The following is a 72,089-nucleotide window of genomic DNA, read 5'->3' on the forward strand; positions in this document are numbered from 1 at the left end:
GTGATTGTACTTGAAGTTTTGAAGTTTCAAGTTGCCTACGTACCCTTGGTTGAGGAGGGATCAAGTCATGACGTAGTTCAAATGAGTGATGATTTTTTTTTTTTTTTTTTTTTTGATGATTTTGCCGTACACAGTTTATGCTCTTGCGGGCCAGGAGCGTTTGGTGTCGTTTGCAGTTTCAGCTCGTGCAGGCAATGAGCGTTTTGGTGCCGTTTGCAGTTTCAGCTCGTGCAGGCAAGGAGCGTTTGGTGCCGTTTGCAGTTTCAGCTCGTGCAGGCAAGGAGCGTTTGGTGCCGTTTGCAGTTTCAGCTCGTGCGAACAAGGAGCTTTGGTTGTTGCCTTTTATGCTCATGCGGACCAGGAGCGTTGGTTGTCGCCTTTTAGGCTCGTGCGAACGAGGAGCGTTGGTTGTCGCCTTTTAGGCTCGTGCGAACGAGGAGCTTTGGTTGTCGCCTTTTAGGCTCGTGCGAACAAGGAGCGTTGGTTGTCGCCTTTTAGGCTCGTGCGAACGAGGAGCGTTGGTTGTCGCCTTTTAGGCTCGTGCGAACGAGGAGCTTTGGTTGAATTTGTCAAACGATCTTAGAGAGGCATTCCTTGCAATCTTCATAGCAAGGAGTCTTGACCGAGTGATTGAAGAAGTCTTTGGGGAAGAAATCGCGCATTGTGATGGCAACGGACGATCTTTGTGTCATAACTTCCTCATCCTCAACACTTTCATGTAGCTTTGAAGGTTGACGGTAGCTGCTTTGCCCCCTTTCCGATTGGTGAACTTGTGGAGGAGACCTATGTTTCTTGTGCATTTTCTTTGGAGTGACATAAGTCCATCCTTCAACTTCACTTGACGTGACTGACATGGTTTTGGAGCATGCCCCCAGCGGTTGAGGTGAAGATTTTGAGTTCAAAGAGCCAGAAGTGACGGTGGTATAGTTTGACTTCACCACATCATTAAGATCTAGCTCGATGATCCCTTTCTGAGCTAACTTCATGATGAGATCTTTTAGCACAAAGCACTTTTCCGTCGGATGACTAATGAAGCGGTGGAATTTACAGTACCTTGGACTGTCAGTACGGTTCATCTCTTCCGGCCGTTTGCACTCAGGTAGGTCGATCACCTTTTTGTCAAGCAAGTCTTTCAACATGGCAACCACGTCAGAGTCGGGGAATGGATATGTCTTCTCCTCAAGCTCCGTCAAAGTGCGTCTACGTATCTCTTGATCACGAAAAGCTTCGGTTTGAATCGCCTTGCCTCGTGTATGGGTTTTGACTGGAGTTGTGTTGACCGTCATTGCTTCCTTGGTGGGTTTCCACGCAGCCTTATCCACCTTGGGCCCCAAAACTTTGTCATTCTTGTAGTCGGCGATCTGTTCTTTCTTCTCATGACGGGTGATGCTTAACTCCATATCATGGGCGCGGGTGGCTAACTCCTCAAATGTTCGTGGTTTAATGCCTTGAAGGATGTAGTGTAGTCCCCACTGCATGCCTTGAACGCACATCTCAATGGCAGAGATTTCAGAAAGCCGATCTTTACAATCCAGACTTAAGGAGCGCCATCTATTTATGTAGTTGATGACAGGTTCATCTCTCCACTGTTTCGTACTGGTCAGCTCTAGCATGCTTACAGTACGACGAGTGCTATAGAAACGGTTGAGGAATTCCCTTTCTAGCTGGTCCCAACTGTTGATAGACTCGGGTTCGAGGTCGGTGTACCAGTCAAAAGCGTTACTTTTCAGCGAACGTACGAACTGTTTGACAAGGTAGTCTCCCTCTGTCCCAGCATTGTTGCAAGTTTCAATGAAATGGGCGACATGTTGCTTCGGGTTGCCTTTTCCATCGAACTGCATGAATTTTGGGGGCTGATAACCCCTTGGCATCTTCAAAGCATCAATCTTCTTGGAGTAAGGCTTTGAGTACAGTACGGAGTCATGCGAGCTTCCTTCGTACTGTGTCTTGACAGTGCTTGCGATCATCTCCTGTAGCTGCTGGATAGAGAGAGATTCCATGAACGCCGTTGCTTGGTCTAGCTTCAGCTTCTCTTCGACTTTCTCCACTGGAGGCTCCTCTTCTTCGTCGACTTCTTTCTTTAATAGGCCAACATTTGGGTCGACTTTCACGTCGGGCAGCGCATCTAGTTGGTTGACAAGTGCGGCAATCTGCAAGTCCTTCTCTTCCACAGTCTGTGTAAGCTTTGCAATTGCTTCGCTCATTTGAGCCAGTTGTTCTTCAACAGAGGTGACGCCGATGGTCATGACTTGTGCAACCAATAGACATGACTTTCCTTCAGACATCCATAGTGCTGATGAAGAACCCCATTGGCCATTTTGGGGTGTCATCTTGTGTGCCTCAATAGCATGCTTTGGTGCCCCCATCAAGGTCAGGTGGATGACCGACTCGCGCCTTTGATGCTGCTCTTGCTTGCTTAGCAGTACCAACTTTGCAGCGGCATGTTGAGAAGTGGTTGTGGCACCAATGGATGCTCCATTTGCGGCGGAAGTGCTTATGCTTCTTCCCTTGGTGGTTGCAAGAACGGCTTGTCCCTTGCTTGATGCCATTGATTTTGGAGGTGTGCTTTGGTTGTTGTCAACTCCGTAACCATGCTCCTTCAACTTCTTTTGAGTTTTGGTGAGGTCACGATCTTTGTCGTTGACGGTGTTTGAAACCTTCTTTCCAAGATTTGAAGAGGAAGCAAAGTCATGCCTAGCCTTTGACATGAGTTCGTAGGCATTTGGGTTAAAGCCTTCTTCGGTCTTCTTAGTTGGAAGAGAGCTTGGTTTCACTTTGACGCCATGTTGCGCCTCCAGACGGTTGATGAGTCCGGCGGTTTGCAAGTTTTTCTCCTCTGCAGTCTTTAGCAGCCTTGCAATTGTTTCCTTCATCTGAACCAACTGTTTTTCAATGGAGGTAGTGCCGATAGTCATGACTTGTTCTTTGTTTGAAGCCATGGACTGTGCTTAAATATCTCAAACGGAGACAGAGATGAGAGGTAGAGATGGTCCCACCGGGCGTGCCAAATTTGTGAACACGAAAGATTCCTTGAAACAAGAAACCAGAATAACGTGTACAAAATAATATTTTTGTGTTTATGATTTTGGGGTTACGATCTCTCTCTAATTTGGTCCTCTGATTCTATCTTCGTAAGGTGTAGGTTTGTGGATGAGTTGTTGATCCAAAGGGCCGTCGGGGCTTGATCTAAGGATGAACAGTTGATGAACAGATCTTCAAGGGGCGTTGGGCTTGATCTTGAAGAATGAGTGTATGGATTTCTTCAAGGGGCTTTTGGGCTTGATCTTGAAGGTTGATGGATGAGCAGATCTTCAAGGGCTTTTGGGCTTAGTCTTGAAGAACGATTGGATGTGTGGATTTGTTTGTGTTGTTGATCCAAGGGGCCGTTGGGGCTTGATCTTAGGATGAACGATGAACACTTTCTTCAAGGGCCGTCGGGGCTTGATCTTGAAAGAGGATTTGACGAAGAACGAAGAGTGCTTTCTTGATCCTTCGGAATTCTTGGGAATTTGGATGCTCGAGAGCTTTGGAGTTTCAAAGCTTCAAGGATTTGGGGAATTCTCTTCCAATTTGGGAGTAGAGAAATGTATTTGTGAATTCCTTGATGCTTGATACCTTGATGGAGAAGCCTATTTATAGGCTTTGAGAATGAATCACCACCACAAAATATTTTTTTCCTTTCCAAGCACCATTGCCTAATTTTCCCACTTAATGCAATATTGAAATTGAAGTGGTGTAACTTATGGCCTAATTTCCCACTTAATACCATTTTAAACTTGAAGTGGTCTAACTTATGGCCTAATTTCCCACTTAATGCAATATTGAAATTGAAGTGGTGTAACTTATGGCCTAATTTCCCACTTAATACCATTTTAAACTTGAAATGTGTATGCTTTGTCATTGTCCAAATGAGAAAAACTTGCTTTGATCCGTAATGGATTGAAGTGTGCTTACCTTGTCATTGCCCAAATTGAGAAGAAAAACCTTGTTTAATCATCCAAGGGTATTTCTTCCTATTTTGTTGAGTCACATGCCATGTGTACAATTTGTACGACACGTGGCGTATGCCATGTATGCCTTGACACGTCAAAACTTTAATGCGTTGGGTGAACATTTGTTTTACTGAAATTTCGATGTCTACAATTGTGCACTTCAAATTTTATCATTTCCGATGTAGTTAACATTTTGCACGTACTTTTTATGTTTGTAGGATGCCCCCTTAATCTGCATCATTTGAGTTATCAAAAGGAAATTGCATCATTAATTTGAACATCCTTGTACGTTCATAGGATGACTCATATTTTGGGGAAATTCTTCACGTTGCAGCACATGATTGGTGCATACTGCATACACGAAATTGATGGATTGCCTGCCTAATTGTTGTTCTGATTAGTTTTGTGTCTGCTGAAACTTATATTATACCGACACATTAGACAGGTCAAATACAAAAGTATGATGAGACTGATAAGGGTAAATAAATTAACAAGAAATAATCCTGACAAAAAATAAAAAATAATAATAATAACAAGAAATAATTAAAGGAGGAGTACTGGCCTTGCGGAAGATTTCCAAAGAATGGCTGCCGTGGCACTTGGGGCACATTATAAATTTTAGAGAGATTCCGAGTTCCGATGCCATATATTAGGCACGTTTGATGACCTAACTAGTTCCTAATCACCCCAGTTCCTAGTTTGATATTGTTATGATTTGAAAAAAAACTATTTTTGTTGTACTATGAGAATAAGCAGATGTGAAATAAAACAATAGAGTATTTGGTAAACATTTTTGTAAAAGTGCTTTTGGAAAAGAAAAAAAATTAATATTATAATGTTTGATAAACTTTATGTAAAACAGTTATGACTGTGTAAAATGACCAAAAAATGTATAATACTATATGTGCTATTAATTTAATTTTCTTAACAAATAAAGGTGATTGACTAAATATACTTTATTTTTAAAAGAAAAATATTTATAAACTTTATTTTAAACATATAATCCAACATTTAACAAGAAATCATAATCCAACGTTTAACAAGAAATCATAATCCAACATTCAACATATAATCCAACATTTATGTTGCTTCACGTTTTCAGCTTTTTTTCAAAGCTCATTTTTGCTGCTTCACGTTTTCAGTTTTTTTTTCATCCAAAACTGTGAAAATAAGTTGTTTTAAGTGTTTACCAAATACTTTTTTGAATTCAACTTTTTTTTATACTCTTTTTTTATAAAAACACCTTAGTACTAAATCAGTATTTAATCCTGAAGAAACTGAAGAGGGAAAAAGGAGAACAAAAAACTAGTAAAGGGGCACCGTCCCATTTTCTCTTAAAGCATCTTCGATTCCTCCTCGTTTCTTGTTGGCTTTCATAAATCCAGGTCAACCTCCTCAACATACAAGTTGTAACACAGATTAAAATTCAGCCCAACGATAGGATATGATCTCGGAACCTTCTTTCCTTAAACGAATCAATACTTTCCATATAAACAAACTAATCACTAATTAATCCAATTTGAATTGTTAGTTCCAATGATGGAATAGTTCAATTTTATGTATTATTTAATTGAAGTATGCGCATATGTGGATTCCAAAAGTTCTACGTGCCACGTGCCGATGTCACTTTTGAAAAATTGAAATTTTGTTTAACTGGGTAAGGTTGTAGCCTTCAAGGCCAATTAGACAGCACACTTGTCTATGAACCTGCCGAGAAGAGTCGGATCAATCCGAGCGAAGAGCCGCCTCTTATGTAATGTCAACTTCAACAATTCAGAGTTTCAGACACCAAGGCGATAATTTTACGAGGAGCAATGGTTACGCTACAGTAATGAGCATAACATGACCGTAAAACAACCGCGAATTCACAAATAGCCAGTCCACTATGGGCCTAGTTCGGCAAATGAGTCGTATTTGTTGTGTGTTTTTATTTTTTATTTTTTTATGTCATATTAATTATCTTAATAGATCATATTATGTTAAATCTATAATCTTTAATGAATTTTTAACAGATGATCCAATAATGATTCGTCCAATCGTATTGTTTAGTGGCGAGTTAATGGATCAACAAAAAATTACTATACTCTAGATCTAATAATATACATCTTATCGAATTTTTAACAAATGATCCTATAAAGACCTAAAACGTTAACGCGTTTTTAAATAGTTACCCAAATACAACACAACCCATTTACAGGTTGATTCAAAATCTATTATTTTCTTGTCGTTTTATATCTGATTAACGCATCATGTACATTGCCAGGTCTACATGGGCCAAATCTGCCGTCTAATTTGACTGTTGTTATCCAAATTGTAGCGAAAAGCCCTGGGCTTTGACGGGTTTTGGTCGATTAAAGCCCCAAAATATCTTACAAGCGTTTATAAAATACAAGTCCAAGGAGAAAACAGAGAGAGAAAAAAACCCAACAAAATTGCCCAAATTCGCAGCCTACAAGTTATAAGATGAGTACACAACAAGAAGGAGAAGACGTGCAATCTTTCATCTACTTGCCTTTCTATATACATGTGGTCTCCAAAGAACAAGTGAAAGAGGACACACAACCCGCTGTGGAAGGACCGCAAAAGAAATCAAACACTCGAAAGAATTCTTATCATCTTTGTCCTTCCAGAATTTTCTTATCGTCTTTGTCCTTGCTAATAAAATGTAAAGAACCCCTCACCGTACATCCCCAAGTTTGGTACATGGAGAGATGAGCCGGCACCTGAATCTCTGCCAATCCAGGAATTAGATTCGAGACGCGTTCTTTTCGAGCATCCAGATTGTTCGAAAGCCGCCGGTTGTCCACAGAAGAAAGAGGAAGGAGGAGTCTCGAATCCTTTGACCATCTCCATGAACATTGCTTGCAGGTCCTCCATGGTATAACTCTTTGCCTCTCTTCTGGATTCCGCCATCAGAGACACCATTTCTTGCACAAAATCACTGAACCCCTGCATTCCGCATAAAAAATTACAGAGCAACGGACGAAATCAGACACAATCCAATACGCCATCCAAAATGTTTATAAATAAAATAAAAAATCAACAAACAAGTACCCACCTCGTCCTCTTCGTCGTCATCGGGATCGTACAGGCCAACATCGTACATACTTCGTTTTCTCTGGTCCGATAACACTGCATCAAAGCGAAAACAACGAACAACACACACGCTGTTAACACTGTCATCTTGTTTAATATTATGAAAAATAATTAATAATTAATTCAAATAAATTTCCAAAAAACAACCCGATATTTTTAATTTTATGTATATTATACCTGAATAGGCTTCTTGAATTTGCTGGAATTTCCGCTTGGCTTCACCCAACAAAGAAGGGGTTCTTGTCCACCTGTCCGGATGCCATTTCTGCACCCAAAACCGAGTTGACCAATACAAACCATCAAATCTATGCTCCTTTCATAAATTTTCACCAGAATTCGATAAGAAACAATCTTTCAAAAGAAAGTAAACCAACTCAATATTCTACTATCTCAACTAGGTTGAGAATTCGAGCTCGGATGCATACGAAAACAACATCCGCAAGCCAATGCTGTTACGCCAGCGGGATACAGGGTTTTAGACAAGACTAAAAAGAGATTATATTAGATAAAGTTTACTCACCATCGCTAGCTTGCGATATGCACGCCTTATCTCTTCCACGGAAGACCCCGAGCCGACACCAAGAACACTGTAATAAGAAGGAGACCCCTGAATTCGATCACCCTCCATCTTCAACAAAACCAAACTCTCGGAACTTCTTCAAACCAAATTCTCAGTCCACAAAATAATCACATCAGAAGCTTGCTGATCTCGAAAATTCTGGTGCCCAGACGACCCTTGCAATACAACGAATTACGAGGGAAAGGCGGTGGTTGCGTGATTTATGATGCGGTCGCAGGTCGGTTATACATGATATATAGGAGAAGACGGAACAAAATATCTGGTGGGCTTTTGATTTTTAACTCAGGTTCGCCATCCGGAATGTTCCTGAAACATCCTGTATGATTAACGTGGAAGTCTCTTTGGTGGTCGTACTGTAGATATTTTTCAGTTTCCTGATTTAGTAGGTGCTCAGTTTAGATACGGATTTGTATACCGGATGTTATCCAGTGTCCAGCTGACACCTGGAAGCTAATGCTTTCAATATACGCTTTGCAGACTTGGGCTTGCTGTTTGGATCCATAAGTTTTATCGAAAGGCCCATCAACCTTTCTATTTGAATCCAACGGCAGAGTCGATGTTTCCAACTTTCAATCACTCAAGTTCCAACAAAACCATGGCATCGAAACCATCGTTAATCTCCGCCGTTCTGATCATCTTGGTCGGCCCAATCCCAAACCTGACCCAGAGAGCCCCATCTCATCAAATTCACATTTTGCGATAATCGAATATAAAACTATTCAAATAAATATCACTAGACCGTAGTATTAAGTAGTTGTTTTTTGAAGGCTTTATTTTCCCTTGTTTTTCTTTTTGTTTGTTTCATTTTGTAGATTACTATTTTAAATTTTTAACACTTGTTTGCTCGTTTGATCAAATAGAATAAATTAGTTTTAGGATTAAGTACTTAAACCCTTAAATATTTTAGTTTTGTTTCAAATTGGTCTCAACTTTTTTAAACATTTCAAACAATTACCTAACCTATTGAAAATGTCACATATGCTAAGCCCCAATTAATTCTTGTTAAATAAACTAGTACTTTGTCTCTAGCATCAGTAGAAGGTCATGGAAGCATGAACTCTACCAAGTAATGGTCACCACTGCTAGTGGTGAAACCAGGAATTCTCGAGGGGAGAGGTGAACTTATATGCGTGCAAGGTTAAAGAAAAATGGCAACAAGCGAATCTTTTTATATAGTAATGTCTTCCATAATTAATCAATACAAATAAATTATAGTTGTTGCCGGCAAGGTTTCATGTCATGAAAACGTTGCATAATAAGCTCATTATCAGTAAAAGCAAATACATCTCTCTCAATGTAAACAATCATGTTATCATTCAACCATTGATCTCTCATTTTGTTGCGCAATGATGTTTTCACAATCTTCATAGCAGAAAAAGCTCTCTCCACAGAAGTGGTTGTAACCGTTAACACCGAAACTTATACACTAACATATAGCTTTCACACCTCTCGGTTCATTTTGTGAGATTTAGGTTAACAAGGTTCATTTTGGAGGTAGTATCTAAGAATTGCTTCGCGATAATTGGAGAATGATTTAAGCACTTTTTCTTATAGTATCGTTCCATGACGTAACTGTATAACGAAAGAAAAAAAAATCTTAGACTCTTAATCCTAGAGTAGACTATAGGGTAATATCTAATCAAATCACAAATTAATTAATCAATACTAACAATCATATGAATAATCAAGAATTCAATTTTTATTCTAAACCACAATTAAAAATTGAGTAAGTTAGCGGTTACTGCAATCAATTTTTATTACTAGACCATGTGTGATTCAAGTTCCTATAATACATATAATGTATGAATCCTCTTTTATGTACTTCAAAAAAAAAAAAAAATCAATAATCATAGTATTCATATGAATAATCTATAATTGATAACCATAAATTAAAAAAAAAATTAAAAATTTACCTCAATTGGAGTGGCTGGCTTGGTGTCTGGAGCTTGGTGGCCAACGGAACAAGGCTTTCTTGTGTTCAATTATGGGATTTAAGACAATTTTGAAAATTGAAATATGGAATAAAGGTCAGGGGATGTGATTTGTAATTTATGGGCAAGGGTGGGGGTAATAATTGAAATGGGTGGGAGGATTGGGATGGGGACCAGTGGTCCCTCTCTCTTTAATTATTATTTTTATTTGATTAACGCAAAACGACGTAGTTTACCAAACAAATTTTTTTTTTTTTACCAGGCCCAAAACGACGTCGTTTTGGCTTGGATTTAAAAGTTAAAAAAAAAAAGAACCTGCAAGCTCGCAATTCTCATATTCAAACCAGGAATCACCGTGGTTCCCAGATTCCTGCTGAACCAGAAGGGTTCAAGCCTTGCTCCTGCCTTTGTTTTCCTGCAAGCGAAGGAGCGGCCGCCCCTTTCGCTCATATGTAGCTTCACCATTGACAACCGCCTCTTTTAGGCTAGCACCTCCAAATCCAGCGCACAATCATAAACTCCACCTTACAACTTAAGCCGCCAACATAAAAAAGAAGGTCATGGAGGTTTCTGAAATGGTATGGACCGCCATGATGCGGCCACCACCATTTTCACTAACTACAAAGAAGAACTAACCTTTATTAGCCAAAAATCAGCGAATGAGGAAATCATATGAGCAGAAACAAGCTTATTGAAACCCTATATGAATTTTTAACTCTCTTCTTTGTTAGGAGATTTTCCGATCTTCATTTTTGTTTTCCATTTTATTCGTGAATTTGTTTATGTTTTTTTTTTCCCCATCTTCATGTCTTTTTTGAAGTTCTTTTTTTTTTTAATTTTTATTATTGTTGTAGTGTCCAAGTAAGCAAATAAGTGGAACTCATTGTTGCACATGTACATTTAATGAAAAAAAATTAACTGGGACTCATTGTTGTAGTGTCTAATTTAGAATGACACTAAAAGGTTGAAGGATTTTAGGTACTTAATCCTAAGTTTTATTTATCATACATTTGATCTTCCAAAATACAATGTCATTTCCAACGCAGTCCGGGACACCAAGTAAATACAAATAGTTGAAATATTTTTTTTCGAAGTGTCACAACACCAGTATCCCAACACGATGAAAAATCTTTCCTAAGGAAGGGAAGGTTTTCAACAAAAGACGCAACGAGTTGAAGAAGAAGACCGTAACCATCAGAACAATTCACCACTTGTATTTAAGCAAGTTACTTTTTTTTTTTTTTTTTTTTTGGAAAACTGAAAATATGCATAACCAAGGCCGGAGCCAAGAGTACAGGGAGGCCTCCAAGGAGGCAAAAACCAAGGAAAATACATACATAAAGCAGTGAAGAAGGGTACAAAGGCTAAAGAAATTGCACCATGTGCAAAGGCGTCGCCCCCTTCACTGCCAAAACAAAATTACGGAGGACACGAGAGCCCATCCTTGTTCAAAACATGCACCAATGAAGATGGGGATGGTTAACCCAAGTGGAACCTCACATCTACATATTACAACTCAACACCAAACGGTCCGCCGCCATGTTGGCCGATGTTGGAACCCAAGACCAGCGGCGCGTCTGAAATGAATCCCGAAGCCGCAATATTCTTGTCAACATAGGGAAAGCCTCCCAGCTGCCAGAGGATAAATCATTTACCAGACAAGATATGTTCTCCTTTGAGTCCGACTTAACTACAATCTTTTACAAACCCAGTGATCTAGCAAATTCACAACCATATAATAATGCAAGAGCCTCCGCCGTAGTGGCACTTAGAGCATTAATCTTCAGGTTCCTTGCCACCACAAACCTTCCTTCATCGTTTCTAGCAACGACCCCAACAATACCCTCGCCATTGGTAGCAGCCCAGCTTGCATCCACATTCAGTTTAGTAAATGGAGAACAGGGGGGAGACCAACGGACCAAGCACGAAGAGGTAGCCCTGCACAGGAATAAAGTTCCCCGTTGGTGTACGGGAAACCTCCAAAAAAAGCTCTAACCAAGGAAGAGAGAGACAAAATGACTTCTTGTGGTGTGATAACCGTTTGGTTATAGAGGTAGTTACACCTAGGCTTCCATATGTGCCAACAAGTGAAGGCTGCATAAGACAAGAGCCAATAGCTTCTTCCTTAGACCCCATATTAGAACTGATGAGAGAAGATAACCAGTTAGTCAAAGTCGAGATGTCAGCCCTATCCACTTTGTAATTTAGAAAACCACCAAACCAGATGGTTGCAACCCATAGGCATAAAAGAAGCAAGTGCTCAACAGATTCCTCACGAGCATTGCAGAAAGGGCATAGCGGAGTAAGTGAACATCGACGCCTATAAAGATCCTCCATTGTAGCCAACACTCGATTCAACACCCCCCACATAAAGCAGTGGATCTTCGCCCCCGGGGGGGGGGGGGGGGGGGGGTCTTCAACTTCCAAATGACCTTCCAAACGTGAGAAGTCGAGTAAGATGTGGAAGTAACCCTAGCCGCCATTGGCACCGCTCGGGAATGCACCTGGTGGTATCCTGACCTCACAGTGTAGACCCCGTTCTTATTCTCCGGCCACACCAACCTATCACTTCGCATTTGGTCACCAATGCTAGTGTCAATAATCGCCTTGCACTCCTCATCCGAAATAAAAGGCTTGAGAAAGTCAATATCCCAAGTCCTCGAAGGCCCACATATTAAAGAGCTCACACGCAAGTTCCTCGACACCAGCACATTACCTTGAGGAATAGGGTGCCCGAGAGGAAGAGACGGGATCCATCTGTCATGCCAAATTCGAACACTTTTCCCATTCATAACTTGCCAATGGACACCCCAAAGTAGGATATCACGCCCCACCAGCAGACTTGTCCATCCCTAAGAAGCCCTGGCCCCACGTTTAGCCTCCAGAAACAAGCAGTTAGGGAGTTTAACACACATTTTTAACCTCATTTGCTCCTCATGCCTTACAAAATTGTAAAGTATTAAGTTTGAAGTGCCTTTCCCTTGGGAAAAAAAACAAATTTAAATATTTAATTTGAAGCGGAAAGCGCTGAAAAATTGTCCAAATCGTTAACTAAAGAGGAAAAATAACCATGCACCCATAGGCCTTCGGTAGTGTTAACACTCGACTGTTTCGTTGACCCCAAAAGTTGGGCGATTATTTATCTGAAAACAACAATTACAATCTCAAGGGAGAATTACTTCGACAGGAGGTAGAGGTACAAGTAGGTTCCCTTGAGGATCCAGGGGCAGTGCTGGTGGCAATGTTTGAGGATTTTTCTCCTCCAATGATGGTGGTGGTGGTGGTGATGGGTATTCCTCTTTCCCGTCATTGGTTTTTGGCTTTGACAAACCAAAGTGTTCCCTTATCTTCTCTAACTTTTCAAAAATCTTCTTCCTGATCTCGGGATTGACAATGCGTGCTTCGGCAGGTTCTGTTGGAAGAAGAGTGAGTGATGCCAATGTCCCAACTGGCAAAGATAACATCACATCTCTTCGTGAAACTCCGAAGGTTTTTGGAGAGCCTGCTTTTTGTTTTCCCTCACTTCTCACCTGCAATATGAGGATCAAAGACGTTAAATAAAGAAGAGAAGTAATTGTTCCACAATCCATCGCGGTTTCAGTTTCAGTAAACGACGAAGCTAGAAGGTACTAACAATGGCAGTATTAGAGCAACCAACTTAGCCTACACCTCCAGGCCTTTTGACAATTAAGAATCAATCTGAAAGACCGAACAATTAAATCCGGCTTGTTACAATTAATCCCTATTAATTTGAGATCCATTTGTATCTGTGAACAGAAAAATTTATCAGTAGCTTAGACCCTTGGGAAGAAGACACTGAAGCTGGAGATGACAAAACAGATCATATGTTCGGTACTTTTACTCAGATCACCATGAATCCATCACGACAAGCTTGATCACAACAATTATTAAGCATAAATTAAGCATTTCTCCAATGGTTTACATTGTCGACAGAAAATAACTTGAGCAATGTGAACCACGCGTCAGCGATTACATAGTCAAAATCTTGGTAACCTTCTCCACCAAAAACATATGATTGGAGATTCAATGGATGATAAGTGTGATCATCTCTTCGTCTGAAACTCCGGATATGGAGATACAATGAAATCAAATGCCAAATTTGAAATACAAGGACTATTTCCCATGGTTTAACATCATGCTCTTAAATTGTTTCTTTATGGACAAAATTTATTAGATCAGCAGCTGCATAGTACTAATAACTGTAACTTATACAACCAACGATGTGAACACTGAAAACTTCCAAATATTTGGAAAAGATACGGTTAGTTTCAAACGGCACGGGACGATAGCTTCCCATAACAACTGCAATGCAGTTTGCACTCAATGATACAAATTGGTTATCCAACTTTGAACTAACCAACCGTTGCCCTGCAATTAAGTTGCGAATGCAGGTGCACGCTATATGCACCGGAGCTCTATAGCCTCACAGCTAACCCTCCCCATAACAAACATTAGGAGTTTAGGACAAGATATAAATCTGAACACACAACTTAAAGTTCACAGTTTAAGTACTAGTTCGATATTAAGGTGCTTTTATAAAAAATGGGTATAAAAAAAAAACTGAGCTAAACAAGAAGGTGTTTGGTAAACACTTAAAAACAGCTCATTTTCACAATTTTTTGTGAAAAAAAACTGAAAACGTGATGCAGCAAAAATGAGCTTATTCTCAAATCACAGCCGAAACAGTTTTTTTCTCAAAGCACGCAATTTCAAACCAGCCCTAAGTTTCTTCGCAAATTTTCGGAAATAAGGAACATAAACTAGAGTTACTACTGATTCATTACCCTGAAATTAGACATGCCATTGCCCTTGATCTGTTAAAAATTGAGTGAAATCTACATTTGAACTGATTCACATGTCAAATAATGTATGAACAAGAACTTCAAAAAAAAAAAACAAAAAAACAAATTAAATAAATAAAAAACAAAACTTGGTGAATTTTTGTTGCTGAAATGAGCTCGGACAAACAAGGTCAATCGATTCAGAGTTCAAATATTGATAATTAAACACAAAATAGATCAAAAGAAAAGGACTTAAAGCAGCAAATTGAGTGAGTTGAAACAGTACAAGTAGCAACCTGAAGAGGAAGAGCTCTGTGCTTTGTGGTGGTGGTGGTTGTCACCGACATCGAGCGCTTCGTGGGCAACTGGGTTTCTCCGACCGCCGCCAAAGTAAGCGGACCGCCCACCAGATTGCTGCAACTAGACAATGCCATCTGTCTCTCCCCGGCAAAGATCAACGGTCTCAAGACTCCCAACTACTATTATTGTAGAGTTTGAAGGGGAAGAAGTCCGGAATCCAACTTAATTTTGGTTCTCAAGTTATTGGGCGTTGTGTAAAAGATTTCATTGATCCGGCCTGGTTGTAACTATGGGCTTTTGGTTTAAAGTCTAAATTGACATTGTCTTTGTTCTGTGTCTTTACCAGGGTATATAAAATTGATTGAAGAAAATTTTCAGTGTGTCAAGAACATATCACGGTTCTTCAAGTGTCATTATAGAAATGGTTTGATGCTTAAAATTTTTTTTTCAATCATTTGTATTATAATACTTGAAATACTAAGCCGTATTCTGAAAAAAAAATTTCTCTATTGAGTGGTGATATGCTCCCTCACTTTTACTATTTCGACACTAATTATATAAATCAAATACAAACTGGGTGGAAAAATATGACAGAAGGTACGACTCATTTTTTGTATTTGAAGAAATAGATTCCAAAACTTTTTTACAAGTCGTGGTACTTGTATTGTTGTCTTCGATCCCCACCCAGTCTGCCAGACATAACATTAAAAGCAGGTTAGTACAGTAACCTAAGGAAATGGGTCATCTTCAGATCTTTTTCACCAAATGCACAAATTCAGACTTTTAAAATTTAATCAAACGGCTAAAGTTATTATAACTTATAAAAGAGGTCTCAGCTTTTAGCCGTTAGATCAAAATTTAAGAGCCTGAATTGATGGATTTGGTGGAAGAGATCCGGAGAGGATCCCTTTTCGTAACTTAATATGGCATGTGACACTATTCACTTCTTTTTTTTTTTTTTTTTTTTCAACAAATGATATTATCTACATTAAAAGAGTGGAAGAGTGATTAAGCCTCACAATAGAAATATAAAATAACTTAATCATCAGATGATTCTGTGGCACCGATTTTGTCACACAATTTTTTACATATGTTTTTGTGGGGCCCATTTTATAATATATTGCAACGATCCAAACCGTTTATCTTTTAAGTCTTTCCTAAAAGATCATGTCTAACAAAAATCATCTAAATTTGAAACCATATGACTTTGGATCAAGAATTTAGAGTTTCTTTGTAGAATCGTATTCATTTATTCTCTTTACTACAAATGAGTGTCTTAATAGTTTTTTTATTTGTCTAAGCAAGGATGATCTATGAATGAGGTTCTAAAAGATAGACAGATCGAATGGTAAAAATTTATTACGTTCGTTTATTTATTTGAGTGATTGTTTGGATGAATGGTACACAACCACAATGAAAATGGAAATGACAACTCCTTGTGATTTGCCAAGAACATATTTGTTTGTATTTGTTGCATCGACCACCCAATCGGCCGCGATTCTCTTGCATTTGTTTGCATCTGACGAACCCATACACAATTAAACTGATAATTGATAAAGCAGACTCACTCATTTTCTATATTTGGGTATGGACGGGGGCATGCATGCACAAATCTTGATCGATTGGTACGCACTTCACTTTATTCACCCCTCAAAAGAAGATAGAAAAAGTTCAAATCAGAAATTTTATTTGTAAACCTGATAACAAATATTAATATGTTCATTTGTTATAAAAGTGAATCAGATCATTTGAGAACAAAATGAGTCTACAGCTGAGGTTAGTCCAGTGGTGAGAGTGTAGGGAGGGAAATGAGTAGGAGCTTCTACTTAAGATTTTTTATATTCAATTTGAATAATAAAGCTCTGTGCTTATGATCAGAACTGTTTATATTATAAATCATATTGCAAAGATTTTTTTTTTTTTTTTTTTTTTTTTTAGGAAACCTCGACGGTACGAGGGTAATTATATTGATAACGAAAAAAGAAGTTACACCTAGTGAGGGGGAACATAAACATAACCCCTCTAGAAATGAAAACAATAAAGATACAAGGAAAGGAGGCCCGGGGGACATAAAACTTAACCCCTTTAAAGCCAAACCTAAAGGTGTGACATACAAAACAAATCGAACAACATCACAAGGTTAAGAAAATAAAATAAGAAAGTGAGACAAACATGTATGTCAAAATGCACATTATTATTATTATTATTATTATTATTTTCTTTTCAAAATCATCTCCGCAAAAAATGAATTAAAACTAAAGTCGTTTAGTTAATGTATTATAGTAAATACTTATACAGTTCGTATTGCTTATACCAATTCAGTTAATCTGTTTTTATACAATTCGATGACTAATGACCTTAGTTTTAATTGATTTTTTTTTGCATAAGTTATTTTTATAGAGTAATTTATAATATGAATGGTTCCGATTATAAACATGAAGTTTTATAAATCAGGAATGAATGATTTTGAGTACGTAGGAACTTCTACTTTGAGTGTTCAATGATTGTGTACGTGCATATAATGATAAATTTTGATGAATACTATAATTTTCAAAATCGTATATAAATTTGGTTAGCGTAAAAGAGGTTTATGAATTTCACGTTATATAATGGTTAACAAATAAAAATACAAGAATTTCACATTATAATGTTGACAAAATTAAATTACTTATGTTCTACTTTTAATTACACTGATACAATTTATGATTAAAACCACCATAATATTCATCGTGTTCTGCAGATGATATATAGTAGTGGACCGTTTGACCCTTCGCTCTAAAATATTGGCATTCGTATCAAATGGAGCCTCTACGTAGTAACTGATCTTGATCCTCCATCGTCCCTTCACTGGCAGTTGAGCCTCCATCGTCACAAAGCACATGTTGGAATTTGTCAAGAAATATCATATTCATTTGAAGAAAGAAGGGAAAAGTTGATTAGATTAGACTAGCTAAGAAAGACTAAGTGAATTACCTGGACACGATCACCTTTTTGATGAAAGTTGATCTGCTTCCTAATTAATAAACTTCATATGAAAACATCTAGGTCAAGAATCAAGATGTTGAATTCCATGCAAACCCTTGTCAAATGAACAGTCTCTAATTGCTTTATACATCAGGTTCGTTGTCTGTTCGACCTATCAACATTCCAGGTAGCAGACTAGCTAGCTAGTCACTACTAGGTCTCTCCTAGCCACATTATTTTTCTAATTAAGGATGTACCTATGCGGCTTATGCTAATTATTCTGCAGTTCGAAAGCAAGAAAATGCTACTGTGGAAGCAACTTAATCTAATTTGGTAACTAGATTGGTTTCACATCCAATTTAATTAGTAGAGTGAGTTCAGGTATTTGATATTAAAGATGACTATATGTCTTGGAAAAACAAAAAGATCATAAGCCTGCCTACTTTTTGGACTGGGTTTGGGTGTGTAACCTACGTACACCTGAAAAATCGATACCGGGCAGCTGCAACTGCAAAAACTAGGGTAAAAGTCCAACGACTATCAAAGTTATGTTAGATTACCGCAAAAGGGATAGCCAGCCTATTACTATATTTTCAATTGCTTTCTTCTTCATATTTCGAAAGGAAAAGAAGGAGCCAAAAGATATACCTAAACCGCTTTCCAAATGAATTATCCAATAAATGCATAAACAGGATTAAGATTGGGAGTTTTAATTTACGTTCTTCTTTCTAGGTTATTGACTATTTTATGCATTAAAGTAACTCTATAATTTAGGTTACTGGGTCAAATACCAAGATGCTACTCAATATATAGTTATCTAATACGAAGCTGCCTTGTTTAATTTGTTAGATGGTCAATCAAGTTGATTAATCTATATAAAAAAAAAACACGATTACCTTCTAATTAGGGTTGTGAGGGGTACTATATACCTAGCCTTTACCGTAGTTTCAGGTCGAACAGACAACGAAACTAAGATTAATTTGCAAGGGACTGCTCATTTGACAAGCATAGCATGGAATCCACTCACCCGTATCATCAAAACATGTCAAATACATCCCTCGCCATCTTCGACCATGGTTGTTCAATATCTCTTTGGTTCCTGCAAAAAAAAAAAAAAAAAAAAAAAAACACGACAAACACGGTGATCTGGATTAAGTACATAAATCGAACTAAATAATAAGCAAAACTACCTATTCGGAAGAACGTATATATGTACACCAAAGCTTAAGAAGAGAGGAAGACAAGAACCTGATCTTTTGAGGAAGAGACCTAACTAGGAGGTGTAATATAGTTGCTGGGTTGAGCTTCATTTTATAGAGATAAGAAGGAACCTTGCTATCCTTTTTCAAGCTATCACAATTGTTAATTATTGGGTGAGCGTGCGAATTCTATACGGATCTTCATATCAGCTAAATCCTTACACGTGACAGATCATTGACTAACCGGTATTTAGTTGTTTATGTTTCCATCTCATTAAAAAATATTAATTATAGATAAGATCGATTGATGGAGGATCAATCGACGATGTAAACTGTAGCTGCTATTTTAGATTAGGATTTAGAACCAGAGTATACTAATCCGACATTCTTGTAAAAATGTTAAAGTGGTGGACCAGGTTGATGTCCCTACTTTATGGCAAGATGACCTTAATTAATTCATTAGCTTGCTTCACTTAAATTAGTAATTGTACACATACTATGTATGTGCTTATTAAAATTTTATAAATTTTACAAAGAAAGAAAATATAAAATGGCTGCTAAAACTTTATGGTGACGACCCTCAAAAGAGTTTTTGTTATTGAAAGGTTGTTCATATCTTTAGCAACTGTTTCTAGATAACTATTTCATCACTAAAAGTTCATTTTATTCTGCAGAAAAACGTAGAAGAGGAAATGGCAGCAACTAATATGGTTGCTAGGCGTTGAGGCATAATAAAATTATTTTGCGTGTAATTTACTATATTGCCTGTTATTTGTATTTTAGTTACTTTTCTTTAGTTTTGTTGACAAGGTTCATTTGGCATTTTCACTTTCTTTTGATTGACAAAATTTTTTTTGTGAATTGGTAATTTAGATTACGAACAAGGAGCTCGAACTCGTGTGGAAGGAAAATCACACCAGTACTTTAACTAATATGACTAAAATGAAGTCTGCATGATATAAACCTAATATTATTAGAAATCCATTTTTGGTTAATTGTAGGATGCATGCAAGATTAAATAAGCTTAATTTTGCCATGTGGATTCATCAATATATATAAAAATATTTGCGGTTGTGGAAGGGTACTAGGGCATTATTACAAAGGCCAAGCAACGTGGTTTATTGTTAATTCATATACTTAACGATGAACCTGCGTTCTCCACTGTCCATGCATGATGTCACATTATATATATATATATATATATATATATATGTGGGATATACTGCATTATACGTGTGCTTAATTTGAGCTAAATAAATAAGTACAGGTACTTATTTAACTAAATTTGTAGAGTACTCTCACTCTGCAAATAATCAAAAAGACAAAAAGCTTAACAAAGAAAAATTTCAGCCTCTGTATAATTAGGGCTTGGGAGATCATAGTTCCTACTATATATGTTGCTAGAAATCGAACCAAAAAATTATAACAAACTGTAGCACATGCATCCTCTGTAAACATCGCTATCAACGATAGGAAACTGGAGACGGTTTTACTTGTGTTAGTTTGATCATGAGCGTTTTAAACAAGTTTCGGTTAGAGTTAATTAACTGGATAGGCAACATATATAATTTGCTCATCAGAGATCTTGCCAGGCTTCAAGCTGATGGAGGTCTACTAGGTATACTCCTTTGTTAATAAGACTCGTCTCTAAGCAAATTTTCTTCTCTAAGTAAATCTTCTTTTCTGCAGATGATAACAAATAACAGTCCTCAAAATTTTGCAATAGTGCCGGCTCCGCAGGGAGATCTAGTTAATACACAAAATAGTTTTCCTAGAATCTCGGGCACCAAGATACATAAAAAGAGAGTTTATTTTTCACCAACTTTTCCTTTACCTTTGGTAGAAAACTACAAGTTGAAATTTAGACTTCAAAGAGATTTCAAGATAGATATTTTTCCAACATATTATATATGTAGCAAGGGAAGAGAAGTGAGTCCTCAGATAGCTTGGCCTTGCGGTGATCTAGGTATGAAAACTTCCTTTTCGCACATCATACGTTTTAGCTTTTTCCTACACAACATTATTATACATACCAATAAGGACGATACTTGCGTCCTTCATTTGCAATTGATGCATATACAAATATCATACATGAGACAAGTAGGCAGAGCAGCTCCGCACATGTGAGACCCTATATGTCTAGTTCGTCGCATTTGATCGATGTAAGTGAAGTCAGTTCTACACACCACTTTTCTTTTCAGGTCACGTACATTCTTCTTTTTTTAACTGTTGAATTGTACAAAGTACAAGAGAAAAGGGCTCAGAGCACATGTGATCTAATATCTTAGTGGATAGGTGTTGGGTTTATGCCAATGCGTTATGGGTTTGAAATTTCTCATTCTTTAAATTATTGTAATGGTTTCAAACTCTTCCATGTTCTAATAATAGTAAAAAAATTAAAAAGAAAGGATCATAACTAAAAAGGGATGTGCAGAAATCAATCCCACATCCTTCTTACCATATTGGCTTATGCCAGCTAAGACCAGATTGCTTGTAATTCATGTCATCATCCACGGGCTTTGCTTGGGTAATTGAAAACAAATCAAATCAGCTATTACATATATTTAGCTATAAGGGAAATAAAGATGAACGATAAGCTAATCTACATACTGAATTGTACAATTAGTTAAAAGTAGGGCTGAGAAGAACATACATGCTCCAACTTTGTAATAAGTTATAAGTATTTGTGAATAAAATTTAAGAATTGTTGTTAACACTCCAATATAGTCAGTTTATATAATTCAGTAGTAGCAATCAGTTCCCAATTTTTTTAAAGAAAGTCAATTTTTAGTTATTTTTATAAGTAAAGGATAGTTTATTCAACCAAAATATAAAAAAAAAATAAAAACACAGAACAATATACTTGAAAGAGAAAGAGAGATCGGACCCGGAATTTAAGCAGGATGCCTGCCATTTGCATGTGGGTGTGGTTGTAATGTGGTCCATTGGAAACTGACATATCAATATACAACTTGGAGAGAGAGAGTTAGCGATCGATGGAGGTGTCACATTCCATGCAAAACCTTGTCAAGCGAACAGTCCCTTGCATACACCTCATATTCATTGTCAGATCGACCTTGCATTTGCATACCCTATCAAATATACTTAACGTGGTTTTCCTGGCTCCATTTACTCACTACTCATATAAATAGGTCTCTCTAATTTGATCGATCACATGATCGTGTTGGGGCGAAATCAATGAACAAAGCGAGAGTCGCTTAACACTTTATAAGCATATATATAATGTTTTTAATTTTCTGATGTAGAATTCGCACTTTTAACAATCAATGCTAGCTGGTGAGACCAACGTAGTTAACAGTTCCTAAATTTTCGTTTATATATACCTGCTATGTTAAACAGGCTGCAATGCATTGTATACGTGTGTGTATGTATATAGATGATGAGAACACAAAGCCCATAAGCCACACACATAGAGAGAATGACATATGTCCAACTACGCACACAAGCCTTGTATTACTGATATGAAATAACATATTATATTTTGTGTGTGTGTGTGTATATAAGCTTCCTACTTCCAATTTGCCAAGAATAAGGGAAACAAAATGTTTGCGTAACTTGTACGTGACAGGGAAGTGTCGACATATATAAGTACAATATTGTCAAATTATTAGGTGAAAAAAAATAGTGAAGGCTAACTAGCTAGGTTCACTAAATTCACTCAATTTCACAGGAAAAAGATTCGCTCAATTTAGAAGCCCTAATTCTAATTAGTCATTATTTTTATAGGAAATTCTAATTAGTCTTTATCATTGTCAAATAATTATCATTAATTTATTGGGGAATTTTAATGAAACACTCCAAATACTGTTCATTTTTAACGAAAAATCACATTTTTACATTTTTGTGATACTATTTACTACACCTTTATTTGTTATTTTTCATTAAAACTATTTTATTTTATTTTTTAAATTCGTTGGCTTTCTTATATTGTTTGGATTAATGGATGGCGTACTGGTGCCCATGAAAACGGAACAATATACACTTAGGTCATGAACGGTCATGACCCTTTGTACTGCTCACAATAGAATATCAACACGTGTCTTTGTTGGAATACCAACACCTAACTCAAACTTATTATCATAAATTTACTATTCTAGTATCCAAACATCCTTCTTCTCCCTCACTGAGATATTGCCCAGCCTTCCATGTCTATAAACCAGCAAGCATTTCCAGGTCTCCCATCCCATCTCCTCCCCTAAACTCTCTCCATCGACCCTACACCCAATTAGCATCTTCTTTTCAGAGGAAGTCATGGAAGCACCATCGGAGTACTTCGCGGGAATAGCCACCACCTTCCCCCTCCCTGCTACCATGGCTGCCTTGGGATAGAAGATGACGGATAGAGGGCGGGGTCGATGGAGAGATATTGGAGGAAGAATTGGGGATGGGGTCGCCGGAGGGGAGAGCTTGGAGTAGGAGACGGGCCGGGGGAGAGGCTGGGGTCGAGGGAGGGCAGAGGCTGCAGGAGGTGAGGGTACGCTGCATTTACAGATTGATATACAATATAACATATAAAATATACATATATATGTACGCACACATTATTTATTTTAACCACATCAAGTTCTTGCAGATACAACTATTTCATATCTTTTCAGCAAATTATTATCAAGTTGAGATAAATAATATTTATGTGAGATCAAATAATTAACTTTAAAAACCTCGGCAGTACAAGGAATTTTAATGATCTACTCATCTTTATTATCAAACCTGTTAATGGTTTTGAGGCCTCCTCACTTCATCTTAGATGGAAATTAAAACTAGTGGTTTGAGATTAAGGAACCAATCCATTTCAACTCAAGCAGGAATTGCTGTAATAAATATACAATAAGCCATTTTCTAGCTAGCTATAGAGAGGGAATCAATCAAGTTATTTCTCCTGTAGTATGGTAAATTACTTAAACTGTATGGAGGAGGAGAGCTAGAGTTTTAGGGTAACTTGAAAGTATTACATCTTGAGCTAGAGTTTTAGAATATTAAACTGTATGGAGAAGTATTTTCCAACATCCTTCACCTTATTTTCACCTTGCCGTTGACCCTCAATCATGGAAAAGCATATGAACCAAAACTAATTGACAATAGATGGAGAGGCCAGAGATCTTTTAAGCACATAATGCAGACTTTCATCTTTAGTGTATGATACTCTGAATGCATCATTCTCTCCATCTACATGTGCTAGACTCTTAACCTTGCTTTCAACCTTAATTAGCGGTCCATATTTCTGTTGTTTTAAAATATCTTACCCTCCTTATGTCACAAGAAATACAATATATGCCACTAATTGAATTATTGTTTAAAATGAAGTAAACACAAACATATATATTCGTACCGAAACTAGCATATAGATTCCTATTGAAACTAACTTATAGACTTAACATAATTTAAATGGAGCAATGATTGCGGAATTTTAATTAATTCAATTGGAGTTTTGGTTCCTTAACGAAAAACTCGTGAGTATTATATATCCTTAAAGGTCTTTTTGGGTAACTTCAATGTTTCTAATATTGACCATTGCTTTGTAGTGTGACAAGGTCAAGGACCAGATTCATAAACTTTTACTTCATGAATCAGAACTCTAATTAAACTAAAGTTCAGAATGTTGGAGGCTGAAATTGAATGAATATTCTATCACTCTATATATACATACATATGTACCCAACTAAACTACTTATAGCGTTTTTGAATTCTCAGTGCACCTGAAAATCACATGCAAAGCTGTACATCTAGTTTAGCGCTTACACCTACCAAACAACACATAAAATACACAAACGCACAAATGTAAGTGCATATTCATGCAAGTCAAATTATTAATAAGTCAGTTCGTCTTACAAATTTCATGGAGGTGGGCACATCTTCCAGGTGAGTTTATATTAATTAATCAATCAATTAAGTTGATCGACACATAAAACAAATCTGGTTCCTCATGAAAGAAGAAAATAAAGTCGTCCTGTTCATAAAGGCAGCAGAATAATATTCTCTAATCCTATACATATGCAAGACAATTCGAGCTAGGGTTTGGTTTTATATCAAGGTCGAACAGACAACGAAACAAAGGGCAATCCAAGAAAGGACTGCTCGCATGACAAGCATCGCATGGAATCTACTCACCCATATATAAAGTTAGCATAGAGTCTCTTCCTTCAGATTCTATAAGTTGGTTAATTTATATCCATCTGGAAAGCAATAAATTGTTGTACTCAGAATACATGTAACTTATAAATTACCAAAATTAAGTAAAACACATATAGCATAACGCAGAAGATATGATAAAAAGAAGAGGAGCAAGTACCTTTGATCTGGGCAGAGAGCATATGTGGTAGCTCAGCCTGGTTTTGTCATAAGCATCGGAGGCTCAATTTATAGAGACCTGATGTATATATTAATTGATCATTATATAAAATAAAATTAAAAAAAAAATATCTGAGTGAGGAGGGGTTGAAGCGTGTGAAAGTGGGAACATATGTGATCGAACTACATTTGACACGTGAGAGAGGGGGTTTGACTTTGACTCACGGGTGACACATGAGGAGATTAGGGAATTGAATGGTGCATGTCATGTGCCTCTCATCCTTAACAACCTCTCCTCTAGCTCCTCTGTCGATAGAGATATTTTTATGTGTACTGAGAACATTGAAACGTAATGTTATAGTTCTACTTTCTTTGAAGGTAAAATATTTCATTAATCAAATAAAGCAAAAACCATTATCGATCAAGACCATAGTATTAATATAATTACAAACGTAATAGAAAAACAATACAAAACTTACTAAATAACGGTACATTCACTATTTTTCAAAATATGTAGAAGTGAGAGATATGTACAACTATCCCATGTACTCATTTTATAACACAAAAAATATGATGTACACAAATTGTTTCTCTTTCTTTTCATTTGATCTTAATTTTTCCTTCTTTAAGTTAATCTTACTTGTTTTTGGCCTACTGTTATACCTTCTATCGATTGTTGTTGATCGGCCAGAAGCACTGGTCAGCACCTTCCTTAAAGTACATGCTGGAGAAGCTAGTGGAATTACGTAATCATCACCCAACACAGAGAGAGAGAGAGAGAGAGAGATAGCATTAGTAAGAAAAGAAAACAAGACGACAATGAGGGAGGTTAGCTGTGCTCGTGTGATTCTGAAATGTTGATAGAATCATAGGGTCGAATACTTGATGTTCTTGTCCAACCGCTCACATGATTTTATTTCTTATCTACCAATTACCCAAAACCCTTCCGTGCTCTCTCTCTCTCTCTCTCTCTCTCTCTCTATTTATATTCTCTGAATTTATTTGTTTTTATTCAGCTAAGTGGGTTTTCCGTTTTGAGCTACCTCGCCAATTGCCACATTATGTCATTAGACACCGACGCATGCCGATCATATTGGCCAGTACCTTTTCGATATCTTATGTCGATATATAGGAGAAGGACTCAACAGTTTCACAAAATTTACCAAACGATCTCTGATGTCCTAGGTTAAAACTCAACCTCGTCACCTCCTTTAATTAAACAATCGAAAAAACTGCAGTGCATCGTCTTCACATGCAATATTGCATGCGTGCAACTTGCTGGTATACACTGTACATACATACATCCAACATCCGATTTACAAACTCTGGTTCTTATATCATAGACACAAAAAATAAAAAAAGGATTATAAATTGTCAAGACGACTGCATAATCAAAGAACTACATTGATTTAGTTTTATTGCGATACAAGAAGTGTATTTATAAACACCTAATTAAATATCTGAAACAAATTAGGAAATCAATGAACATGGAAGCAGTCTATTAAACTGTAAAAGATTATAAGAAAGCAATCTTAATCCTTACTTTATCAGAAAATCCTAATACATAAAAACCAAAAGTATCTTAACATAAAAATAAACGAAGTTGTTAACTGGCTAACTTTTTCAAGACATACAAAGTTGTCGATTCATTTTTCATGCGGCATATGGGGAAAAAATAAATATCAACAAAAGTTTAGTTGAGAATGACTGAAATTATAACAAATAATATGAAGCAAAATGGATCATATCACTCAACTAGGTAATTTAACGTGTGTGTAATAATGCTAGTAATAGATTTAACTTTTTATACAAAATTTGCAAATAATATGATATGTCGTTAATAAGAAATAAGCACATTAATTACACTTAAGTAATAATCCAATCATAAAAAATCATGTCATATGATTTACAAATTTAGTCTAAATTAAGGTCTTCCTATTATTACCCTTTAACGTATATATAGAATAAATGAAGCAAAATGAGTGTTAATTGTCTTTATTGTTTATTAGGGATAATTATATAAGCTAATCATGACAAAGTATATAGAAAAAGAAAAATGGGAAGCTATTAATGCAGCCTGCCTAGCTACCAGCTGCTTTATAAGGACTGAGAAGTCAATCGCGGCAAGAAATTAAGCTAAAGAATGTGCGGAGGACGACATGAGCATGTGTAATCTGTGTAATCTTTCCTGAGAGGCTGAGATCAAAAGGAGAAAACTAACGGTAGAGGTAAACTTCAACCAACATAATTAACCAATTGTCGATAATCACTATCTAGCTAGCTAGCATGTCCAAGGGTAGTTTTAAAATTTTAATGGGGCCTACATTAGTTAATTATTATCTATTTAAGCTAACATTGGAGCCTATGTTATTTAGTTAATATAGTAAGCATATATTTAGGGATGATGATTTTGATTATCAATACATCATCTATATAAGCATATATTTAGGGATGATGATTTTGATTATCAATACATCATCTATATATATATATATATATCAGATCCTTTAACAAGAAGGATCGCCATTTAAAAAAAAAAATGGAGACACCCTCTTGACCGTTAGATTGGTTTTAATGAAATTGTGTTGTTGAGATTAAATCACAGGCCGCACACTTTTCATTAAAGTCAATCTAACGGTCAAGAGGGTTTCTCCAATTTTTTTTTTAAATGGGGATCCCTCTTGTTAAAGGATCCTATATATATATATATATATATATATATATATATATATATATATATATATATATTACTTAGGGTCCCACGGTTAATTTTATTCAAGGGATACATAAACATGTCGTTTGATGGAGATAATTGGTTTGGATATGATTACGCACTATATTAAAGACATTTTGAAGGGAAAAATGAATGATAACTTTCCTATTTTGTTCAAGTTGAAGATTACTCATAAAGAAAAGTTGTCCCTTTTGATCCTACCATTTTAATGGAGACTAGTAGGGATATCTTTTCTTCATGGGTGACCTTCACCTTAGACAAAATAGGAATTTCTCATCTATTTCTTCCTTCAAAATGCCTTCAATGTAGTGTATAGTCCTATCCAAATTAGTCATTCCTTTCAAATGAGGCCTAAAGGGTTGGTGTAGTGGAAAATAAGCATAATTTTGGAACCTTTAATCCAAGTTCGAATTCTCACGTATGCATTTCTTGTGGCCACGGACACCGCTTTGGCGTACCATTTTACTTGAGCAACAAAAATATGCAACCACCGATCGTATAATACTGAGACTACATGAGATGGAAATTAATTTATCATAAATGTGGGGTACGATAAAGAATAATAATATCAATTAAATTAGGTCATAAAGTATAAGAGTCAATTAAATTAGTCAATTTAAGCTCAAAGTTGAAATGTTCAACTAATACCTCAAAGTTGAAAAGTTCAACTAATACGTTCAAAAGTTCAACAATAACAACATTCACCGGTATAAGGCTATATCCGAGATCCTGAGTTCGATTCATGCCTTGCCATAATCATATGTACATAAAAATAAAACACAAACACTAAAAAATGAATAAAAATTACACAAAATTTGATTGATCAGATTAATTTAAAGAAATTATGGTCACTGCATTTCCAAAATTCACGAAAGATTTGTGGCCTACCTAAATCAAAATTTTCCGTAAAATTTATCTATTGGATGTATATAATATGAATAGAGTAATAATGATAGAAATATCACAAATTTGTACCATATTATTATATCACATGATGTGGCAACAACCATTATCCAATTAAATAAATTTATTAATTAATGCAGAATGTACACATTATGTACATATCACTTATCACATCATATCGTATACTAATATGATACATATATGTGGTCTCCTTAAATATGTTATAGCAATGCACCACCCCCGTCCCCATAATATAAAAAAGTTCAAAGAATTAATGGATTTGAAACTAAAATTTCAACAACTACCCCACCTGAATTCTTTTGATGGTTTCTATATTTTGTAAATATGTAAGTGGGACCCAAACATCAAGGTTATACGTTGGAAACTGCATATCCTGCTCCTGCTTCTCGCGTCAAAAGTATCATTGTTCATATTACTAGCTAATTAGGGTTTATCACGTCCACAACGTCGTGTAATTTGTTTGGTGCGTGTTGAAGCTTGAAACTGTACCAACCCCCAAATGAACACAACCCCACCAACTACCACATATTGTCCTCAACCAACTACTTTTAACTTGGTGTGTGTGTGTGTGTGTGTGTGTGTGTATGTGTGTTTGTTGGGTCTCTGTACATACATTTCCAGAAAGTTTTTGCGTCCCTTTCCCAGCAATGGTAATTTTACTGCTTCAGATCAGAACCGTAGGTTTGTATCAACTTCTGAAACTCATATTTATATTTGTCCTCACTCCACAACCTAATTATCTTGCAAATCACGTAAAGGAATAGTCAGTGAACAGTTGATATCACCTTACAAATATATTGGATTCTGTTGTTACTGAAAGATGCTACAAAGTATTGGTAAAACTTGAAGGAAGGTTTTATTTCAAAATTAGTTGATAATATGTTGAATTTCTTACAAGTACATATAATGTCTATTCTTTCTTCGAAATGAGCTTCATACTCTCTACAGGATTTCTCACAGGTTTATATCTCACAAGAAAGACTTTCATAGTACAAATCTACCATCATCATGATGTTCTGTGTCAGTAATATAAATATATCTATCAATATTTGTTCATATGACTTTATGTTAATGACATGAGATATCACAGTTATGATATATACACACATACCATGTAAGTTACTTTCTTCACCCACAACTTAGAAAATGGAAACTCTACTTGAGTTCCACTCCGTCGCATACTTAGGAATGAGCTGCAGTATGGGTAGCCCTAGAGATTTCTCAAAGATTAGAGGCATGGCAAACTTAACAAGTTAACAACTGACCTGCGATTTTATTTCGGGTAATTTTAGGGAGATTATTTTTCAACTAAAATTTTAAACTAAATGATATATCACCAATAGGAAGTAAACACGTTAATCAACACTTAAGTAATAATTTAATCATCAACAACCACATCATTTAATTTAAAATTTTTAATTCAGAAGTTTAATCTCCCTAATTTAAACATTCTATTTTAGATTATGAGCGAACCATTTACATTTTTCGTAAATATAATATTGTAGCAATAATAATAATTAAATTATTATGATAACGACATAATTGATATGTTTCACTTTTAAAATATATGTACATATATATAAATAAATAAATAAAGATGTCATAATTTGAATAACATAGTAATGTCACTAATAATAATACCTACACATTTTTTCAAAAAGAAAAATGAAAAAGACAATGCCAATAGACTAAACGGCAGACAACATGAACACAACTTTAGATTTTCCACCGTTAAAAGATAATCCCACTAACGGCTCCAATTAGTTGGGATGGGACCTTTCATTCTATTCCCAACCCCAATTAGTGCCTCGTACCTTTTGCTTGATACTTTGAAAATTGCGATTTATAGTCAGTTGGTGGTGGGCAAACCTTAAGGGCTTGTTTGATAGACTAAATGAAATCGGATCTTAGGGAGAAGATTGAATTGACAATGATTAATTAGGCTTTGAGTTCCAATTTATTATTTAATAAATCTAGAGATTTGTAAAGATAACCTGAATCTGGTATCTACTTTTTAGGTTTAGAGTTTGGTTTCATCCGAGAACGTAATGGCAGCAACAGTTTAGTTTAAATTACTTGAAATTAGGGTGTTTGTTGTTATTTGTTTTGGCAAACTTCAAGCCTAAGTTTGCGAAGGCTCCAATTGTTTCTTGGTTGTCTTTCTCATTTTGCTTGGACTTTTTACTTTATCTATTGTTGTTTTGCTGGCTCTTTTTGAGCCTTCTACTAATTTTTAATGGAAAGTGATCATTTCCGGATCTTTTCCTCTTAATCTACTAAGTTGGGGATCCAGACCATTAAAATATGATCAAACAACTAAAGTTATTATTAAAGTTGGTCTCTATTTGTAGCCGTTGAATCTCCGAATTTTCAAACCCGATAGATTATGAATAAGGGATCCGGAAAGGACCCTTCCATTTTGGTTGGTAAAAGCATAGCAGTTTTTTAAGTCGTCAGCAATGACCATACGAACATCTCTCTCATCTCTCTCTTGGGACATGGGATAGCTAGCAAATCTTGATAGGCAGGCTGCAGGTATCGGCCCACATCTTGGTAGATATTTTACCCTTCAACATCTCTCTCCTGTCTCTCGGTGGGCAGGCGTCGACCCACATCTCTCGCGAGTCGGGACTCGCCGCGCCGACCTGACCTCACTGATCTCGACGACTTGACGGCACTGCTCGCGAAGAATTGATGTCATTCGACGCCGCTGCTCACAACGAATAGACAGCAATCAACGACACTGCTCGCGACGACCCAACAACATAGCTCTCAGCGAGATTTGGATGCCCGAAAATGGTTGCTGAAACGAAGAAGAAAGCCGCCCAAAACGAAAAAGATGAACACCGGCAAATCGAAAAGAAGATCACACACAATAAAGAAGAAAATTGCAAATCGAGGCTTGACAGAGAAAGTGGAGGATATATTGGTCATTTTATTAGTTGATTAGAATGGGCCAAGTCATTTCCGAAATGTCAAACACGAGCCCATTCTTGTTCTAATAGAATGGGCCGGATTGTGATTAGTTAGGAATTTTTGGGCTGGATCAAGTTTGCCAGACCAGATAAACAACGAGATATTGGGATTGGGACTCGCAGAATGCACCCAAAGACACCCAATTTAGGTTCTTTATTTAGCTAAAGCTGGCATATAATAGGAAAGGATACATCGATATCGGTATTAGTGGAAAAGTCGACATGCAAATTTATGGAAAATATCGATATCGATTGTCTTCGATGGAAATTTGATGAAAAACTTGAAATTTAAAATGAAACTTTAGAAATGTCATATGATAGTTTGTTAATATTTAACCGATATATCGGAATATCAACAAAGTCTGTTGATTTTAGCCGAAATTTAAGAGTTTCTCCGATATGAGGTGAAGTTTAGACTTCATCTCATTTCCATATCTTTTTCTTATTTTTCCAAAATATATATGATATCGAAGAAATTTCAAACATTGACGGTATGTGTGCCTATTTTTTTTATTTATTTTTATTTTTATCAAGTACATATGCTTAGTATACAGATTGAGAGAGTGGATATGAGCTTCCAAGAAGTCAAACTATAGGAAGAAATTAAACAAGGTGCTCGAAATCTTTCCTGTATTTTCTATATGGAAATACAACAACCTTCTGGGAACATCATGTTCTAATCCAACTCTGCACATATCGACACTAATTTCCCAGATAAGGAAATAAAAAAATGAGGAAAAAAAGTAACTGTGCATTGAGTTATCAATCTTCTAAAGTCATGAAAACAAATATTAAAAGAAAATAAGAGAAGTCCCCTTTCTGCTTCTGCTTCTGCTAGGGTTAACTTATATTATGGGCAGATGACATAATCATCGTGATTATAAGAGAGCTCGGTGTGCCGGAAGGGGCTGAGCTTGTTATGGCATGGCGACGGTCCAGAAGGAGGCACCGGCCCTCTCGGAAGCATGCCTTGAACCGATCTTCTAAACTCATCGACTTTAACTTCTTTCAAAACTCTGCTGCAGCTTCCCATTGACGCCATTCCCAAAAGCAGAAGCAGAAAAATAAGATAAGTGATTAACAAGCTCTTTGGAGGAGACGACATTATGATCAGCATGCTCATTCCTATACCCTTTTTATTATATATAGAAAGAATTAATTATAGTGGGATGATGAGAGAGGTTGAGTGCCGTATGTATTGGACTAAGACTGTTAGAATTTTTGACCTAAGGAATTAAAAAACCCCTAATAGGACTATTTGAATGTTTTTAACTTTTGTAATTGATAGAGTTTCCACGCCAGGGCGAGCATTGGAGCAACGGAAAAGTTGCTCTTTTGTGACCAAAATGTCACGGGTTTAAGTTGTAGAAACATCCACTTTGCAAAGCAAGAATAATGTACGATAGACGTTCTTCCACCAACCCTCATAAAGTAGGAAGTCTTTTTGGCTTGAGATTGCCTTTGTAGAGTTTCAACGCCAATGAAAAGAGGGTGCTCTCAACTGTTGAACTGTTTTTTTTTTTTTTTGTCAAACTGTTGAATTGTTTATGTGCTGTTTTTGAATGCCGTTGCCGTGGATGATTATGATTGTCAATAAGTTGAACAAACGCTTACGATAGCAGCCATTTTGGAAAAATCACATAGTAAATTAGCGAATATTCAAGTTTAAATTGTAACACCATCATTTTGTATTCAAACGAAAACTTATCTCTATAAATATGATTGTCATACGCCTCATGATGTTTATAAATTCAATGCGTATTTATTTGTCAATACTATTCAAGTTTATGACATATTCCATTATCATTGTATTCATTTTAGTAACACCATGTGACTTCTTAACGATCACGATAAATATTTTATCCTTTGCTTCTAAGGCACGAATGTGAAATGAAACGGGGCACTACAAGATTAAAAAATGCTCTTCAATTATAATAGTATTGAAATTCTTTGAAATGTGTTTGACTTGATATGCTTTGTATAGACAAAAACATAACCAACTTTAAGTATGGAGACATTTCTCAATGTACCAAGAACATGATCCGTCATATCATGTCATAATATAAATAGTTGATTTTTTTTTTTCAAGTATCTAACTACTTGCATTATGACGTTTGGTATATCAAATAGTGTTACTGACAAACTGAAAAATCTCTCCTACGTATGAGTTTATATGAAAACAGCTCCTAGTCTCCTACCTAATTTTGTTCATGTGTTGTATTGGGAACGTGGTGTAGTTTGGTCTATATCTATATATAAAACGTGGCAATTAGATGTATGATGCAAAGTTGCAAACTATGAATGACTTCTTTGGCAGGTTTCCAAGAAAGTGCCTACTAATTAACCATGTCATCATTCGGTATTGCTATTTTTTGCCAAAAAAAGTATTTCTGAGAAATCGCTACCATCCATGAATTAGACAAAAATTAGAGAGATCTGATATAAATATGGTCAATTAAGCGGGACATTAACTAATTTAAACCATGTGTCTGGTGCAGTGCAGCCTACCAGTTTTGTTTATGGATCAAATGCCCTTCTCAAAACCCCTTGCCATTTTATCATTCTCAAACTGTCAAAGAGTTCCTCGGTGGGATTTGGGGTAAGAGTAATGTTAGGGAAGCTTAATTTGGAGATTAAATTTTAGAAATTAAAGGACATGGAAGTTAATGATTGGTTTATTAGTTAAGCGTTGATAGACGTGCTTATTTTTATTGGTGATACATTATTTAATTTACAATTTAGTCTCTAAATTGAGTCTCCCTAGCATTACTCCTTGGGGTAAACATTTCAAGCTTTTTTTCTTACGTACAACTGAAGACACCACTGATTAAAATGGAAAAAAAATATAAAGACATGCATGGCCACTGGGATACTCTTTAGTGACGGCCGTGAACGGACCTGGGTTTTATGAGTTCGTATAGTTTCTCTCTCCAAAATTCGTGCAACTCTTACTCTGTAACTGGTTTGATTCTCCGCCCTCCTCCCCTCTGCTTCCGCCTTCGATCTTCAGTCAGGTAAAATCCAATTTCCTCCACCCCACCATACTTTCGTTACTCTTTTATTCCTTTTCTCGTTTTGCGAATGTTTCTCGTGCGCAAATTAAAGGAGCCCATTACTCAATTTGCTGTGTTTTCATGATTTTTATCAATTTTTTCTTTAAAGTTTGTAGCTCTAGTTCATGCTTCACTGTCGAATTATATGATGTGTGTTGTTTAAATTTTATAATTCAGGGCAATTATCAGTGGCAGCAGTAATTTGTTGGTCGTGGGTTGTCTGTTTATCTGTTTCAGTTCAACAATATTGTCATTCATGGTTACTCCATTTGTTTAGTGTTGTAGTAGATTTCATTGTGTGTCTGTTCTTATTAAGTGAAAGTTAATAGAACATGCTTTTGACAAATTTTCCCATAGCGATGTCAACTACGACTAGTCTAGTCTCTATCTAATGGTCATTAACTCCATGATGAGAATGTGCTGAATAATGTATTCCTAAATCCTTTGTCATGCTCATGACGCGCGCAAAAGTAACTTCGTTCCTCACATTAATGTGTATTAATATGACAAATTTTGTTGGCTGTGTAATAAGACATCTTTTGTTGGCTGAGTAAAGGAACGATTTTTTATATCCGTGTTTCCCACAGGCAATGGCAGATCTTGCAAGCCCTGCATGTAATTTAGAGACGAGAAAAACTGCTCCGGGTTTACGTTTGGTGGACTGTGGACAAGTGGGCGATGTAGATCCTTGCTTCTTCTACAAACCACACTGATACACACACACACACACACACACACACACACACACACACACACACACACACATGTGTAAGATTAATATAAATAAAGTCAGCGGAATAGAATAATCACAGTACCAAAAGTAACCACTAACCTGAAGAAGACATCTCTTGGAAACTAGGGATCTTCTGCAGCTCTCCTCAACTGGATGCAATCGCTCAATGAATGGGATTTGAGTATTCTTTTGTTTGCGTGATTGAGTGAGCGCAGGGACCCTTGTTTTTATACCGTATATGATGATGATTGATAAGGACTCTTCCCATTATGCAATCCTAATCAATCTAACCTTATCACCGACAAAACCTCTTATTCACATCCATTATAAGTGTTTCAACACTATCGTGACTGTTTTTGCTAAGACCCCTATTATACAAAATCCTTATCAGCTTACAACCTTAGTTAATTCCAATATCTTATATCCTCACGTGTCTCCAAACCAAAGATAATCAAGTGTTCAGCTCTCATTAGAACTTACATTCTCCCACTAGAGCTAACACTTGATTCAACGATAGCTGGCCTTATATGAAGCTATTCTTAAATGGCCACGAGATCAGCACCAACCTGAATCACGAATACAAGTTCAGGTCATTAATTAGTATTCATGAAGAACTAAAGGGTAACATGTTCAATTTGTCTAACAATATCCCCATAATTACATTCACAAAACTAACTAACACATTGAACTCCCACAAGATGCAAAATTTGTGTAAAATGTGTCTGTAGATGTATAGTTTGTCACATCCTGCACTTGGTCCCCTTAAGAATCGATAGATCAATTCATTTTAATGTTTCATATTGAAACCCTTTGGTTGTTTGTCCTACTGACAATCATAATATTGTCAAAACCATTATGCATAATAAAATATACACATATTGTCATAACTAAAGCTGTGCATCTAGAGGGAAAACTTTGAAACAACCTCACAGCTTTAAGACTTCAGTAGTGGGGAAACCTTATCAATGAAGAAAACTTTATTAATACTTACTCATAAATACCAGTCATGTGAACTAGTGACTGATAACAAAACACGTTCGAAAATTTACTTGCTTCCACTAATTAACATCATCAAAACTAGCTAACAGACCCATCTTTGCAACTTGCTTCTTGAAAACCACAACTGGAACTGCTTTTTTTAAAGGATCTGCAATCATAGAACCAGTCTCCAAGTAATCAATCTTCACCAAACTTGCCATTACTTTCTCTCGAGCAATCAAATATTTGATATCTAAATTCCTTGTTGCAGACGATCTTTTATTGTTCTTGCTGAAGAAAATAGCTGCATTATTATCACAATAAATTTGAATTGGTCTCGAAATAGAATCCACTACACTAAGTCCTGCAATGAAAATTTTCAACCATATTGCTTGATTGACAGTTTCACAACATGAGAGATATTCAGCCACCATGGTAGAGGCTGCCACTGTTGCCTGCTTCACACTTCTCCACAAAACTGCACCACATGCCATAGTGAAAACATAACCCGAAGTAGACTTAAGGTCATCTGGACATCCGGCAAAATCTGAATCATTATACCCTTCTAACACAAGCTCATCAGTTTTCCTGTAAATAAGCATATATTCCTTGGTTCTTTGAAGGTACCTCAATACCCTCTTGGTTGCATTCTAGTGAGCCTCCCCTGTGTCTGATTGAAACCTCCCAAGAACACTGATAGTGAAAGCAAGATCAGGTCTTGTGCATACATGTGCACACCTGTGCATACATCAAGCTTCCAATAAGAGAGGCATATGGTTTGCCTTCCAGGTTTCTTCTTTCCAACTCACTCTTGGGACACTGCTCTTTGCTTAATTTGTCACCTTTTGAAATTGGCATTTTAGTAGTGCCACAAGAAGCCATGTTGAACCTTTTTAAAACCTTGTCGATGTAGCCCTTTTGTGATAACCCCAACAATCCATTCTTCCTATCTCTTTTAATTTCAATACCAAGAACATACGAAGCTTCTCCAAGATCTTTCATTTCAAAGTTTTGTTGCAACAATTTCTTGGTTTCATCCAATAAGCTAGCTGTGTTTATTGCAAGTAGTATGTCATCCACATAAAGGACCAATATTATAAAGCTACTCCCACTGGTCCTCAAGTATATGCAGTTATCCGAAGGATTCTCAACAAAGCCATTCTCTTTAACAACTCTATGAAATTTGAGATACCATTGTCTCGATGCCTGTTTTAACCCATATATTGACTTTTTCAATCTACAAACTGAATTTTCATTCCCTTCTTCTACAAATCCCTCTGGTTGCTTCATGTAGATGCATTCTTCCAAGTCACCATTTAAGAATGCCGTCTTGACATCCATTTGGTGCAAGATTAGATCAAAATGTGCAACGATAGCCATAATAACTCTAAATGGATCTTTGGTTGAAACAGGACTGAAGGTCTCTTTATAATCCATTCCCTCTCTCTGAGTAAACCCTTTTGCTACCAGTCTTGCTTTGTGCCTCTCTACGTTTCCTTTCGAATCTCTTTTGGTCTTGAATACCCATTTGCAGCCTATTGGCTTCATGTCTTCTGTTTTCTCTACAAGCTCCCAGACTTCGTTATTTTTCATCGATCCCATTTCACTTTCCATTGCTTCTATCCATTTGGTAGCATTTATACTTGAGACTGTTTCTTTAAAACTTTTGGGATCATCAAATTCTGACAAATCAATGTCGTTGGCTGCTACTTCAGTCATGTACACAAAATCTTCTAAGGCGGTTGATTTCCTTACCCTAGATGATTTCCTCAGGACCACCGGTTGATTTTCAACTATGCCACCGTCTTGCCCTTGTTGTGTTTGCATGTCTAATGCTTCGGTGTCCATAGGCTCATTGACACCATTGACATTAACATCATTATCAATCAGTGGTGTGGCTCCCACATTATTTCCTTGCTCAGAATTCATGTTCCCTTCAACTTCATTTGTGTCATCATACATGTGCATTGGAAATTCAATTGCCTCCGTGTCATTATGCATGCGACTTGAAATTTCACTTGCCATTGTTGGTGCCTCGAGATAAGAAGTCTTTGCATGTTCTATAGTAGTGTCAGTGTCTCTTTCCTCTTCAAAAACAAAATCATTATCATTTGTCCCAAAATCAACGTCCAGATTATGCTCCATAAATATTGCTTTATGTGTCTCAACAATTTTAGGACCTTGATTGCTAGAACAGTAGAATCTAAACCCTTTTGATCTCTCGGCATAACCAATAAAGTAACAACTAGTTGTCTTGGGATCAAGTTTAACACTACTAGGGTTGTAAATTTTGGCCTCTGCTTTACATCCCCAGACGTGTAAATGATTCAAGCTCGGTCTCCTGCCAGTCCATAATTCAAATGGAGTGTTTTCAACTGCTTTTGAAGGCACTCTATTCAACAAATAATTTGCAGTTTTTATTGCGTCTCCCCATAAATATTTAGGCAAGTGAACCCTACAAATCATGCTTCTTACCATATCCATTAGGGTTCTATTCCTTCTCTCTGCAACTCCATTTTGCTCGGGTGTGCCTGGGGTGGTGTATTGAGCCACTATTCCATTGTCTTGTAAATACAAGGCAAATGGTCCTGGATGCCTGCCATTTTGTGTATATCTGGCATAATATTCTCCACCTCTATCAGACCTTAAAATTTTAATTTTCTTTTCTAGTTCTTTTTCAACTTCAGTTTTATAAATTTTAAACACTTCCAAGGCTTTTGATTTTTCTGGGATCAAATATATGTAGCAATATCTAGAATAATCGTCAATGAAAGTAATAAAATATTTATTTCCTTCGATTTTTTGTGTAGGGAATGGACCATATATGTCTGTATGGATTATTTCTAGGAGCTGCTTACTCCTAGTTGAACCCTCTTTACGTTTATTAACCATTTTCCCCTTAACACATTCAATGCAAAAATCAAAATCATTGAAATTCAATGGAGGCAAGATGTTAGTTTTAACCAAAAGTTCCATTCTTTGTTTTGATATGTGGCCGAGCCTCCTATGCCAAAGATTTGAAGAATTTTTAGAATTTTTGACTTCTTTTTCAACATTAAAGACACTTTCAATCAAATTGGTTTTGAATTTAAACATACCATCACATAGAAATCCAGTGCCAATATGAGAAGATTTATAAAAAACATTGAAGCCAATATTATTTAAAGTAAACTAACTTAGAAACGGAAACCAATTTCCTTCTCATGGAAGGTACATAGACCACATTTTCTAGCTCCAAGCAAAAACCAAAATCTAATTTTAATCTAACAGTCCCTAGTGCCTTGACTTCAACTCTTCTTCCATTGCCAACTGAAACCTTGACTTCATCCTTATTTGGTGTTCTCTTTGTTATGAAGTCCTGCAATGAATTTGTAACGTGAATAGAAGAGCCGGAATCAAGCCACCAAGCACTGCTAGGTGTATCAATCAAATTCGACTCAAAACAAGCAAAAACATTTGAAAAATTATTTTTACCTTTCTTTGCCTCTTGTTTGGCAAGCCATGACTTGTACTTAGGCCAATTTTTCTTCATATGGCCTGTCTTTTTGCAAAAATAACACTTAAAAATTGATGAGTTATTAACTTTGAAGGTCTTTATAGAGGGAGGAATGTTTCTGGCAGAATTCCTTTTGGCAGTATCCGGGTTGTTGTTATTGGTATTCTTTGCATAACCTTGAACAAAATTCACCGACTCACCCTTTTCCTTTTCAGCCCTTTCCTTCTTAATCATCACTTCCTCACCCACACATATAGATATTAATTCATTGACGTCCCACTTTGCTTGCAGTGCATTATAGGATACTTTCAACTGAGTATAAGAACTAGGCAAGGAATTCATGATGATATGGACCAAAAAAGTTTCAGAAATAGGTACCTCGAGTATTCTAAGCTTCCCAGCAATGTCCATAACCTTGAGAATGTATTCACGGACACTCCCTTCACCATCATATCTGATAGTTGTCAGCAAGTTCATCAAGTTCCCAGTTTCTGTTTTTTCAGATTCTTTGTACTTCTCTTCGATCGATTTCATGAATTCCTTTGCATTAATTGCCTCTGGGAAGCTGATAGGAGCATATTCATGCGACTTAAATGACTTGTTCTCGTGCATTTACGTTATGTTTCTTTAGTTATTTTAGTACTTTAAGCTATTTTCGTGTGTTTGTAGGTCCAAAGGGCTAAAGGAGCAAAACGATGCATTTTGGAGACTTTTGGAGCACTTTTGGGCTAAGGATGGATAGCTTATGCTTGGCGCCAAAGTGTTGGACGAAATTGAAGACCTAATTGAAGACCAAAGTGTTGGAACCTTGTTCCCTTTAGTTTTAGGACATTTAAACCTTTCCTAATTCCAATCATGCCATGCATAACACACATCCATTCTAACACATTGTCATTGCACATGCATTTCCTTCATTAATTAACCCACATGCACTTATCACTTATCATAACCACATATCATATCATAATCACTTATCATTATCACTTATCATTTATCACATATCGTAATCACTTATCACTTAACATGCACCCATCACCTAACACAAAACCTTGCAGCCACATGCATTCCCCTTTTGCACATGCTTTCCCATTTCATTATTCATTCACATGCATTCATCATCATTCCCCCTTTAATCCACATGCTCTCCCATTTCAAATTACATTCCCATTCCCATCAGATTTCCATCATATTCACATACATTCCATCCTTTAAAACATTGCACATGCACTCCCTTTAATTAATTAAGCCACATGCACTCCCATCCATTTCATCATTGCAGCCAACACATGCTTTCACATGCATTTTCAGATTGTCCCCTTGCACATGCAGCCACATATTCATTGCACATGCAATTCCAACCCACATGCATCCTTTAATCATTCAAACATGCAGCCACATTCCCTCCAAGCTGTCATGTTCCCCCCATTTCACCTATAAATAAGCATCCATTGCATTCCATTCAGAACACAATACATCCATTCACCACAGAAATAAGGCCTTTGTGCCAGAAATTCACCCATTCCACAAACACTTCCATTACATTGTACATACCACCAACACTTCCCCCTTTGTGCCGTGAGTTTTCCTATTAATCCAAACACCACTCCCCAAACCATTCACACCACCAAACCTCACCTTAGACCTTGTGCTACAACAACGAGGAAGAGAAGAGTGCCTAAACGTTCATACAATTCAAGTTTGAGTTGTTGGAATGTTTAGGTGTTTCTTTGATTTCAAAGTTTAAATTCAATTCTCTTTGTTTTGTACGTATGAGGAATGGAAGAGAAGAGTGCCTAAACGTTCATACAATTCAAGTTTGAGTTGTTGGAATGTTTAGGTGTTTCTTTGATTTCAAAGTTATGAGGAAATAAACCCCCCTTTGTTAGGGGGTGATTCGAAATATATGTTTATGCTTGCATTTTGATTTGATTACTTCTAATTGCGTTTCATAAGTTGTGATTTCAATTTGTTTAACCGTTTGATTGATAACTTATTTATGTATGTTTATTGAGAGTGCACGCTTAATTTTCATGCATGAATATGACGCTAGAATATAAGTGAGTTTCACCTAATAGTTACGAACTTATATTCACAAGTAGTGGAGGTTGCTTATAAACAATCGCGTTAAACGAATTCTTGGCATAAGTTTCATGCAATCCATAGTAACGAATGCCTCGTCAACACTTATAATTTTCATAGAGCGTAATGATTCTTGCTTGTACCTCTTCTATGCATTCATGTTGAGGACTTGTGGGGAATGTTTTGAATTGTCGCATGCATCATCCAATTCAATAACGTTAGGAAGATTTGAAGGTTAATTAGTGCATCACGGTTAACTTGGGGTGTTGAGAATTCATAGTTTATTGAAATATAATTGGAAATCATTTTATTATGCAAGTATAACATGTATGGAGATGAACCCCTTAGCTAGGTTCCCATCCATTCAATTCCATCTATTTCATATTTACATTCTGTTTTAAATTGTAATCTGTGCATTTTATTTAATTTCGTTAAAACCTAAATCCCCTTTTACTTTATTGTCTAATTTAGTTAGAAAGTGTCTTAGTTTGTGTTTATAAGAGTTTTGATTCATTTTGTTACACAAATTCGTCCAAATTCACCAAAGTGCTCAAAACTGCCCAGAAAGTGATTTTAAGGCAGTTTTGAGTGTTTTGGTTGATGTTTGAGTCTTTTGGTTTGTTTTAGTGTTTTAAAGTTTAGTTTTGCATTCTTTGAGTCTTAGTTTATGTTTCTAAGTGTTTTGAATCAATTTATTTCTTAATTTCGTCCAAATTTGTGTTTGTGCTCAAATCTGCCCAGAAAGTGGTTTTTAGGCAGATTTGAGTGTGTTTGTGATGTTTTGAGTCTTTTGGTTTGTCTTAGTGTTTTAAAAGTTTAGTTTTGCATTCTTTGATCTAGTATAGTGTTTTATATGGTGTTTTTACGTTTGAATCAAACTATAATCTTAAATTCATCCAACATTGGGTTTAAGGTCAGAAACTGCCTAGTTAGTGTTTTTAGGCAGTTTTGAGTCTTTTGAACTTGTTTTGAGTCCTTTGAGTCTTTGTGAACGTTTTTAACTTTGTTTTTACGTGTTTGAGTCAAATCCAAGTGATTAACAATCCCTCCTAATCCCCGGTCCAGAACGATCCCTACTTATACATATACTACAATTTGACAAAAAGAGGGTTTAATTTGTGTGCGTATAAATCTCGCATCAAATTTTGGCGCCGTTGCCGGGGATTAGAAAATTTGCTAATTCCTTGGATTGTTCGTTTTTATTATGTATTTTAGTTTTAGTTTCTGATTTGTGTTTTGTTTCTTGTTCTAGGTACTAGTTTATGACTCGGAGTTCTCATCCGATTCGTGAACATATACTGGAGTGATTGGGTTCTTCGTCCGGCTGCAAGACGTAAAAGAAAGCGCTACTTGGGAGGCAACCCAATGCACTAAATAAAACAAAGCATGTTCATAAAAAAAAATGGAGCTTCACAAAGGTTGTTTACGTGAAGCCCCACTACGAGGCGTCGGAGCGGAAGGCATAGGAGCGGAAGGCATAGGAGCGGAAGGCATCGGAGCAGAAGGCATCGGAGCGGAAGGCATCGGAGCTAGAGCATTCCAGGCCTCAATACTTGGCCAAGCGCTGGATGACCCAGGAAAAATATGCCTCTGGAAGTAAGCCGCAAGCCTTTGACGGTCACTTTGCATACGACCATTGGATTCTTGCAGCTCATCAAGTTTCCTCTTCATGCCCGTCGAATAGTTGTTTGCCAGCACATGCAAACTTCTATTCTCGTACTTAAGCAGTTTGATCTCTTGCTTAAGACTTTCCACCTCCGCCATCAATGATTCCACCTGACGGGAGCGGGCAAGCAGGCGTTGGCCCATGTTGGACACAAAACTCGCACACTGAACACTAAGTGCGAGGGACTCTTGAACGGCCAACTCATCGGACCGTCCTGACAGCAGTCTACTATCTTTTGGAGAAAGGAGGTTTCTAGGAACTATTGTAGCTGTTGTGGCGTCCTGCATCACGGAGTCTTCACCTGTAAGAAGACCGTTAGAAGATAAAAAAGAAGGACGCCATACATTACCTTGACGGGGCGCAACCGGATCGCTGCTGAGACTCAAATCTAAGCTAAGGTTCGATGGGTTTGCCATTTTTCAAAAGTGTTCAAAGAGATGGGGTGGATGGAGTTAATTCTCAAAGGGCCGGAGTCGATTTTCAAAGAATGGGAAATCTTCAGAGTGTGTTTGTTGCGGTGATCGATACATCTATAAGAAGCCAAGGCGATGCGTCCACTGATTCAAAAAGCCGGAATTTCCGGCGTAAGTTAGGCGACGCGTTCTCGGCTTTTCAGAAGACGTGTGCAACTTTGTCAAAAGTTCACGTGGAGGTCATCATCGCAGCTACACTTTTGCCGACAAGCGTAAATTTCGACGACGCTTTCTCTGCTTTTCAGAAAACGCGTGCGACTTTGTCAAAAGAGCTCAGACAGAGCCGCGTACGCACTACTGCGTGTCGTTCAGAAATCGAAGGGGCGTCGTGCAGAAATCGAAGAGGCGTCCGTTCAGAAATCGAAGAGACATTTGTCGACACGGGTAAAAGAACAATACCACCACTTGATATTATCTCTATATATGTCGAAGTTTGAGTTGTTGGAATGTTTAGGTGTTTCTTTGATTTCAAAGTTATGAAGAAATAAACCCCCCTTTGTTAGGGGGTGATTCGAAATATATGTTTATGCTTGCATTTTGATTTGATTACTTCTAATTGCGTTTCATAAGTTGTGATTTCAATTTGTTTAACCGTTTGATTGATAACTTATTTATGTATGTTTATTGAGAGTGCACGCTTAATTTTCATGCATGAATATGACGCTAGAATATAAGTGAGTTTCACCTAATAGTTACGAACTTATATTCACAAGTAGTGGAGGTTGCTTATAAACAATCGCGTTAAACGAATTCTTGGCATAAGTTTCATGCAATCCATAGTAACGAATGCCTCGTCAACACTTATAATTTTCATAGAGCGTAATGATTCTTGCTTGTACCTCTTCTATGCATTCATGTTGAGGACTTGTGGGGAATGTTTTGAATTGTCGCATGCATCATCCAATTCAATAACGTTAGGAAGATTTGAAGGTTAATTAGTGCATCACGGTTAACTTGGGGTGTTGAGAATTCATAGTTTATTGAAATATAATTGGAAATCATTTTATTATGCAAGTATAACATGTATGGAGATGAACCCCTTAGCTAGGTTCCCATCCATTCAATTCCATCTATTTCATATTTACATTCTGTTTTAAATTGTAATCTGTGCATTTTATTTAATTTCGTTAAAACCTAAATCCCCCTTTACTTTATTGTCTAATTTAGTTAGAAAGTGTCTTAGTTTGTGTTTATAAGAGTTTTGATTCATTTTGTTACACAAATTCGTCCAAATTCACCAAAGTGCTCAAAACTGCCCAGAAAGTGATTTTAAGGCAGTTTTGAGTGTTTTGGTTGATGTTTGAGTCTTTTGGTTTGTTTTAGTGTTTTAAAGTTTAGTTTTGCATTCTTTGAGTCTTAGTTTATGTTTCTAAGTGTTTTGAATCAATTTATTTCTTAATTTCGTCCAAATTTGTGTTTGTGCTCAAATCTGCCCAGAAAGTGGTTTTTAGGCAGATTTGAGTGTGTTTGTGATGTTTTGAGTCTTTTGGTTTGTCTTAGTGTTTTAAAAGTTTAGTTTTGCATTCTTTGAGTCTAGTATAGTGTTTTATATGGTGTTTTTACGTTTGAATCAAACTATAATCTTAAATTCATCCAACATTGGGTTTAAGGTCAGAAACTGCCTAGTTAGTGTTTTTAGGCAGTTTTGAGTCTTTTGAACTTGTTTTGAGTCCTTTGAGTCTTTGTGAACGTTTTTAACTTTGTTTTTACGTTTTTGAGTCAAATCCAAGTGATTAACAATCCCTCCTAATCCCCGGTCCAGAACGATCCCTACTTATACATATACTACAATTTGACAAAAAGTGGGTTTAATTTGTGTGCGTATAAATCTCGCATCAGAAGCCTCCACGAACTACATTAGTCATGGACCTTTTGATTATCATGAGGCATATTCTGTTTGATTTCTCCCATTTTTCATGCTTGGATCTTTGGCTCGAAGTGCATCCTTCATTTGGTGTTGGTGGTTCTTCAGTTCTTAGCGCCAAATCCATATCCATGACACCCAAAAGTATCTCCAAATCTTGTTTCCACTTCTTATAATTGACACCTGTGAGAGGTTCAACTGTGTTGAGATTCATGGAACTTGGGTTCATGGCTGTATTCATATAGAATGAAAGTATTAATCTTTAATCCCCATCTTTATTTCACAAACTCAACAATTTTATATTGAGAAGTATGCGAAAAATTCTCTTAATCATACCACCTTCATATCCAACGTATGAGTTTTCTGTAGTCATGAATAAAAACCTTTATGGTTTGTAAACTGACTGGATTCACACGTTGATATATGAAGTGTTATGCCACTTCGAATCCAAGACATAAACAACTGAACTTCTTTAGATGATCAGTGTCAATGTTTCGAAACCTAGTGCCATTACTGATGTATATATATTGGTATTGATAGCACCTTCGTCAACACAGACAACTTTAGCTGTCATATGTTCACAAACATCCTTCTCTGTACAATATATGTATCATTTCTTTAATATGCAACACAAAACAATTCTTGATGTTTTCTTCTTAGGGTTAATTGGTATGTGAAAGCTCTGATACCAAATGTAAGATTAATATAAATAAAGTCAGCGGAATAGAATAATCACAGTACCAAAAGTAACCACTAACCTGAAGAAGACATCTCTTGGAAACTAGGGATCTTCTGCAGCTCTCCTCAACTGGATGCAATCGCTCAATGAATGGGATCTGAGTATTCTTTTGTTTGCGTGATTGAGTGAGCGCAGGGACCCTTGTAATTATACCGTATATGATGATGATTGATAAGGACTCTTCCCATTGTGCAATCCTAATCAATCTAACCTTATCACCGACAAAACCTCTTATTCACATCCATTATAAGTGTTTCAACACTATCGTGACTGTTTTTGCTGAGACCCCTATTATACGAACCAAAGATAATCAAGTGTTCAGCTCTCATTAGAACTTACAACATGTACTTGTCAGTTGTATATTAACTTTTGCTTGACCTTAAAGAAAACCTCTTGCGGCCTTGCCCCAGGATTGGTGGAGGTCGGAAACACAGAATAATGGGTTTATTTGATATGGTAATGATAAAAGATAATCATATAACAATTGCTGGAGGCATCACAAATGCCCTCAAATCTGTAGACCTGAATCTTCAGATGGAGGTTGAGATAATTTTTGCAAACTCTTAAGGTTTATACTACAACACCGTAAGTCCTGTTAAACGATCTACTAGTGAAGGTGCAAACTTTTTGCAATTCATAACATAGTTCACTATCTTGCTTCTACCATGATTCATGACATCCTTAGTTCATTCTGAGTTTTTCACCGACATTCTGTGTGATGTAAGTTGTATGTCCTGCATTTATGTTGCAATCTGTTACAGAATGCTTAGCTCTCTCTCTCTCTCTATTATCTCGTGTGTGCATGTGGATACATGGGGACAGGATCAGCTTTCCTTGGGGCTAAAATCATTAATGGAGTGTTTCGTTTTAATTCCCAGGTTGAGACCCGTACAATTGAAGAGATAGAAAAGGTACTGGTATATGCATCTCAAACAAAGGCTTCCTTGACGCATATAATGTTGGATAATATGGTTGTACTACCAAATGGGGATGTTGTGTAAGACATATATAAACACATGTATGTCTTAATACCATAAATCATAAGTTAACCAATTGAATTATCAAGAACTAAGAACAAGATGTATATCTAGACCAATCATGCTCATGAGAAAACACTGAAAGTTTGCATGATAACTTACCTGCAGAACCCGAGATCGAAGACAGTGCCATTGCAGCACTTCGAATAGGCTTAACCTTCTCCTCTTTAACAAAGCACAAGTACTCACCGAACAATAGGTATTCGGATCAATAATCAAAATTGAGCAGACCTTTGCAAGAGCAGTGGCTAAACATATATATAGCAGTGTTCCAAGAATTCTCCTATTAGAATTCGTATGGAACTCAAACAGCTAAACCATATCACAATACGAATTAAATGGACTCCTGATATTGAGTCAAATCCCATATAGAATTGGTATACCACACTCTCTCATAATTCCATATCAAAACAGGATTTACCAAAAGCTTATCAACAGGACTTTTCCAAACAATGATTTATACAATCTGGCTCTAAATGTTTGTCTCATACTCATACTCTTACATTCTCCCACTTGAGTATGAAATATGACTAACAGCCTTTATAAATTATGGAAGTGATCACCGAGTCCAAGTTAACCAAAAGCTCATTATCACATACAACCTTACCTAAGCATTTTAAAGCATGGAACTGCCCAGTTTCTTCTGTTCATTACAAAATTAACCCATCAATCACTACACACCCAATCTGCAATTTGTAAGCATGTGAACTGAAATTTTCAGTAATGTAAAACACATTACTCCCACTCATATAAGCCAATCTTAGCACAACAGGACCATGATCACAATTGATAACCAAAATTTTATCAATGCCAATAGTATGATCAATAGTCCCGAAAGTATGCTTCAACAAAATCACAAAATGATTTCTTAGCAAACCAAACTATCTTATATATATAAAATTTGTTTTCCAGCACAAGTTAATTCCATATGGAAAAACTGAAAAACCCTTCAAAAACAACTAACAATAATAGCTAACATTAAACTACCTGAGAAGATTAAACTCAACCAAAATAAAACTAACTCAGTTTTGTAGAACTGTAACTTCAATACCAATGCACATCGATGAACCGTTTAAACTGCAACCTTCTTGATTCACTCCCACTTGTCAAGAGACTCTAACACTCCCATTCGAACAACATGTCCTTTAAAAACATTGTTGGGCAGTGCTTTAGTCAGAGGATTCGCAATCATCAAGTTGGTTGACAAAAACTGAATTTCGATTTCCCCTTTCTTTACCATTTCTCTAACTTTAAAGAACTTCACATCCATCAATCTTGAAGCTGAAGTTCTTTTGTTATTCTTTGAGAAAAACACTGCTGCGGAATTGTCACAGAACATTTTTAAAGGCCTCTTCACAGAATCAACAATCTTCATATCAGCAACAAAATTTCTAAGCCAAACTACTTGTTTCATTCCCTCAAAACATGCTACAAACTCAGCTTCCATTGTAGAAGTTGAAACAATTGTCTGGTTAGCACTTTTCCATGAAACAGCACCCCCTTTCATCATGAAAATATATCCTCCAGTTGACTTCCGTTCATCCAAATCTCCAGCAAGATCTGAATCACTATAGCCAGTGATCTCAAGACAATCCTCTCTACCATACATCAGCATGAATTCTTTTGTCCTCTGCAAATATCTCAGAACTTTCTTCGCAGCTATCCAATGAGATTCACCTGGATTTGATTGAAATCTTCCCAGCAAACCAACTATGAATGCCAAGTCAGGCCTAGTACATATGTTTGCATACATAAGACTTCCAACCAACGAAGCATAGGGCCTCATCTTCATCAATTCAATCTCATGCTCAGATTTAGGACATTGATCTCGAGAGAACTTATCACCTTTGTTTACTGGGACATCGGCCTTATTACATCTTTCCATATTAAACCTGCTAAGGACCCTTTCAATGTAACCCTTCTGAGACAAGCTAAGCAATTTCCTCTGTCTATCCCTCACTATTTCGATTCCAAGCACATAATGAGCTTCTCCCAGATCTTTCATCTCAAAATTAGTGCTCAGAATTTTCTTGGTTTCCACAAGTAACTGCAAATCTGAGCTTGCAAGCAAAATGTCATCAACATATAGAATTAGGAAGATAAAGTTCGATCCTTTAAACTTAAGATAGATGCAGTCATCCATCTTATTTTCAGTAAAGCCATGAGATGTGATTACTTGATCAAACTTAAGAAACCATTGTCTTGAAGCCTGCTTAAGTCCATAAATTGACTTATTAAGCTTGCAGACCATCTTTTCTTTCCCCTTTTCAACAAATCCAATAGGTTGAATCATGTGAATATCTTCTTGCAAGTCGCCATTCAAGAAAGCAGTTTTTACGTCCATCTGGTGTAGTTCCAAATCAAAATGTGATGTTAAAGTCATAATAACCCTCAACGAGTCTTTGGAAGAGACTGGTGAGAATGTGTCATTATAGTCCACACCCTCTCTTTGATTGAACCCCTTTGCTACTAGACGTGCCTTATATCTTTCAACTCTGCCAGCAGCATCTCTTTTTGTCTTGTATACCCATTTACACCCAATCGGCTTAATATTGGGCGAGAAATTCACCAGTGTCCACACATTATTCTTGGTCATCGATTCTAACTCCTCTTCCATAGCTTTCTGCCATAGGGTGACTTGAGAACTTTGAACAGCTTGTTGATAAGTCACAGGATCATCAATATCCCCAATATCAAACTCAGATTCTTGGAGATAGACAAAATCTGCAGAAATAGCCGGTTTTTTAATTCTTGTAGATTTCCTTAACGGCTGTTGATCAACCAATGAATCTGTACTTTGAACATTTGATGGGTCTACCACTGTTGGAGATTGATCCAAAACTTGATCTTGATCAGCAACTTCAGTAGTTTCAGTTCCAGGCATTTCTTCATCTAAATCAGTGATTGATGCAGGGGTTCTAGGTAACACAGAAACATGAGTATAATCCATAGAAGATGAACTATTCACCTGTTGTTCCAATTCTTCAAACTCGAAATTGTCTAGGACCAAATCTGATACATCTTCATCTTCTAGAAAAATAGCATTGTGAGTCTCTTGTATTCTGGTATGTGACTTAGGACAGTAAAATTTAAATCCTTTTGATTTCTCAGGGTATCCAATGAAATAGCATGAACTGGTTCTTGGATCGAGTTTTCTTTCATGTGGGTTATAGAACCTTGCTTCTGCTTTACACCCCCACACATGAAAGTGATTGAAGGTTGGTACTCTACTAGTCCACAATTCAAATGGCGTCTTTGATACTGACTTTGTAGGTACCATATTTAAGATGTAATTGGCAGTCTTCAAGGCTTCTCCCCAGAGAAAACCAGGTAGCTTAGATCTTGAAATTAAACTTCTGACCATGCCCATCAATGTCCTGTTTCTTCTCTCTGCAACCTCATTCTGTTGGGGTGTTCCTGGAGTAGTGTACTGAGCCACAATCCCTTGTTGCTCAAGATAGTAAGCAAAAGGGCCCTTCTGTTGCCCAGCTTCTGTATACCTGCCAAAATATTCCCCTCCCCTATCTGATCTAACAATTTTAATTATTAAGTTCAACTGTTTTTCCACTTCACTTTTAAAAATTTTGAAACATTCAAGGACTGCAGACTTTTCTTTTATAAGGAAGATGTAACTGTGTCTGGAAAAGTCATCAATAAAGCTCACAAAGTATGAATTTCCACAAATAGTTTTAACTGAAAAAGGTCCACAAACATCTGTATGTATGAGTTCGAGTAAAGCTTGGCTCCTCTTAGCATCTAACTTTCTTACATTGGTTGTTTTACCCTTCATGCAATCAATACAATCAGATGTACTTTTGAAATCAATGACTGGTATAAAATTCAACTTTGATAGCTGCAAAATTCTTTCTTTTGAAATATGTCCTAACCTTTTATGCCACAACATGTAAGTGTCATCAATATGCATTCTTTTAGTCGTAGTGTTCAAAACATGCTGAGTATTATTAACTATTGAACAATGCAACTTCCATAAATTGTCATGCAAAAATGCTTTTCCAATCAAGGACCCTCTTTTGAAAAATTTTGTGCATTCAACATCCCCAATGAAAACGAGGCCTTGCTGGACTAGTTTTGATGCAGAAAGTAAGCTTCTCCTCATTAAAGGAACATAGAGGACATTTTCTAATTGTAACACAAAACCAGTCTCAAACTTGAGTTTAACCATGCCAACAGCTTCAACTAAAACTTTGGTTCCTTCACCAACAAAGACATTATAAGAATTTGATTGTTTTTGTTGTTTAAAACCTTGTAACGAGTTAGTTATGTGAACAGACGCACCAGTATCAAACCACCAAGAGTCTGCAGGAATTTCAATGAGATTTGACTCTTCACAGACATAAATATCAGTTCTACCTTTTGCCCTAAGCCAATCCTTGAATATTTCACAATCTTTTCTATAGTGACCTTTTGTTTTACAGTGATGGCATCTTATTTTCTCAATATTCTTAGCTTTCCTTTTAAAATTGTTAGATTTAGAGGAATTGGATATTTTAGCAGATAAAGAAGATTTATCAGAGTAACTGGATTTAGAAGTTTTACCAGCATTCGAACTTCCAGAATTGGCATTGAACTCCTTTTTCCCTTTGGTTGTTTGTACAAGGTTGACAATCTCCACTTCCTTCCCTTTGTCATGCTTCTGTCTGTTTTCTTCTTGCACACACTGTGCAATCAATTCATCCACTGTCCAGGTTTTGTCTTGAGTGTTATAAGAAACCTTCAGTTGACTGAACTTCAAAGGCAGGGCTTGCAAAATCATGAAAACAAGTTGCTTTTCACATATATTCATATCTAATGAATTCAACTTCTCAGCTGCATCAGTCATCTTCATGATATGGTCTCTAATTGAGCCGCCTCCCCCAAACTTGTAGGTTGTGAGAAGCGTCATATACTGAGCGATTTCAGCCTTCTGTGACTCTTTAAACTTGTTCTCAATAGCAGTGAGATAGTCTTTTGCCAGATAACATTTCTTTATTCCTCCTCTCACAGTATCTGTCATGCCACTTTCCAATATAGACAGTGCAACCTTATTTGCTCTTGTCCATCTTTCAAATTCCACTTTTTCAGATTTAGTACTCTTATCATTAAGAGCTGCAGGCTGTGGCATGTCAAGTGCTATGTCATACTCATTTAGTGTCAAGAGCAATTCAATTTCTCTTCTCCACTTTCTATAATTGCTTCCACCAGTGAGTATAGGCACAACAGCCAAATTAATTGTTTTGAGTGAAGCTGCAGAATGACAACAATGAAATCAACTCTTTGAATCCAATAAGATTCCTGATTTCCATCAATTCTTTCACCTTAATCCAAATATGAATCAATTTAATCATATATGTATTCTCAATCTCCCAACAAATGACACATATAGAATAAACAATTCACAAGGAATTTCAATACAGATTCATGTTTAAGAGAGTGAAAATCAAATATCACTCTGCAGATGTATTTAGCAATTTTAATGTTTGGTAAGACAGTTGCAGTTATCAATTTCTATAGCAACGGAAGCACTTTAAACATACTGCAATATTTACTTACGGAATTACTAACAACAAGACAAGAATTTATTTCATCTATATTTAAACATATTCAATTGATCAGTAAGAACGTAGACGAGTAGGAAAACAATCATTCATACCTTCCAAGATTCATATATGAATGCATGAATGAACAAAATCAAGATGGCAAAGATGAAGAAAGAAAGGAAACAATACTCCTTTGTCATCACCATCCTTTGTAAGAAGGAAAATCCGAAAACCCAGAAGTGATGACCCAGAAAAGAGGAATCCGAAAAGTCAGGAAAACTGTTTTTTTTTTTTTTTTTAACCGAAAAACGTCGTCGTTTTAAGTATCCCTTAAAAAAAAAAAAAAAAAAAAATCTGGATTTCGCAAAACTTTAAGAATATGGCAGATTTAAGCTTTTGTTCTTCAACTAAGATTTTTCTTAATTCAATGGTCGAAATACTTTGGCTCTGATACCACATGTAAGACATATATAAACACATGTATGTCTTAATACCATAAATCATAAGTTAACCAATTGAATTATCAAGAACTAAGAACAAGATGTATATCTAGACCAATCATGCTCATGAGAAAACACTGAAAGTTTGCATGATAACTAACCTGCAGAACCCGAGATCGAAGACAGTGCCATTGCAGCACTTCGAATAGGCTTAACCTTCTCCTCTTTAACAAAGCACAAGTACTCACCGAACAATAGGTATTCGGATCAATAATCAAAATTGAGCAGACCTTTGCAAGAGCAGTGGCTAAACATATATATAGCAGTGTTCCAAGAATTCTCCTATTAGAATTCGTATGGAACTCAAACAGCTAAACCATATCACAATACGAATTAAATGGACTCCTGATATTGAGTCAAATCCCATATAGAATTGGTATACCACACTCTCTCATAATTCCATATCAAAACAGGATTTACCAAAAGCTTATCAACAGGACTTTTCCAAACAATGATTTATACAATCTGGCTCTAAATGTTTGTCTCATACTCATACTCTTACATGTTGATGTATCCATGCTCGAACAAGCTGTGAAATTGATTGATCGGAGATTCGAAACTGAGGGACCTTAAATTTTGTATTCAATTTTTCTATTGTATCACATTCGCCATGCCATTTCATAATTTTGGTGTAGAAAATGTGGATTGTTCGGCTGTTTGGAACTTTCCATAAACATCTTATATCGTAGTTTCACTATTTTCTGTTGAAGACTCTTTCTTTATATCTAGGTTAACCACTTCCTCTGTGACCCTTCTGGTTTCGAAGAGATTGTATGCTGTCTTTCCTGCTAGCAGTTAATTTCAATCATATGTTGGTGTGGGAAAATAACTACTAATCTCATGGATTAGATTTCTTGCTTTTTATTTCTGGCTTCTGCTTCAATACAACAGGCATCTGGTAATGTTACTCTTGAAACCGTACACAAGATTGGACAAACACGGGTTGATTTTATTTCTAGGTAACATCGCAGCTTCCCAATCTTTGTCATTGAACCTGCTGGCTTGGCATGACTTATGTTGTTTAGTCTGCCATCCGGAGTTTTTTTGGTGAATAGTAAAATCATAGGTTTTGGTTTTGTGCAGGAAATAAAAATTTTAATCTGTGATATTACTGCAATCTGCTGCTTGTAGATAGGGTGTACTGCTGCTCCGTTAAATAAAACGGTGGCAGTGCATAATTTCATAGTTTGAGGCTGTGAAAATTGTATCTCCTCGTTACTATAGTTCTGGCATGGTTTACAAAGTGCTGTTTATGTTTGCAGTGGTGCCCTGACTCATTCTGTAAAGGCTCTAGACATATCCTTCAAGATTGATACGGAGTTGGCTCTTCAAGTCGGAAGGCGTACAAAACGATCAGGATCGTATTTGTTATCATAAACAAGGCCTGTACAGAAAGTTACCAGCCAGGTAAGTTGGTGACCAGGTAAGTTGGTGACTTTGAACTCGTCAACAATTGGTACAAAACCCTCTTACGGGAGCCAAATGTATCTTGAAGACAGCAAATGGTGGCATGCCCCTTTACGCTTGACCTCGTGCCCTTCGAAGTTTTGCACAATTTGACATATTATACATCGTCGAAGACCGAGTCTCATGTCATGAATTCTGAATTTTTGATATCCTATTCCCATTTGACAACTGATATGACGACGACGACGAGGACTGTATTACGTACCTAATTGCTGTTGTAATGCCAAATACAGTAGAGCTTTGTAAAATACAAAGTACTTGACAAGTTGTAATATGCTATACATTTAAATAATACATTATCCATTTATCCTCAGCTAAATTCTTAATTGTGTATTTGGTAAATCATTACGTCAGTTTTTAAATTAAACCAAAGATTTAAAATATAGCCACTTGAAATACTGGCTATTTTTGAACTAGCATTCAGCATATCAGCAGCAAAAAAAAAAAGCACCTTCCTATTTGCCACTTAAAGATTTAACGGAACACCTAACGGTTAGGTTAACGAACTTAGTTAAATGTAGGGGTGTTTGTGAGTTCGGGTATGAGCTTATTGAGGTATCAAAGTTCGAGTACCAGTTTGAAATCGACCCTAAATTTTAGATAGTTGTAGGTAATTTGCCCTTCCTTTTTTTTTTTATTCCATTGGGATGCCTTTTCAATCTCCTGAAATTTCAGGGAGGGTTTTTGTTTTCACTATGCTTGCTGTTTCCGAGCACGAATGAAATTATTGTTGAGGATGGCCGACAATCTCAAGATTCTACTTCAAAACCGAAGCATGGGTAGCCCTACTGCGTCAACGCACATGTCCTATGGGTAACCCACTAGGTCAATCATAATATCTTACATCCCATTTTACAGGAGAAAGACTTCTCTAAACCTGAGCTGCATATTCTAAACTATTAACGTATGTAAATTAAAAATATAAAAATATATGACATTGCGTTATTCGTTTGAGGTTGATTTGAGATGATACAAACCTATAGTGTTACATGGGCGCGTAAGCAAGTTCTCTATGCATTGTCGGGTTATGTTCCTTATTTTCTTTGTATTTGCACTAATTTTTTGTGAAAAAAAATACTTAATTGATTTAGGGGCAATTAGACTCAAACGGTTTCCCACCCTTTCATGCCTACATATCACCATCCTTTCGTGGCTTGCCTGTGATTACTTAGGGGAGCAAGAAAATAAAATTATGATTTACATTTTAAAGTAGTGGAATTCGAAGTGGGAAGTTATTGAAATATTCTAATGGTGTCAACTGAAAGGGCGATTGCAAGCTAATAAAACTATCCGTTTTGTGAGAATCAAATGAGGGAAAATGGCTATCGTATCCCCAACTACCATCCCTGGGGGTAATTCCTCCTCCTCTTTTTGAGCTTATAATAAGTTAAGCAATGTGACTGATTATTAAGCTAACTGTTACAAATAGGAATAATTGAAATACTAACAATAACTACACGCAAAACTGATTTCATTGCCGACATAATTTACGGAAGATGAACTCTATCATCATATGTTTGACTGAGGATGAATATCATCATAAGTGAAACTCGTTTGCATTATACAGTGTATTAGTAATATGATCTATTTTGTGTTAGTAATGTGATTAATTTTGTGTCTAGAGTTACCACGGCAATGAAATATTAAGGATATTGACATAATATTCCATCCTTATGTTGAAACAGGGCATGTGACTAAATGTAGCAAAGTCAGAAGTTCTCAGATGCAATATATCAAACCTAATAAAAGGACCGTATATATAGAGATTTGGTAAGTATTAATTTTTCAATAATTATAGATAACTAAAGCTGCACGTGCATTTAAGTTGTGCCTGAGATTTGACCTACCAGATGCATGATCCTTAATTAAGAGGGCAGTTTCTATTAATTGAAGCAACCAAATTTGAGTGTCCAAATCAGTATTGCACGCCCAGATTATTGAATTTAGATCATTTCTGAATTTCTGTGTTCAGAACTAATAAATTCAGAAATTCGCATCGTTCAAAAGAGAGATTCAGACCATTAATCAATGACTTGACTATATGAGGCGGACCAGTAAATGTGTAACGACTATGATATAATATTGACGATGATCAGTCACAATAATGTACATACATATCTAACCACAATCAAAACCTTTCGTTCCATCTTGATATATTAAGGGAAAAGGAAATACGTCTCGATCTCTTTCTCAAGCGTTATGCTACATCATTAACCCAAAAAGCATTATGCTACTTACTACATCAAAGTAATTAACTTTAGTTTAACTTGAGTATTTTATTAACTTTCCGCGATATATGAATCGTATTCTGACGTGTAATTTTAGGAAACTTATATTTTAAATTTTTGTTAAACTACAATTGAACAGTGTTAAAAACTAGTTTAGCTACTCAGTTTAACTTTTGATCTTCAACAACATTTTCTATTTTAATGAACTTTAATTAACAATTTAAACTCAACCCATTCAATTTTTGAAACAGGCTTCTCTTTCTTCCTTTCCTCCTTGCTCAAGAGTCCACCCTTGAGTTTTATTATTTTGTTAATATTTAGCTAATGAATAGTTGCTCTGCATTTTTAAAGAGTGTTGTTCATTTTGCTATAATAGAGAAACTTTTATAGAGTATGTTGGAGATAGGGGTGGGTTCAAAAAACCGAAAATCGAAAAAAATCGAAAACCGAACCGGACCGAGACCGAAAAAAACCGAACCGAAATTGTCAAACCGAACCGAACCGAATCAGACCGGTTCGGTTTCGGTTTTTGAGGCTCGGAAACCGAACCGAACCGATATATATATATATAATTTTTTTGAATATTTATAAATAGTTTAGTCATACAATCATAACAAAACAGAACCTGTTGCCAAGTTGGTTTCAGTGAAACTTTACAAGTATGGAGGCATGGGTGCGAACCCTCATGCCTCTAGGATTTGTGAGATTTTTTTAATCTTTTTAATAAAACCTTTAAGTGTAACCCTAACCCTTCTCCTCCTTATTTTTCATTCCGCCTCGCCTATTAATATGAATGTGAACTTTCATATTTCCTTTTTTTTTTTTTAATAATTTTGGAGGGAGAGAGAGAAAAAAAAAAAAAAAAAAAAAAAAAAACCGAAAAAAAAACCGAAACCGAACCGAGAAAAACCGAACCGAGAAAAAACCGAACCGAAAAAAACCGAAAAAAATTTGAACCGAACCGATTAGAACCGAACCCAGCCCTAGTTGGAGAGATGATTTTTTTTTCTAGAAGTTTTGGCTATTTTATAGCATCAAATACTAGGAGGAATACATTCTAATACCGCACGACGTAGCAAATGTAAAACTATGTTAGAGTTTTTTATTGATTTTTTTTTCTAGAAGTTTTGGCTATTTTATAGCATCAAATACTAGGAGGAATACATTCTAATACCGCACGACGTAGCAAATGTAAAACTATGTTAGAGTAGTGAATTTAAATTAATTTGACTATTTACATATATTCATACAGTAAATGAACCCTGTTTATTTTTCAAACAAATAATACTACGATAATTACATCTACTCTATCATTCCTAGTTGTATTCTTTGTCATCACCAAACAACGTTCGACGATGAATGCCAAATATAAGAATGCCTTCAAACATCATGAACTAGCACTAACTATATATATCACTGTTTGATTGAGATATTTACCAATCGGCAATAGGGTTAGTGGACTTCCATGCACAGTCAACGTCATTTCGACGATGTAGCCGACCATATATATTAAGGGTAAATATATGCATAATGCACCATACTACTCTAATTTTCATTGAACGAATCATTTCTTTGTGAGAGCACACCAAACTTTTCAAGGATTATGTTGAAAGACATCTACATGTACTTGTACGACGTGAATCTTAGTGCTTAATTTGTTTAATTCTTGTTTAGGGTTGGCTAATATGAGGATCCTGATGATTCTCAAATCGTGTCCGTTCATCGTACATCGTGCGATCAGTTTTCGTCAAGTACTATTTACATTTAATTTAAAATAATTTATGGTTGCACAATGTATAATGAACGGACATGATTTGAGGATTTCCAAGATCCTCACAAAGAGGATCCTCAATCGGCTAATATGGGTTTTTTAGGGTGGGTGATGTCACGCCTAGAGTATGTTAACGTCATGCCTGAAAATGCTACTATATTGTTCTTTTTACACCCAATTCGTGCCCTTATGCATTGTAAATTAAACCTAATTTAGTGCACGCCCTAATTATTTATTTTTCTAATGCATGCATTACTTTCATGGTTATATTGACTTTGGGGGTTACCAAAATAGAGCGGGGAACGAAAGGGCTTTCAAAGTGGGTAAATTTTTTGTTCACCACTTTATTTATCATCTACTTTATTTATGAGCATGAATTTAAAATTTGAGATTCGTGTCTATCCACTATATAGATCTGAAATTTTCAAATTCTGATATGATGAATAGGGTGAATGAGTATCACCATCAACTTGATGGTGTGGGCAAAAATATATTCTTTTCATGGGTTAATGTGGGGTTTTATTTATATATATTTTTCTCTTGATAAACGATATGATAGTTTCAAAAATATTGAAAAATTAAACTCACATGTCATAACAAGTCACAATGATTCACAACTTATTATCTAACTTATGTGTGTGTGTGTGTGTATTGTTCTCATATCTGCGTTTGTCAAATTTATAATATTTTCTAGTTGAATAAAAACAAGATGTCGCTAATTCAGCTGACCATTTACTTACTTTTTCTTTCCTCTTTTTCACTTTAGGGTTTCTTAGACGTAGAGGAAACGAATTGTAAGCCTTTAGTGACCCTAATTTGACAAAGCATTAGAAAAAGACCAAAGGAGAGCGGTTAAGGCCTAATCGTATCCTTTTCCGAAAAAAAAGAAGCAAAAAAAAAGTAATTAATCAAACAAAGTAACAAGTCGACATGGACATGAGTCACCAATGATGATGATGATGAAGGAAAATTGGCCAGGGTCGGCTTATACATCCCTCTGTTCTCTTATCCAATCCATCACTGACTCTGTTTTTTTTATGTAGGAATGATGCAACTTTATAGGGCTGTGAGCATATTTTTAAGAGAATATATTCCAATTTGGTCAAGAAAAAAGGGTGGGGGAAGGATGGGCATTGGAAAAACTATAATCCACCCAAAGAAAACGCCAAGGAGAAAAGGAGAAGCTTCATCTTCCTTCTTCGGCAGCACAAAACACTTTGGCAGATGTCGGCTTCGCACCAAATGCAATGCTTACCAAGTTCCCGTCACCTGCTGCTGGCTATTGCAGGGGACATGCCAATTGGCATCTCACTTTTGTGCACGGACATGCATGGGTCGAAGGGAGTTTCAGTGTACTTGAAATACAAGCAATACACTACGTATCATTATATAAATAAAAGAGCAGTGAATAATATATTTATATTTTCACTTATATTATGATGCATGAAAAATTTCTCTATGTGTAAGGCATTTGAGTTTTTGCTTATAGAGATTTAAATAGATAATTGTTATTAGCATTCCAAAAATCTCATTTGGCACTCCAAACTTTCTATAATTAGAAAGAAAAATACACTTGTGAGGAGGGTAGAATGATATTTTTAGAGTACTAATAATAATTCCCTTTAAATAATACCGATTAGTTATATGCGATGTACTGTAAACACGAGTTGATTATGATCATTGATATTGCATGTCCTATATGCATCAACAACGAAGATCAATCACAAATTGTACAAGTAAAAGGACTTTTTATCCAAAATAGTTTCCGAGATTGGCATAACTCCTTATATTAGTTTTTAAGATTTAAAACCGATAAAGAGATTATCTATCATCAATCATTTTGCTCTTTATGTGAGAAATTTCTATTAAATTGAGAATATTTTTTGTCAAATTAATCTCTTTCCTTGAACTGATAGCTTCGTTAATTTAAGTAATACTTGTTCAAGGCTAATTATGATCCCCATCTGTCATTAACGTTAGTCACATTATTCATTACGCATCCCCACTACCACTTGGTACCCAAGATGCCGGGTCAACCTTATAAAATCGAGAAGCCTTTGTTAGTGAAGGAATATAAGTATTCGGGTCACAGAAAACCCGTGAAACCTGACCCACCGAACCACCATCGGCCCATCCCTTGCCCAGATGGTGGTGAAATGTGAATGGAAGTTCTAGATGCTGTCGGGTAGCGCGTGACGCAGACGCCAAAATTAGGGCGTTTGATAAAGAAAATAAATTTACAAAAAGAAAATAACATGCCCTTAAAAATCCAACGCATCCAATTTATTAAGCGCCCCCCTCTCATAGGGATTTCCTTTTTCTTTACGTTCCATTACCGAATCTTTATCATCCAAACACCATAGTTATAATTGTTCATTCTATTTGTCTTCGTTTAAAGATAAAATAATCGTTTAATTTAGAGGTTTAATCAACGTATTAAATCAATCAACAATTTTGTAGATATAATTTTTAAATCATGATAAAGACAATAAACAATTATGAGTAATACTAAAAAGATCAAATTCAAAATCCAAATAATATGTCATAAATAAAAAATAAACACATTAATTAACATTTAAGTAATAATTATATTATTAATGTGTAAATCATTTGATTTAAAAATTTAAGCAAATACATAAGCGTTTTACAATGAGTTTAATAAATAAATAAATAAATAACGTTTTTAATCATTTTTGTGACAAGCAGGTAATGATTAGGTCAAGAGTGGAGATTATTAAAAAAAAATAAATAAGAAATGGAAAAGGAGATGAGAGCGAGAAAGTGCCTTCCGAAAAGCAATATTTTAGTAGCAATAAGCAGCTGGGGTGCGTGGGAAGGAAAAGAAAAGAGACAGAAACAAGGAAGAAAATCGAAAAACAGAAAAGAATTGAAAAGAAAAAGAAACGAAATGAATTGAAAGCAGCAAAATAAAAGATGATACAGAAGAGAAGAACAAGTGTTGATGCAGTTGCAGGCGGCGGCGGCCGTGGCGGTAGAAGAAGCGGAGGAAGAACAAGAAGTGAGAGACAGGCAAATGCGTTTCTTGAGATGCCAGTCGATTCCGGCAGAAAAGGAACCTTCTCCGTACTCCTCCTTTTCCTCCTTTTGATCCTCATTCTTCCTAGCATTTAATTGCTTCAATCTCTCTCCTCTTTTCTCTCTCTCTACATACAGACTTCTGGTTCTTCATCTGCTTTTGCTTTGCTCATACGTCGTCGTATTGCACTCTTCATCTCGTCCTATGCTGCCGTTTGCTTCCATATCTCTTGGATTTCTTATGCTTTTTCATTCTGCTTGGACTCGTGGACTTGCAGCTGCTCCTATTGAATCGCCAGGATACGCTCCAATCGATCGCCGGATGCATTCTTGAAGACTCTGAAATCGGTTAGGGTTTCTTTACTGTTTAAGTTTCTTCAAGTTGTTGCTGCTGCTACTGCTTAATTTTTAAGCACTTTCGTTATTGATGTTATTTTTGCTGTAAATATTGTCAGATTTTGTGCATCGTGAGCCGTCTGATTTCCTCCTGTGATATTGTTTTGTGTGATTCTTGGAGGAGGAAGAGGAGGAGGATGATTTGCCTTCTGTTTTCGTTCCAAATTTTTGCAAAAAGAGGAAATAAGAGAAAAGGGAAACAAAATCATATAAAAAGAAAGAAAATAAATACCTTTTATTCCAATTCACCCACCATTTTTATTGTGGGGGATTTTATTTTTATTTGTTGATTATACTGAAATTTAGAAGAAGAAAAAGAATTTAGCTTTGAGGAGGAGGAGGAGGAGGAAGAGCTGCGGCTTCCTTGTTCTTTGTTGGGTTGTTGCCATTCTATGGGAATACCTGATCGTTCACTACTAGATCTAATATACAAAGTCAGGTCTTGGATTTCTGGAGGATCGAGCGTTTTGCGGGTTTTGTCTTGTGAGTTTGATATGCCTAGTAACGGTTGCAAGATGTGTTGTGATTGCAATACAAACACCACCGGTATTGGTCCTAGATATCACTGCCAGAGCTGTGGCAGATGGATTTGTGGAAAGTGTATTCAGGGCTCTGAGTGGGATGGCATCGAGATCAGTGGTGAGGTTGGAGAGAGTGGTATTAAGTTCTGCAAGTTTTGTTCGTTGGCTAGATTAAGGAAGGAAGGTGGAAGGAAGAATAGTGAGAAAGTGCATCCGTCTGCCTCTCCCCGAGAAAGCCCTGAACCACCATCCCCCTGCTGTAGTGGCGAAACAGTCAAGTGTTATGCGGATAATGATGAATCCATTCGCGGTGATCATTTCTCAAAGATTTTAGAAGCCCATGATTGCGGTTATTCACCCCATGCTGAGAGGAGTATGACCTCGTTTAGTTCTCACCCATCTCCAATATCTGTTCGTCAGTCTATTAGCAGGTATGCTTTCATTCAGATAGCATGTTGTGCATCATGATGCAGTTATAAAAGGTTTATATAATTTGTTTAATTGGATTTCTTGCATATAACTAATCTCTTCAACTGCTATACTATTCAAACGTTGAATATATTTTTTTTGTTCCATGTCCACATATCCTTCCATTAATTCTCTGTTTTGTAATGTAGGAGTGACGAGGAGGAGGCAGAGGATTCTGGAAAGAACTTTGGCAGTCCTTTAAGTGAATATTGTGATGACAATTTGGACATAGATATAAGTAGTGTTAGTTCTAGAAACGAGTTTTACAGTTCAAGGTCACTGGGATCCAATCATTTTGATTGCCCGTCTAGAATTTATTATACTTCTAGTAGAGTTGGGCATTCTGTACAGCAGGGACGGGATGGAATCCTTGTGTCTCAGAATGATGGTCCCTTTGGTCAACAGACTATGGCCGTTTTAAAAAGGCCTGAGAGAGGGACTGAGGATCCAGATATTACTGATGATTGCTCTGATGACCCATCAGTTATCGGTAGTCAATATGAGAAGTCACACAGGCCACTGGATTTTGAAAACAATGGTCTCATCTGGTATCCCCCTCCGCCTGATGATGAGAATGACGAGGCAGAGAGTAATTTCTTTTCTTATGATGATGAAGATGATGACGTTGGAGATTCGGGTGCAGTGTTTTCATCAAGCAGTAGCCTCTCGAGCATGTTTCCTGCAAAGGAGAAACAAAATGAGGGTAACAAGGAACCACTTAGAGCTGTGGTACAGGGGCATTTTAGAGCTCTTGTATCACAACTGTTACAAGGTGAGGGTTTCATTGGTAAAGGGGATGGAGATGAGGACTGGCTTGACATAGTTACAACAATTGCGTGGCAAGCGGCAAAGTTTGTTAAACCAGATACTAGCAGGGGAGGCAGTATGGATCCTGGTGATTATGTGAAAGTTAAATGTGTTGCATCAGGAAGTCCAAGTGACAGGTATGATTTCCTTGACATTTTTACATGATGTTTTGCATATCTCCAAGTTAGAGACGTATTTATATCTTTTAATTTATGAATTTTGGATTTGTGCAGTACCCTTATAAAAGGAGTAGTTTGTACAAAGAATATAAGGCACAAGCGCATGACCTCACAGTACAAAAATCCTAAATTACTTATTTTAGGGGGAGCACTTGAGTATCAGAAAATTCCAAACCAGTTGGCATCTTTTGACACATTGCTACATCAGGTCTGTTTTTTCTTCTTTCCAATTCAACAGATTTCTCTCTCTCTCTCTCTCTCTCTGATGAATGGTAACAATTTTTTGTAACGTAAAACTCCTTATAACTGATTTATTTCGTACTCTTTTTTTTTTCTGACAGGAAAACGATCATCTTAGGATGATTATCTCAAAGATAGAGGCTCTTCGCCCCAATGTTCTGCTGGTAGAGAAAAGTGTATCTTCGTATGCTCAGGACTGCCTGCTGGAAAAGGAAATATCATTAGTATTGAATGTCAAAAGGCCAGTATTGGAGCGCATAGCCCAGTGTACTGGTGCACTTATTACTCCATCAATTGACGATATCCCTAAGACCCGTTTGGGACATTGTGAATTGTTCCGGTTAGAAAAAATTACTGAACAGCATGAGCCCGCCAATCAGTTTAACAAGAAACCACTGAAAACCCTGATGTTTTTTGAAGGGTGTCCAAGGCGTCTTTGCTGCACTGTAATGTTTTCCATATACAGCATTTTGTTGTTTCTTTTACAATTTGAGTATCTGCTGTTTATTTGATTATGCTCATTGTAATTTAGAGCCTGGTGGGGTGGTCTCTAATCTTGTCAGTTTCTGTTTTAGGTTCTGCTGAAGGGTGTGTGTGTTGAAGAACTAAAGAAGATCAAGCATGTTGTCCAGTATGCAGTTTTTGCAGCTTACCATTTATCCCTTGAAACATCCTTCCTTGCTGATGAGGGTGCTACTCTGCCCAAGACACCGCTGAGACACTCAATTACCATACCAGACAGGACAACAGCTGATGCAATTTCAGTAGTCCCTAATTCTCTTGCTTTGAACAATTCCCGGGCTGTAACTTTTGCTTCTGCTCAAGATGATAACATTTTGGGTCTGAAGCCGGAAATTGAAGGATTAGAATCTTTGCCTGGGCATCTTGATCCTGGACTTGATTTACCTGTGTCTAATGGTTCTGTTGACTGTGTGGTTGGAAACACATCTTCTGATGCTTACACTGATGATATAGGAAATAATGTGTTTTTGGGATCTTCTTATCAATACAAGGATATAAATGGAGTCACTGTCCATTCTTCTGAAACAAAATATGTCTCCCAACCAGAGTTGCAAGAAAGTTTGCCTCATGACTGGAGTCAGCATGAGGATAATGAGTTGACAAACTCTGAAAGGATTGATCACAACGAAGTTTCAAGCGAGTACTTCTCTTCTGCTGACACTCATCAGAGCATATTGGTATCCTTCTCAAGCCATTGTGTACTGAAAGGAACTGTTTGTGAACGCTCCCGACTTCTGCGCATAAAATTCTATGGTTGCTTTGATAAACCACTGGGAAGATATCTTCGTGATGACCTATTTGATCAGGTAATTCATTGTTACTTTACTTGATCCCCTCCTTAATTTGTTTTACTGATCATGAAATGGAATTAAAGTTAATAATAAGCTTTGTAATTGGCAGACGTCTTCGTGTCGAACTTGTAAAGAGCCAGCGGAGGCGCATGTTCTATGTTACACCCATCAGCAAGGAAACCTTACCATTAATGTTAGACGCCTTCCTTCACTAAAGCTACCTGGGGAGAGAGATGGTAAAATATGGATGTGGCACCGGTGTTTAAGGTGTGCCCATATTGATGGAGTTCCACCAGCAACAAGGAGAGTAGTAATGTCAGATGCTGCATGGGGGCTTTCTTTTGGAAAGTTCTTGGAACTGAGCTTTTCAAACCATGCAACTGCGAATCGTGTTGCTACTTGTGGCCATTCATTACAACGGGATTGTCTCCGTTACTATGGGTAAGTACTAATAGATTTGGAGTTTTATTTACTTTTTAGTGTGCTAAATGCTCTTAGTTTAACAAATTGACTTGTATTACAGGTTTGGGAGCATGGTTGCGTCCTTCCGATATTCCCCAATTGATATTCTTTCTGTCCATTTGCCCCCTTCAGTGCTTGAATTCAATGGCCAAGTTCAACCAGAGTGGATCAGACAAGAGGCAACAGAGGTTTTTTTAAGAATTTTAATCTAATTCTCAAATATTTGATTGATTGGTGGTGAATGGTGAACTAGTTTTATAACTGTTGGAAGTTTATGAGAGCTCAATTCTAATGACCTGGATTGTTATGCAGCTTATGGGAAAAATGGAAACCATATATGCAGAGGTTTCTGATGCACTTGACTGCATGGAGGAGAAAAATAGATCCTTTGGACATCAAATGTCAGGTACAATTGAGTTACAGAACCACATTATGGAGCTGAAAGATCTGCTTAAGAAGGAAAGAAACGACTACATTGTAAGTGCAAAATTGATTATCACATGTGACTGCGATTGGTATCACATGTTTACTGGTCCATGGTTCATGTTTATGCCTTCTGGAATCTGTGTTTTTCTAATCTAGTCTACTTGCTTTCTCAATAGGGTTTTCTGCAACCTGCTTTTGTGGAGACGTCAGAACCAGGCCAAATGCCTGTTTCCGACATTCTGGAGCTAAATCGCTTGAGACGTTCTCTTTTAATTGGTTCTCATGTTTGGGATCGCCAGCTTTATTCATTGGACTCGCTGCTTAAAAGGAATCCTGTTTCCATGGCTACTGATGGGGTTGTATCTTTTGCCCACCTGCAAGAGTTGATAAGTGGTCCATCTGGCAAGGATGGCAGCCTTGACTATGGCTCTGAAGATAATGTATCTGATTCTTCAAAATTTCAAGTGCCTTCTGAAGACATATCATGTCACTATAGCCACTCAGATAAGGAAATTGTTGGTCAGACATCCTGTGAAGGCTTGTCCTCCCTTAAATCTACACTGTCCGAGAGAATAGATTCTGCATGGACTGGAACAGATCAACTTCTGGTGAAAGCTCAACCTCTTGATGCATCACATTTGACAGAACTTCAAGCTGGTGCTGTCATGCATACTAGGCAAAGTGATGATCCTCCTTTTAAGAGGTTAATGTCGCCAGTGAGAGTTCAGTCTTTTGATTCTGTACTAAGATTTAGGAAGGGATTTTCCCCTTCTTCATTGCATTTGTCGACGCTTAGATCATTCCATGCTTCTGGAGATTATAGGAGTATGGTGAGAGATCCTGTTTCTAGAGTCAGAAGGACTCTTTCCCAGGCATTGCCTCTAGAGGCACAGAAGTTGGATTCGATACTCAATTCCACACCCTCGTTTGTCTCCTCTGCATCTCAAATAGCTGATGGGGTTCGGTTGCTGCTTTCCCAGACAAGCAACAATGACATAGTTGTTGGTGTTTATGATAGCGAGCCCACTAGCATAATCTCATATGCCCTTAGTTCCAAGGATTATGATGATTGGGTTGCTGATAATTTGAATGAGCATCAGGCAGGCTGGAGTATTCGTGAAAGCTTAAAAGAAGATTCTACGGCTTCTATCTTTTCACCCTGGCAGTCTTTTGGCTCTATGGACTTGGATTATATCCCTTATGGATCTGAAGATACTTCAGCTTCCATGGGTAACCTGTTTGCCGATGCCAAAAGATCTCCACATCTGAGGATTTCTTTTGGGGACGAGTCCTCAAATGGGGTAGGAAAAGTGAAATTTTCTGTGACGTGTTATTTTGCAGAGCAGTTTGACTCTCTTAGGAAAAAGTGCTGCCCCAGTGAAGTGGATTTTGTACGATCTTTGAGCCGCTGCAAGAGGTGGAGTGCACAGGGGGGAAAGAGCAATGTGTATTTTGCTAAATCTCTGGATGATAGATTCATCATAAAACAAGTCACAAAGACGGAATTGGAATCCTTTCAGGAATTTGCACCTGAGTACTTTAAATATTTGACAGGTTCCCTTAGCTCAGGAAGCCCAACTTGTCTTGCCAAGGTTCTTGGTATATATCAGGTAAGGCGGCTTTGATTCTTCATTTTTTTTTGTTTTTTGTATTTTGTTTATGTCTGTGCGGGTCAGTAGCGAGTAGTAGCTTAAAAATTTGTGTGATCTTATTATACTGGTGTATTGGCAGGTCACTGTTAAACATCTTAAAGGTGGGAAGGAAACTAAAATGGATTTGATGGTGATGGAGAACCTGTTCTTCAAAAGAAATATTTCAAGGGTATATGATCTCAAGGGATCTACTCGATCCCGTTATAATTCTGATACAACGGGGGGAGACAAAGTACTGTTAGATATGAATCTGTTGGAATCATTACGTACACAACCCATGTTTCTTGGAAGCAAAGCAAAGAGAAGCCTGGAAAGGGCTATTTGGAATGATACGTCGTTTTTAGCGGTATGCCTTGGCCCCCTTCCTCTTTTTTTTCTTACTTCTAATGATAAATGTTAAAATTTTCTCACGATCATTAGATCATCGATGCCTTTTATAATGCATATTTGTAATTCGAGTTTAAATAAACTACAGTAGCACTTGTTTACTTTTATCAAACTGGTACGAACAATAAGGCTATTAATTTCGGCCAATGCCTCTCCAGTCTGTCGATGTAATGGACTACTCACTGCTGGTTGGGGTGGACGATGAGCGGAAGGAGCTGGTCTTGGGGATCATAGATTTCATGAGACAATATACATGGGACAAGCATTTGGAGACATGGGTAAAGGCATCCGGGATACTTGGTGGTCCGAAGAATGCTGCTCCGACTATTATTTCCCCCAAGCAATACAAGAAACGATTCAGGAAGGCGATGACCACGTATTTTCTCACCGTGCCGGATCAATTGTCGTCATGAAACACAGCATTCTTTTTTGTTCACAAAAGATGTGTTCGCTAATAAGTCCTGCAGGGGAATTGTTACTTCTGATAAAACGGAGAGGAGGGAAACCCCTCCATCTTCTTCTTCTTCTTCCCCTTTCTTTTGTATATGGGGGCAGAGTTGAATTAACCCAAATGAGATTTGTTACCCGCTGTAATTGTGAAGTGTTGGTAACTCTTGTTATTTTGTATGTCGAAGTTACCAACAATGTAGGATTTTTACTATTTAGCCATGCGATGTAAAAGTAGACAAATGTAAATTTAACTTTGATACCATGGATTTCTGTCCACGTGCTTCATCAGTAAAATATCAAATTTTTATCAGTCTCTTGAATTATAATTCTTTAATTAAAACATTAGCGGATGAAATTTCTTGAACAATAATATGTATTTGTAATGCTATTTGTTTGATATCGTACTTTTAAATATAAAAAATAAAGGTCGCATGTGTGTGTATTATCAGGTACTTAATAATTTGTTTTAATTAGCTTGTTATTATTGAGCTAATGCTAAACATAATCCTTTGGATAAGAAACCTTGAAAATTACTTTTGGTTTTAGGAATTCTTAAAATAGCTGCAAAACGAACTCTTTTTTTTTGTTACTTTAATAGTTTTGAAACTCTTCTTATTTTAAATTATTGTAATAGTTTCGAAGCTTCTTTCCCTTTGATTAATAATATTTTTTCTTTTTGAAAATAGATTCATAAAGGTTATGAAGGTTATGATTTACCAAAATTGTATGTGAGTACAGATGTAAGTTAGGTCAGTTGGTTAGGGCTAAAAACAGCTGTTTTCTTGCTTGGGGAGCTAGTGCGCCTGACTAAAATATCGTCCATATCGTTTTGTTCAAAATATAAAATTGTAGGTGGATTCATCACGACTAAGAAGAAAAAGGAAACAGGAAGATAAAAAGTTTTGACTCCAATTTATGTATGATCATACAATATATTTAACTAACTACATCAGTTGCTTAAAGATAATCCTCGATCACTTCCTCAAGTGTGTGGTTGATGGGATACTGCGCACACTGAAGTAGAGCTACCGGCTACAGGCGCTGCTCGCCACTACTTGTTAAGAAGCCGCCACTATTTGCTGTATCTCTTCTTCATTGGCTGGTCGGAAACTCACTCGTTTCTGCAGGATCCAATACAAGAAGATTTCAATATATTTTCTCTTAACTATTGTAAAACAATAAGTTAGACATAAACATTCATGTACAAGTCATTAGTACTATACTTTAGTGCTATTCTTCTCCATTAATAAATGAAAGTTTTGGGTTGAACTCCCATGAATGGGGAGTTCGATGTTTGGTTATGGTTAACCCATTTTTTTTAAGGCTTAACCATATCGTCTCGCTCACTATCATTGTATCAAAACATAACAAATTAGAATATCTAACATTTCAAATTTTAGTATTTCTACAAAAATGAAAATCTAATATTTAAGTATAAGTTAATATGTCTCTGGTTATAGCTGTAAACATTTCGATGTGAAACATGTTTAGATGGAAACAGAGTGGTAGGTGGTAAACTACCAAATGGGCAGTGTGTGCAACTAAGCTGGCAAAAGCAGGTGAAAAGCTTGACTATCAACGCATATTTCCAATTGCCCAAACTTTTTAAAATAACGAACACCATGACTTAAGCCATATTTGGCTACCGTTCTGACCAATCTGTCGGTACGAAAATTGGGTAAAGGGGCCAGCAGATGAAATCCCAAATTTGTGTCGGCTGTGGAAATGTTTCTCTGTGAACAGGAAAGGTGGGCGCAAATTAAGGTAAGATTTGGCTTATGCTTGAAATGAATAATGCTACCTAAGTTATATGGGAAGCATGGAGAAGTATTTGGGTATGACGAATTCAATATAAAAACTTCTTTAATATTTTTTGGAAAAACAATAATGTTAGCGGGTTAAATTGATAAATTATATGGAAGGGGAATAAGTGTGAATCGAACTTATACTAAAGTACATAAATATTATTGTTTTCTGCCACCGTGTAACGTATCATCTACCAATATAAATAATACTTACTTGGGTCTACCAACATTTCTATGCAAGCAACCAACCTAACCAGAAATGTCAAACACCACCACATGGCACAAAAGCAGGATTGATGTCTCTCAGAAACCCTACCTGAACCCGATGACGCCCCTTGATTCCTTGCGACTCGAGCAGTCTTCCTTCATCCTTCCAATGTATTTGCGGGTTCAAACCCAAACCTTGATCATTGCTCTTCACATTGTTGGTGTTCACCATGCAAAGATCCATAATCTTCTGAGCTGCCTCCGCGTCGTCTCCACTTTGCCGCATCAATTTCTCCACTTCTGCCCTCGGAAG

The 72,089-nt window shown here is 36.7% G+C and overlaps 5 protein-coding genes and 3 long non-coding RNA genes across 8 annotated transcripts in view; 1 reads left to right on the plus strand and 7 right to left on the minus strand.

Moving 5' to 3' along the window:
- Positions 1 to 6,410: 6,410 nt before the first annotated feature.
- LOC103931853 (chaperone protein DnaJ) lies at positions 6,411 to 7,998 on the minus strand. Its single transcript, XM_009341383.3, has 4 exons — positions 7,609 to 7,998; positions 7,266 to 7,353; positions 7,051 to 7,124; positions 6,411 to 6,941 (listed from the first exon to the last, which is right to left on the minus strand). The coding sequence occupies exons 1-4, from the start codon at positions 7,714 to 7,716 to the stop codon at positions 6,648 to 6,650; spliced, it is 564 nt and encodes a 187-aa protein (XP_009339658.2). The 5' UTR covers positions 7,717 to 7,998; the 3' UTR covers positions 6,411 to 6,647.
- Positions 7,999 to 12,625: 4,627 nt separating this feature from the next.
- LOC103931854 lies at positions 12,626 to 14,965 on the minus strand. The gene is made up of 2 exons (XM_018643650.2): positions 14,698 to 14,965; positions 12,626 to 13,129 (listed from the first exon to the last, which is right to left on the minus strand). Exons 1-2 carry the CDS (start codon positions 14,833 to 14,835, stop codon positions 12,764 to 12,766), a joined length of 504 nt encoding a protein of 167 aa, XP_018499166.2. The 5' UTR covers positions 14,836 to 14,965; the 3' UTR covers positions 12,626 to 12,763.
- A 2,323-nt stretch (positions 14,966 to 17,288) lies between these two features.
- LOC103931852 lies at positions 17,289 to 19,321 on the minus strand. The gene is made up of 2 exons (XR_664889.3): positions 18,914 to 19,321; positions 17,289 to 18,764 (listed from the first exon to the last, which is right to left on the minus strand). It is a non-coding gene; the product is annotated as an uncharacterized LOC103931852 (long non-coding RNA).
- An 879-nt stretch (positions 19,322 to 20,200) lies between these two features.
- On the minus strand, positions 20,201 to 22,376 carry LOC125472057. Its single transcript, XR_007254035.1, has 2 exons — positions 20,699 to 22,376; positions 20,201 to 20,547 (listed from the first exon to the last, which is right to left on the minus strand). It is a non-coding gene; the product is annotated as an uncharacterized LOC125472057 (long non-coding RNA).
- A 2,528-nt stretch (positions 22,377 to 24,904) lies between these two features.
- Positions 24,905 to 26,123, minus strand: LOC103947035. The gene is made up of 2 exons (XR_007254008.1): positions 25,175 to 26,123; positions 24,905 to 25,058 (listed from the first exon to the last, which is right to left on the minus strand). It is a non-coding gene; the product is annotated as an uncharacterized LOC103947035 (long non-coding RNA).
- A 6,286-nt stretch (positions 26,124 to 32,409) lies between these two features.
- Positions 32,410 to 32,955, minus strand: LOC125472065. The gene has a single exon (XM_048573123.1). It carries the CDS (start codon positions 32,927 to 32,929, stop codon positions 32,657 to 32,659), a length of 273 nt encoding a protein of 90 aa, XP_048429080.1. The 5' UTR covers positions 32,930 to 32,955; the 3' UTR covers positions 32,410 to 32,656.
- Positions 32,956 to 62,190: 29,235 nt separating this feature from the next.
- LOC103947037 (putative 1-phosphatidylinositol-3-phosphate 5-kinase FAB1C) lies at positions 62,191 to 70,074 on the plus strand. Its single transcript, XM_018647429.2, has 12 exons — positions 62,191 to 62,811; positions 62,919 to 63,811; positions 63,998 to 64,792; positions 64,889 to 65,042; positions 65,176 to 65,520; positions 65,650 to 66,402; positions 66,497 to 66,828; positions 66,911 to 67,037; positions 67,162 to 67,326; positions 67,452 to 68,885; positions 69,007 to 69,273; positions 69,473 to 70,074. Exons 2-12 carry the CDS (start codon positions 63,252 to 63,254, stop codon positions 69,725 to 69,727), a joined length of 5,187 nt encoding a protein of 1,728 aa, XP_018502945.2. The 5' UTR covers positions 62,191 to 62,811; positions 62,919 to 63,251; the 3' UTR covers positions 69,728 to 70,074.
- Positions 70,075 to 70,655: 581 nt separating this feature from the next.
- LOC103947038 (uncharacterized protein At1g66480) overlaps positions 70,656 to 72,089 on the minus strand; it is a 1,968-nt gene continuing 534 nt past the window's right edge. The window contains exons 1-2 of the mRNA XM_009357878.3: positions 71,886 to 72,089; positions 70,656 to 70,885 (exon numbers count right to left, since the gene is read on the minus strand). The exon at positions 71,886 to 72,089 is cut by the window's right edge and continues 534 nt beyond it. Of these exons, the coding sequence (XP_009356153.2) occupies positions 70,823 to 70,885; positions 71,886 to 72,089 (267 nt within the window). The 3' untranslated portion in view covers positions 70,656 to 70,822. The remainder of the gene's footprint in view (positions 70,886 to 71,885) is intronic.

Source organism: the organism of the source record quoted next, unplaced genomic scaffold, assembly GCF_019419815.1.
Source record: "Pyrus x bretschneideri cultivar Hongxiangsu unplaced genomic scaffold, Pyrus_bretschneideri_v1 Contig63, whole genome shotgun sequence".
NCBI lineage: Eukaryota > Viridiplantae > Streptophyta > Magnoliopsida > Rosales > Rosaceae > Pyrus > Pyrus x bretschneideri.

Coding starts and splice junctions, on each gene's coding strand:
- LOC103947037 (XM_018647429.2), top strand. CDS start 63,252: ATGGGAATACCTGATCGTTCACTACTAGATCTAATATACAAAGTCAGG. Junction 67,327..67,451: donor AGGAAAGAAACGACTACATT/GTAAGTGCAAAA, acceptor CTTTCTCAATAG/GGTTTTCTGCAACCTGCTTT. Junction 68,886..69,006: donor AGGTTCTTGGTATATATCAG/GTAAGGCGGCTT, acceptor GTGTATTGGCAG/GTCACTGTTAAACATCTTAA.
- LOC125472065 (XM_048573123.1), bottom strand. CDS start 32,929: ATGAGCATGCTGATCATAATGTCGTCTCCTCCAAAGAGCTTGTTAATC.
- LOC103931854 (XM_018643650.2), bottom strand. CDS start 14,835: ATGGCATTGTCTAGTTGCAGCAATCTGGTGGGCGGTCCGCTTACTTTG. Junction 13,130..14,697: donor ACAGAGCTCTTCCTCTTCAG/GTTGCTACTTGT, acceptor CTCATATTGCAG/GTGAGAAGTGAGGGAAAACA.
- LOC103931853 (XM_009341383.3), bottom strand. CDS start 7,716: ATGGAGGGTGATCGAATTCAGGGGTCTCCTTCTTATTACAGTGTTCTT. Junction 7,354..7,608: donor CATATCGCAAGCTAGCGATG/GTGAGTAAACTT, acceptor TTTTGGGTGCAG/AAATGGCATCCGGACAGGTG. Junction 7,125..7,265: donor AATTCAAGAAGCCTATTCAG/GTATAATATACA, acceptor GCTTTGATGCAG/TGTTATCGGACCAGAGAAAA.